The 72089-nt window shown below is 36.1% G+C and overlaps 2 protein-coding genes across 4 annotated transcripts; both read left to right on the top strand.

Moving 5' to 3' along the window:
• Positions 1-33614: 33614 nt before the first annotated feature.
• Positions 33615-56058, top strand: LOC129279892 (serine/threonine-protein kinase dyf-5-like). Of its 3 annotated transcripts, none has more exons than XM_064111751.1 (14): positions 33615-33818; positions 37978-38650; positions 39935-39989; positions 41349-41470; positions 41906-41985; positions 44449-44581; positions 45020-45191; positions 46059-46226; positions 46590-47092; positions 47519-47655; positions 48851-48946; positions 49511-49630; positions 50389-50494; positions 51363-56058. In XM_064111751.1, exons 2-14 carry the CDS (start codon positions 38550-38552, stop codon positions 51379-51381), a joined length of 1812 nt encoding a protein of 603 aa, XP_063967821.1. In that variant the 5' UTR covers positions 33615-33818; positions 37978-38549; the 3' UTR covers positions 51382-56058. The 3 variants fall into 3 exon arrangements, with proteins under 3 accessions (XP_063967821.1, XP_054771931.2, XP_063967820.1); XM_054915956.2 differs by having other exon boundaries at positions 33803-33961; XM_064111750.1 differs by lacking the exon at positions 33615-33818 and adding an exon at positions 33825-33950.
• A 6048-nt stretch (positions 56059-62106) lies between these two features.
• On the top strand, positions 62107-67139 carry LOC129280774 (uncharacterized). Its single transcript, XM_054916781.2, has one exon. The coding sequence runs from the start codon at positions 62745-62747 to the stop codon at positions 64602-64604; it is 1860 nt and encodes a 619-aa protein (XP_054772756.2). The 5' UTR covers positions 62107-62744; the 3' UTR covers positions 64605-67139.
• The last annotated feature ends 4950 nt before the right edge of the window (positions 67140-72089 follow it).

Below are 72089 nucleotides of genomic sequence, written 5' to 3'. Positions count from 1 at the left end.
TTGGTACTAAATAATGCCCTTTACAGGATTACTATTAAATTTGAAGCCTTCATAATTTCACAACAAATGATTTGTTTGCTCTCTCCCTCAGAGGCACTTGAGACTTGAGTTATCTCAAAATTTTGGGCTACTTTTAGTTTTCATATGAACCTAAATATACATGTATCTAAAAACTGAGTGAATGTGAAGCGAGCAAGCAGAAATCTTGACATTTCAATACAAAAATCTAATCTAATTTCAACATACTTTTCAGAAAATATTATGTTTAACCCCTTTTCCTTCCCTTTTTTTTTCTTAGTCCAGAAAGTTTTTTGGGATCCATGGCCAAAGCGCCCCCCCCCCATGGTCTTTGTATTAGCTAATTATTCTGTACATGTACCATGGAATCATCATAAACATTCTTGTGCTAAATTGGTAAATTCCCCCATGTGAAACCTGACACTACACCCTCTATATTTGGACGGGTGAATTTGCACTTGCAGTACATGTACATTGTAAATCAGGGGATGACTTGAGGGGCATTGTTCTTTCTAAATACCGGTAGGCTTTATCTCTAAACAAAGCATGCCATAAGGGCCGTCTGCACCAGCCCAAGTTTTCAAATGAGCGCACTATTTCTGATCCGGCAAATTATCCCCACCTGAACAATCTCGAGATTATCTGTAATGGAGACGTAATTATCGCGCTAGTTCGCTGGATTAATCTCGAGATTGCAATCCCGAGTCAACTTGGGATTATTTGTAAAATAGCACGCTAGTTTACGAATTATCCCGCTAATTCGAAGGTGCAGACGCACTCAGGATGATTTATTCACGGCCTCAGACCATAATCGATGCCTCGCTCAAGCAGGAATCGCTCTTCTCGCGATGGTGGAGACGGGGTTTCTTGCATCTCGAGATTAATTGAGAACACGGCAGATCGGGCTAAAATCTAGATATTGAGCAAACTCGGGCTGGTGCAGCACAGCCTACAGAGTCCATATCATATCAAAGGAAGAAAGAAGACCTGGAACAATGCATTCCTAAATTGTTCCGCAATTATGTCATGCTTGATGTCGTCAGAGGTATGAATGTAATCAAGACTTGGTTTGGTTTAAAAGGATATTGGACATCATTGTATTAACTACATGTACAGTAGTCTTAGCTCCAAAACCAATTAAAACATACATGAACAAGAAAACTACAAATGTCTGGTCCATTCGTTTTACTTTGATCCATGCTCAGAGAGAGAGAGAGAGAGAGAGTAGTATTGGGCCTTGCCCCATCCCCTTTTTGCTTGTCAAAAGTTCATTTTATTTCTTTGCTTGTAATCTATTTTTTTTTTTGGGGGGAAGGATAACTTTTGGGGGGTCCCCTGTATTGTATCCCTTTCCTTGTTTCAATGAGTGTGGCTGACATTTTAATACTACAGACCATGTTAATTGGGGCTGCACTGTGAGACTAGCCTAATAGCTATCAATACAAATCAATAAAGGATGGTGCACTGACACATAGCACTCTGAATCAATTAGACTCATTAAAAAGTCAACAAGATTGTCCTCATCAAAACCCAGTGAAGAGAACAAGTCAATTCACTATTAAACTTATAGCACATTCAGTCTAGTGTACATGAACAGTGTATATGTGTGCAAATTTGTCTGATTTTTAACAAATGCAATGCATGTCAGGAATGAATTTGCCATGAGAATCATGATGATAAAATTGTGGAAATAATACCTTTCTAAATTAACATGCAAATGATATACATACATTTACATTTTCTTGCCAATTTTATGACTTGTAAATAAAATATTATTTGCAGATATGCCCTGTTATCTGTACATAGTTGGTATCAGAATTGAAAGCAAGCATATCGCAGCTGACTTCCCCTTAATAACTTGCTCCTTACAGTAACTCCTAAAATGTCAAAAGTTAGCAAATATTCCTTTAATATCAGCTTTATACAGGAAAGCTTTATATAAAGTTAAAGGGATGCTCTAGGCTTAGATTATTTATATCTAAATAAATATAGTAAAATTCACAGAGCAAAAATGCTGAAAATTTCACCAATATTGGATGACAAATAACGATAAGTTATAAAAACTTTAGCAATATTTTGTGAAAAGTTATACATGTATGCACATTGTCATGAATATTCATTAGGTGGGCTGATGACGTCACTTCCCCCACATTCCTTTTTCTTATGTTATTACATGAAATCATATTATTTCATTTTTTCATACTTGTGTAAATGTGTAGACCTCTATTATGATGAAATAAGTTGCAATAATGCATTTAATCAGCTGTCAATCCAACTGTTTTAGTTCTTGGTAGAAAAAAAATGAATAAACCTAATTTCATATAATAAAGTACCAAAGAACAAGTGGGGATATGACATCATCAACCCACCTACATGTATTCATGAAGACATGCCTAGAACTGTTTCACTAGAATAATGCAAATCTCTAAAATTCAATAACTTTGTTATTTGTTTTCCAATTTTGATCAAATGTTCAGCCTTTTGCTCTGTGAATTTTACTCTATATGTATTTATAAAGTATACATATCTTCAGCCTGGAGCATCCCTTTAAAGGGATCATCTCTCATTGGAATTCAGGGACCATCTGAGGACTTTGAGCAGTTTGCACACATGCTACTTCATGTCTCAATACTGAGGATTATATGATGACATCTCCATTGTATGTTGAGCTTTACAAACCAACAACATGGAGGCCCACATATTCACATTGGTGTAGGGTTGGATGAGCAAGCAGGTTGCTTATTGCAACACATATGTCTAGGACTACGGGTAGAAAAGATTATTCGATTTTAATATTTATCCTCTTTTGCAAAATACCTTTAATGGCATTTTATACATGCCTAGCTGTCCTCAACATTTTCACCTACTACACACTGGTTCTACAGGAATGGCAATTTAAAAAAAATGCCTTGCACTTCTATAGGGCTTACTTAGATTGCAGGCCAACATGTATATGATATTGCTTTTAATATAATTTGACTTTGGAAAACATATCATCATAGATACAATTGTATTTCAATTTCTCTTCATGGCCATTGCTTAAGTGTATAAACATGAAACTAAAACCAAGTTCTGTGCATTTTAACTATTTAACCTCAAAATATCTGCACAAAAAATACATGAAAATGTATTTTGGGAATTGTACATTTGTTGGTTTTTAGAATCAGAAGAGGGGATGGGGTTGACAGAGAGAGGTTCTCTCCCTCAACCACCTCCCCTTTTCAGAATCTCTCTCCACCACCCTCGACCCTTCCCTCTTCGAAATCTCAAAAGCCATCTTCCGACAATGATCTGCCTGTATTAAATAGAATCATCGAGCAATGGAGATATCAGCATTTTCATGAGGCATTCTCTCTGTGGAAGGGTTCAGGACTTTTGGATCACAATACCTCTCCCATTCCCACCACCACCCTCACTCTCTCTCTATCCATCATCCCCATGCACCCTAACCTAATCCCCCCCCCCCCCCGCCCCGTCCCCCTGAATGGACCACACCCATTTTCCGACCATAATCTAATCATGATCTAATAGAATGAACTCATCATCAACCAATTGAGACATCAGTACACATACATGCCCATGGCCTTGCCATTGCCGGGCCTCCCTGTGCTGAAGGTTGGGTTTCCTTGGGAAGCAAGACTGATGAAACAAGAGCCCAACTGTGAGGCATCCACCAAACACAGCTGGATGTCACCATACACTTGACCAGTAGGCCTACATGCCTGCTGCATGAAATGCAGAATGAGTTGCCCATGCAACGGAAGGCGTGTTCAAACAATTTTTGAATGCAGGATCCACAGGCATGGGCTAAATACGAACTGGTCTACTCATAGAATCATAATTTGAATCAAGAAATCAAAACAGAAAACATACTGTAGGAGAGCAATCAATCAACCAGGCTGGTTCTCCCTCATTTTGAAGCGTGTCACTGCTTACCATACTTTGACCTAGGAAGTAGGCCTGTATACCAACTTGGTGTGGGCACAAGTCATAACCAAAAGTGATTCATTACTGTGATGTTTGGAATCAGGATTGAGATCTTTATTGTGTTCAAAGGTTTTTTTGTACATGGAACTGTAGTTCTGCAGAGCCATGTTATACCTAATCATGTAGGCCTACTTTTTCAACATGTCGTATTTTGCGATTTTATAAATTTTTTATTAAAACTGATGACAAATTGTATTATATATTATGTTCACTTGGAAATGAGATTGAATTTGTATTTGGATTTTATTGATTAAATTCAACCATGTCTTTAATAGAAAAAACATGGTTCGCCAATGAAAGATGGTCACTTGAACATGACTTTCTTCATTGAAGCAGAAGGATGAGAGTTCAATTGGCTGGCCTATGCCCACCAGTATGAGGGTAGTGGATGACAGACAGTACTAAATCATCTAGATGAAAGCTGAAACAGAAAGATAAATATGAAATGAATCAAGTTCTATTCATAGCCCAGTACTGTACAGTTTTATGCACACACACGCACGCAGTTTCTGTTTCTCCGACGAAATATCTGATGACCCTAACTTTATTAGTTTGAGCTCCATCACACAGAGGAATGGGTTGAAAAGCGAAATGCTCTACTATGACTGCATCACCACGGCTCATTGTTCTGATGAGCTCTTGAATGATAAAAGTTTCATCTGCATCCATTCAAGGATATCTTTGGCAAAGTCATGGAGGTGTACGTCCCCCTGAGGCTATTCATGACAAAAAGTTTGAAATGAGGACCCTCTTATTAAACTGAAAAAATATTGTGGTAACTTTTATACTTGATCTTACAATCTAGCTTAACAGGGCTCCAAATCCGATCAAATTTGTAAAAAAAAAGTTTTGCAAAGTCATCAAACTTTTTAAAATCAGAGGGGGCCAGGATCATGAATTGAGTTGAAATCAAACCTTTCCCTTTCCAATGTGAATAGGCCTCTGAGAAGTTAGCATCAACACAGTAGGATGATCTTTGCAAAGCAGATTATGTGTACTTCAGCTAATGATAAAAGATATTGAAGGGGACATCACAGGCACCAGTATGAACTTCGTATGTAACATAAACCTGCAATGTAGTAAAGTACTTGGTACAAGTAGTACAAGTTTTGTTGTCTAGATTATTGCACAGTGAACTTTGATGTATCATGTGTAAATTATCAGCATTTGGAGTTCACTGATCCCCATTTTTACTGATAAAAGTTGCTTTATATTCATGACATCCCCTCTCCCATTGGCCTTCATCTCGTGATTCTCTCCTGTACTATTATGATTTTGAAAGATCTACTTTTATATTTCTCACCCTATAAAACAGTTGTATCCACCATTTTCCTTTTTTTTTCCGGAGATGATTGTCTGTATTAAAGATAAATACCAGTTGTGGTAACGATCTCAAAATGAGTTCAAACAGAATCCAATGAAATTACAGCCAAAGCGTTTGTATGTATAAATAAAAAATATGTGCAAAATAGTTCTGGAAGAAAATGCGTAATTGCTGAGAAATTATCAAAATAAGCACAAATTTCCATCAAATGTCTGGAATTTTTCAAAGCAATATTAATACACTGTCCCACATATGCTATTCTGTGATCATCAGAACTATTGATTTTGAGCTAAGATTTCATGATTTTATAAAGATAAGTTTACATGAATGTACCTGATCTAGATGTTTGATCATATTTTGACAATTAGTTGATTTAAAAGAAATAATTGTTTGCTGCAACTTCTGTCTTTTACCTTTAAAGACCCCTGATTCTCTAACTGCCAACGGCCCCTCCCCCTCCACCAACCCAGCTAACAACATTCAATCCCCTGTATGACTATAATTGCTCTTTAGCACAGAAGCAAGGCATGAAAGATTCTGTTCAGGGGAGTGGAAAATTGACAAAATTGGATTCGGCAGATCGATATGGGGGTACCAACCTGCCGAGCGCAATTAATATATGAACCTAGAAAAGCAAAGAACATTCATAAACACCTTTATCCTTAGAGAATTTACTCAAGAACCCAATAGCGCAATCTTGCATGGTATTTTGGTCTGCAATAAAATGAAAATAAATACTTTGTAGACCGCTTTAGTCTTGTCCCAAGCTAGACAGGAATAACCGTCGTTTCTGGGGATTTATTTAACAATTTCTGACATTTTACTATAATCCCCATTCACCGACAGTAGTGTGTTTAATAGTGCGAGCCTCATTTTCTAAAACACTCCTCCATCTATAAACATGATACTTGTACACCAAATAAATGGTGCAATGTACATACAAGAGCACCGATCATTCTTTGCTCAAATTGTACTATCGGGCAGTTGGCATTCATTGAAAAAAAAATTTTCATACATAAAGCCAGCTGAAACCAATCTTCATGTTGGCTACCTTTCAAAAGAATAATACAAAACAAATCAGTTTTACTCCAGCTGTATGTAGGCCTACATGTACATGTGCCAGTACATGTACATATCTACATACATGTAGGTCATAATAGGCTGTTATATATTTCCTTTTATACATACACCTGAAGCACACATACATGTATTACACATCTATAGCTACATGTAAAATAGCTGCACAACCTGATGAGTTATTTGGGATGTTTGTTGATCTAAATCATTAATTCCCAGGTATTGAGTTCCCGAAGGAAAAAAAAACAGATATTAGTCAGAATGTTTACAAAGGTTACTTTGAACAATGTATGGACCGATCTCTATGCACAATGTCAGCATATTTGTAACTGGGTGTGCAGTAGGCCTTTGGTTGAGCAGCCAAATGCTGCTTCTAGAAGGATATACATGTACATATAGTATTCAACTCAGAGAAATATAAATAGATCTGCAAAACTGTGGCAGGGAAACTAAGGCTGGGTTTATGTGACCTCATACTGATTTGAATCATGATTAAAAACACAAACAGATCATGGTAACTGCAGAATTGTCCTGCGCAGATTGACCTACATGTAGGAATTATAGGTCAACTACAGTGCAATGTGGGCTTAATCGCAAAGATATTGATTTTCAAATATATTAAATTAAAAAAATATATTTCTCACTTTTAAACATTTTCAATATTTTCAATATTTTTCAAATGCATATACTGTACATGTGCACAGCCACTGTGTAAAGTGAAAGCGAAGAATACCACTGAAGGCCGACACAATGACATCATAGAATCATGATTCAAATCACTGTTACCTTTTTTTAACGTGATGATTGTGCAGAAACATCTTTCCAAATGACCCTTTTTCTGTGTTTCATGTTTGTGACTTGAAACACGAATACTTTTACTTTTCACTATACGCAACCGTGATTCTGCAGAATCGTCTTTCGAATCATGATTCAAAGGTAAAGTGGTGGTGCATTAATTAATACTTAACATGGAAAAGCGGCGCCTATAGTCTTGTTCTGATAATATACATGTAGGCGAGACGAAAATGGCTGCGCCCATGCAACGATATCATATCATAAAGGGCCAGCAAATTCAGGGCAAGAAAACTGAAAGATTGACCCACTTGTTAATATTTTCCAATTGCCATTGGTTGATAATATCATATGAAAGGTTTCAGAAATTCAGTTCACAGTAGTAGATCTATCAAAGTTTTTGATTTCATGAATTTTTAATGAAGGCCTCCATTGTATTTGTTTTAAAATTTCAGCGACCCACAAGTCTGGAAGAAATTACATCAGTGGACTGGTCTGTTCAACATGAAACCCTTATTCAAAAAGCAAATTAAATGCTTGTATATACATGTAGGCTTGTATTTTTATCATGAATATTGAGGAATGCATTTAATGAATAGAAGAACCTACTTTCTGCTTTGCCAACTTTGCAAAGAGTGGTGGTGATCATAAGAGATGATCAACTAAACATCTCCGTGAGAGACCTTAGGGAAAAGGAATCTAATGTGATATCTCGCTTGAGAAGGTTTCATGCTTTTTAGACCCCACCTGCTCTGGGTTACACCCCTGGGATAGACGATGATGGTAAGGACCAGGATGGAAGGAACGAGAAGAAGGGATTTGGAAGAATGATGGTGGTGGAAGAGGGAAAGGTTGAGGTGTATGAAATGGAAGAGCAGAAGGAGGGATGGAAGTGCAAGATGATAAAGAATATAGATGATGATGAAGATGATGATGGTGATGATGATGATGTTGATGATGAATTGGTATTAAATGATGATGATGAATTGGTGATAATAAATTGATAATGATGACAAATTGATGATGATCATGATAATGATGAATAGATGATAATGATGAAGATAATGAATTGATATTGCTTGGCGTTGGGTGAAGTTTGAGGGGGTGTATGTTTGGAAATTCCCTGGTTTACACTGGAACAGTACATGTAGATGGTACTCTCTAGTGTGCATCAACTTCTGTGGTGTCCATCATCACAAAACCTCTCACTTTCATACTCTTCATCATTACCAAATGACAGCAATTAGCGTGTATACCAATGCCCTTTATTGCATTATCCTCGTGAAGAGTAATTGTAATACAGTCTGTATCCGAGCTTAAGTCATCAGCAGTGATTAATGTGGTTGGAGCTCGTGTGGGTGCATGCGTAACATTCTCCGGGTGGTTGGTTGGTCATAGTGGTATTGATGCGAGACAGAATGGGCCTCTTTATTCATAATCTTTGCTGATGAGTTAATAGATGATCAGAGATTGCATTGGTCCACTGATGGGGTGATAAGCATGGCCATGGCAAAGAAAAATATATTCATGAGCTTCCATACAGTCTGGCATAACCTACATTACTTTTAATAGCAAAAGATGCATTTGACCAACTTGTGCCGGTGGTTCCTCAAGAGCTGCCAATTGTTCAAAGGAAAATGAAGGACATTTTGAAATCGCTGCATCTTTCAGTTTGTAGGACACCAGCACATCACATATTTTATGAATTTGTTTAGATATTTTTATCATTCACTTCATTTGTTTATTCATTCATTAAATTCACTCACTTAATCACTCATTGATTATAATTTATTTATTTATTCATTTATGTATTTACTTTATTATCTACATATATTTACTTTTTATTCATTCATCATATTATTTAGAGGAATTTTGAGGAATGACTTCCTGCCGGTACCCATTTACCTCACCTGGGTCGAGTGCAGCACACTGTGGACAAATTCCCTGCTGAAGGAAATTACGCCATGGCTGGGATTTGAACCCATGACCCTCTGTTTCAAAGTCTTGAGACTAATCCACTGGGCCATGACGCTCCACATATTACATATGTATGGTCATTTATTTATTTATGCAATTATTTCTTTAATACATATTATCCATTTATTGACGTTAGCAGTGGCCCGTGGCAACCAATATGAGAGTCAGGCCACCAGATTTCTGTAGAAGTCCTTGGTGGCCCGGATGGGCTACCAAAGATTTGATAAATTGCAATGTTTTCTATTGTTCTAGGGCCACCAAATATGCTTTGTAGGCCACCAAGAATATGAAATTAATGATTCTGGTGGACCGATTGGGCCACCAAGAATAAAGTTAGTGTGGAGCCTTGCATGAAGTACATGTACTTGTCACAGAAAAATGAATAGTACATGTAAGTTGGAAACTTCATGAGAATTGCAAAAATGAACAAAAACCCAACTTCAGTCCAGCTTCTTTAGAATCAGTGAGATGAAAAAAAATGTGTTTTATTGATTGAAATTGGTCATTATCCGTACAGGATATATATATCAATATCCAAGTCAATTCCAGAGCCATATGACATCAGCAGTCAGAGAATTTCAAGTTCAAACATGGGATAGGATTGTGGGATATGTTTAGGATGTCGTCTAAAGATTTACGTCACTTCCACTCTAAAGTACAGTAATGATTTCAATTTCTGAACTCTGAAGATTTTGATGGCGAGTCAAAAATGTCTTTTTTAGGGGGGTTGGAGGTGGTAACATGGTGTATAAAATGAAATTGCATGACATTTGGGTATTCAAGATTCATAAAATGTAAAATTCACAAGAATTTGCAATTTCAATAATTTTTCATTTCACATATTCTTTGATAGTTTAATGAAAATTTTTCTTGTGTTATGATGTGACAATTATCTGTAGTGCGTTCATGTTTACACAACACCTCACTGCATTCAACCTTGACAAGAGGACTAAAAACATCTTTTGGAACCAGTAGACCGCCACTGCAATGGGTGCAATAGTGCATAGGGTATGCATGACAGCCTATGTACATGTACATATACATGTACGCACACTGGGGGCCTATATACATTAGATAGAGTAGACTTACTATACAGTATACATGTAGGAGCTTCTAAAGTATTGTGAACTTATAATTTTTTATACATTTACATCATGTAGGCCTCTAGAGTAGGTTAAGTTAAAGGGGAATGAAACCTTTGGAACAAGTTGGCTTCTGTGGAAACAGAAAAATCAAAGAAAAAGATCAAAGCAAGTTTGAGAAAAATCAGACAAATAATGAGAAAGTTATGAGCATTTGAATATTGCAATCACTATTTGCTATAGAGATCCTCCCATTGGCAATGCAACAAATATTTGTGATGTCACATGTGAACAACGTTCCCTTTGATGGACTATAAAATACCCTGAAAATTTGTATTTTTGCTCTTTCTTAGGGTGATACAAACTATTTATCCATAATTTATTATTTGAAAATCTGTATTACATGCCCTCCTATAGAAAGAATATGTGATCTACTTTATGACAATAGGCATTTTAAGTGAAATATATCTAAGTTGTTCACATGTGACATCACACATCTTTGTCGCATTGCCAATGGGAGGATCTACATTACAACAGTGATCTAAACTTCAAATGTTCATAACGTTCCTATTATTCATTCATTTTTTCTCAAACTTTCGATTATCTGTTTCTTTGATTTGTCTGTTTTTGCACAAGCCATCTTGTTTTAAGGCCAAAAGGGTTTCATTTTCCTTTAAGTTTGTCTGAAGGCCTACATGTATACATGTATATGGAGTCTTATGCCCAATTAGTACTTTGAACATACATGTAGCCCACTTGACTCTTGTATTTCCTGTTTCTGACACACATCTTCATTCCATACACATGCAAACAAAGAATGCCATTTACTTATTACCATGGACCTGGGAAAAAAGGCCTATACATGCTAGTAGAATACCAAATTCCAATGGACTTCAAAAGTTTCAAAGCGTACAAGGGTAGGTAGAAGGGGCCTACATACAATGAATTTACAGGGAATCGTGAGTACAATTTTGGCCTACAATGTACAGGTACATCAATGCTGTAAGCACAACTGAAACTTCTACATTACGTACACGTATGTACATGTAGGCCCTATTGCAAAGCAATTCATTAGGCCAGATTATATGCAAAGTCTGTTCAAAATGTACAGTACATGCTTTTTTGGAAGTCGAATTTCTCCAAATTCGAACAGATTTCTGAGGTCCAAAAATGTTTGACTTCATACTAGATAAAGTTACTGTACTGTAGGCTACATACATGTACATGTACATGCAGGCCTATATGCTAACAAACTGCAAACTGACAAATTACAGAAAAAAAAATTAGGGAAAGGGTTAACATGTACATGTACATACTGTACAGTGTATACATGTACCATACCATGTGAAATATCATACAATACATATCTACATGTACATGCGCAAAGCATATTAAAATCAGCGGTACTGTACATGTAGGTCTAACCACTTTACAGATCATTTTGATGACACATATCTTACATGTATGTCAGGTTTGACCTACATTTGGGAATGTACATGTACAGTAAGAGTAGGCCTACATACATGTACATGTAATATTGCCGATTCTGTTATTTCCCCCTAGTTTACAGTACAAGTGGAACAAATTACATTGGAACACAACAGTATGTACATTCTTTACTTTGTAATGCATGTTTGTTTAATACCAGTCAATTGTAAAGCAGAGAGCCATAGAAAGAATACGTCCTTCTCTATTTAATGCATTTGGGGTATCAAAAGAATCCAATAGGTTATGACAATTATTCCTCAGCCAGTCTACGCATTTATAAACCTACTGCACACAAACAATGACAAGTCTGTAAGTCGTGTTATGGCTGCATATTTGTTGCATGACAAAGTGTCTACCCCCCCCCCACCCCTCTCTGAGTCCCTCTCTCTCTCTCTCTCTCTTTATAAAGGAACTTCCACACCCAACCGGTCACAAGACATTAGGAATTCTACTCTAGAGCTGGTTCTACCCCCATTAAAACAATACGTACATGTATGTATGTACCAAGAGTTTTGCCAATTTGAAGCAATACCCTAAAAAGAAAATACAGGTCTGCAAATTAATATCTGTAAACATGAACAACAGAGGATATTTGCAAAGTTTTCCCCAAAGGTGTGAATATGTACACGTACATGTATGCACATACATGTACAGTATGTATTCTTATGTACATGTTTATGGTGTAAAACAAATTTTGAAGGCAAATGGAATAATTTGCATCCTTAAAACAGGGGGCGTCGTGGTCTAGTGGTTAAGACTCTCGTCTTTCAATCTGAAGGACGTGGGTTCGATTCCAAGCCATGGCGTGTTTTCCATCAGCTAGAAATTTACCCACATTGTGCTGCACTCTACCCAGGTGAGGTAAATGGGTACCGGCAGAAATTATTAAAGTAATTCCTCAAAAAGCTGTTAGCACTGGAATCGGTAGACTAGCTTAGCCGGGGTAATATACATGTACATGTAGGAGCGCCTTGAGCACCTAGCAAGGTGGATATGTGCGCTACTATACAAATCCTATATTATTTATTATTATGTACATGTACATTATGCCTCATTCACTTCAGAAAGGTAATGAAGAAAACACAACCATATACATACATGTAGGCCTTTGCATACTACTAGCCTGAACAATTTCTCATAATTGACAGGTATTTTTGTGCTTTAAACGGTGTAAAAGCGCTGTCTCATAATTTCTGCAGGTAGTCAGGGATATTCCAAGTCCTTCTACCGGTTTGTGCAGAATGACACTGTATCTATTACATGAGCTACATTTCGTTCTCAAAGCATCTTGGAATGAATTATTCAGTGACATTACCCTGGCTGTTCATGCGCCAGTATGAAAAACATAGAGCTGTTGCGTAGAAAGACCAAATTGTACACATGAACACAGTGAAGGCGTACATGTATATGAAAGTACATGTGCAATACTGTAATCATGCCTTTTGGAGGAAACCTGTCGGCCTACAATATATAGGGCCTACAAATAGGCCTATACCATTGCATGTTTACAAACAGGATATCAACTACTGGTAGCATTTAGTTTTAATAATATACGTGTAGGAAGATGTACTAGGTTTTGTATGCTGCCTATGTAGAACTGAAATGAACTACACAAAAAGTATACAGTGTATGAAGACCAGTAAAAAAAAATTATTAAAAATTATTAAAAAATCCTGTAGACAGTAGCCACAGCGCAAATGTTCATATCGCAGACAAGCAAATTTGAATTATAATGAACTTCATGAAAATACTGTAGGCCTACACAATTTTGTTGGTCATATTATGATAAATGCACCTGCCTATATGTAAAGTGTGAGCATTATAACATTTCACATCTACAATACTGTAGTTTTACTGGTATTCTTCCCATCTAGATCTAATCTACGTATACATGTTTGCAATATACGGTAAGTCTTAGATTATGAAGTTCATGATTAGGCACAGTAGTTCACAGCTCTGCAAGACCTTCTACTGCATGACCTTTACCTCCGAGGTCAACAACGGGTGACTTGTCATCTTGTACTGAACCCCACTTGACTGGAAGCATATACGGTAGTCTTCATCTTAAGACCTTACATCTTTCATCATTGATGGGTGTAAAAAAAAAGTTCAGTGAGACTATTAATGATCACTGAATTAAACATAAGTCAAAATCCTTGTTTTTATTAACTGCATGTAGGCCCTACATGTACGTGTACATGTATACCAATATGGTAGAATGGGCATAGTGGGAGAATACTAAAATTTCTGCAAATTTTTGCAATTTCTGGATTGTTTTGCAACAGGAACAAATCCCTAATCAGCTTCAATTCACCACCTTGCCTTGTCGATTTGCTTCACTTATAAACTTCTGTGTCTTTTGACTTAAAGGCCTACATGCCATAAAAAGTTAAATATCTCAGTCTCACATGTATATCTATCTAAATGTAAATTAGGGTCTGCATTTGTAGACTATAGTCATATTTCCAACACACAAAAAAGAAGACATATTTGTATGATTTGATGTCAGACTCTGGCCTGTCACACACACACATCATACTTCACTCTGTGGGGCTAAGCCTCTCGCAGTGTCAGAAAAACACCTACATGTAGTGCTTGGCTTGTTGTACTATTAGGTCTGGTACATGTAAGTTCCGTGTTTATTAAATAGTGCTCAGAGATTGCTATGCATAGTATCGCATACGTACAGGTATCCGAGTCTGTGCAATTCCCCTCGTCTGCACAGAATTACTGACTCCAAACTTATCATCCAAAATACACAGACAAATATATTCATTTAAAAATATTTAGTCACACCATAGAGCTCTATGGTCACACTATTTGAAGTTGTGAAAAAAGTGTGAACATGAACATCTATTTAAAGATTTTGTGTGAAGGGGTCAGTTGTTGATTTTCCAACAACCCATCCATAACCCTCCTCCCAAACATGTATTGTAGACCCTAGACAACAGGAATGGGGGCACAAACATGTGACAATATAAACATTGCCATAGTTTTTTTTTTTGTTATGTCATATTTGTGCTGGTTTGATTTGATCTTTCGCACACATGATCTGAAGTCAAAATATGATGAAAAATATTAATTGATTTTTTTTTCTTTTGTGAAATACTGATAAATGTGTGTACACTATGCACATCACGTAGGCCTATTATACAAAAGGGAAATCTTTATACCTCAGAGGCTGGTAATCATTGCCACTTTCCATGCTTGCATTGGGCAAATGAACTTGTACAAACAAACAAAGCAAATTTGGTTAACATGTTGAAAATGATTGTTTGCTTTATTTGTTTGTTGTGTTGTGGATATAATACCAGTAGACACATCTTTCACTCTTGTTCCATGAATTTGATCCTAATACCTAAATTACTCTTTGAGAGAGCAGGAAATGTGTTCCACTTTCATTTCTAAAATACATGTGAAGGCCTACCAGGGTCTGTGTATAGGATCACATGTGCTGAACATAAGCCACTTTAAAAACCACAGTCTTTTAATCCTAATACTGCAATGTATTAAACACAGTCCACATTGTACAGAGAGAGAGCACTCAAGAGAGAGCCTCTGAATAGATCCCATTCATTTCTGGGTGCCTTTTATTCTTGAAAATAGATGCAGTATCACTGTTTATATCGAATTCAAAGAAATCTTTTCTTTGGCAGCCCCAGGGTATCATTTTCAGCCATATTACAGATTATCCATGGCAAAATACTTTATATTCATGTAGCCAACCTGTGTAAACTGCATGCATGAAGCTCATGTACATGTACATGTAGTAGGGTGGCCCTTTTGGCCTGGTGTTGATCATGTATATAAGGCAATGACTCCAAATTACCTTTTGGTGTGAAATAATTTCTTTAGTTTCAAAAGTCATGGCAGTGAACTTTCGACACTGTTCATATGTAAAAGTTCTCTTCAAACAATCATACAAAGTCAATGTTATATGAAATGACAGCTACATGTAGCATGTCAATTTTCATTGCAATTGTTTGTGAGCATTCCCTGGTTTACACAGTATCAGTTTCCTAAGCAGCAATATTCCTTTGTTTAGTTTGTGTGAACATTAATAATGAAAACATAAAGCAAAACAAAATGCATAAAAGAACACAAATCAAAACAAAAACAAAACAACAAAAACTAAACCCAAACATGGACAAAGAACAAAAGAAAAAAACAAAACAAAATAGTGAGCACCAAAAAGGGAATCAGTTTTACTGTCAACAACTGAATAGTAAAAGTGACAAAATATGGAATTCTGTCAACATTTGATGACAAGATAATTTTCAGGGACTGATTTCAGGCTTCAATGAAAACTGGCCTTCCCAGGAGGATGTTTCACAAACCAAAATGTGCACTTACGTGTAATTCCCAAGTGCGTGTGGTATTTTATAATGCTTCAATACATGTACATGTATATTGGTCAGATCATAATCTGTGGATGCGCACTACATGTACATGTATTCATCAATGAGATACATACATGTACATGCACCCATTCACACTTTAATTTTAGGGCTACTCCAACTCAAAGTCACACTCATCTCTCTCTCTGTCAGAGAATTTCATTTTATAACAACGGTTTTCATTAGAGACAGTGATTTTCCGTTTGAAAAAAAATTTGTTTCCGTTTCTGAAAATCTGTAATTCGGTTTCAACTTGACACACATACAAATATACACAGCAAAAACCTGCATTCCGTTTTGCAAAGGTTAATTCCATGATTTTCTGCATGAAAAGTATAAGAACCAAACAGATTTTCTGTTTCTTTTACCGGTAAAACGGAAAATCACTGACCCTATATAAGCTACTAAAACATTAAACTTACATGTAATGAGCTGACAGAGAGTTTGCCATTTAAAATCATCAATAATTTATTGATAAATCACTTCTTATATACTGTAGCTAATTTGAAATGCTTTTCATAAATAAAAGGGATCATACTTTGAACTAATTCTAAACCTGCATGCATATCTTGAATTAAATCTTCTATCAAAAGGAACAGATTGCTGTTTCAGAATCAAGCTGAATTTGTAAATACCATCATTAACTATAAATATTGGTTGAAAACTAAAACTTACCAGAAGTGCTTCATAGTTGATGAGTGACTTTGGATCTTTGATTCTGTTCTCCAGCGTATGATAGCGCTGGGTTAAAGACATCTTTGGAGCCGACATCTTCCTTTATTTCCTCAGGGTAATCACTTTTACAAATAGAATTTGTGTGAAATAGAATCCAACCATGTACTGCATGTGTGATGCTGTGAGGATAGTAGTCCTCTGATAGATGTGTCTCGAGTCAGGTGCTTCTGCAGCTGATCAGAGGACAACACCAGCTCAAAAAGATCTCCTGTCCTGCACCCCACAACCCTTTGATACTGTAGCTCCTGCAATATGAGGAAGAAAAAATAAATAACTTTGTGTGTTATTTATTAAAATATGACATTAAAAAAATCATTTATATTACATTGACAGTGTCTAATTCTGAAATTATTTGCACCCCCCCCCCCCCAGCCAGTTTATACTCATCTGCTGGACTATAAAGATAACTACCTACGGTGTAATCATTAAGCCTCACCCATACATGTATGTTGAATTCATTTTTCTTTAATTAACCCTATTTTGTCATTGAGCAGTTTGGTAATAGGTTGGGGGAGGGGGGCTTGGCTTCTGCAAAGCTTGCACTTTAAGAACATGTACAATCACATTTGGAATATATACTAAACATGATATGCCAGTTTATTGTTGAAATTTTCAGGAAAGTATCACGATGACTTGCTTGTAAACTACCATGTGCTGGCTAGCACATTTTGTCTGACTGAGCTGGTTCTCAATGCCAGATGGGGTAGGTGACAGTGTATGGGAGCCTCATGGAGTGTGATGAACTCTACACCACAATCTCTACTTTGTGTAAAAAAAATATACCATCTTCATGTACATGTACGGTATATAATTTTTCGTGTTATGTTTATCTTTTTTTAAATAGAAGGAAATTATGATGGTTTTTTTTTTTTTAAACATGATTTGTTTGGAAGTTTCAATAAAATGCAAAGAAAATGAAGAATGTTTTCTTCTTTATTGATTCTGAAAGATTGGTTTCTGGAAATTTTAGTTGTTGACTTCCTGTACATACATATCATTGGGTACATGTGGGACAAGATCCTTTAAGGACGTTCCACAGTTAAAGTGAAATCCATGTCATTTTCACCAAACTTTGCACATAGATACTTTAGAACCTTAATATTCGAAATATGCAAAAATTAACATAGGTCCATGTGCTTGATTTTTTGCTATAGAGCTTCAAAGTTCACTCAAATTGATGTTCTTAAGAATTGCGCATTCAAAAGAACTTGGCATTTTTAGACCGCCCAAAATTACTACAATGAGTTTAAACCTCTATTATTCAGTCAAAATACATGAAAAAGTCATAAAATTTCGCAAGAGAGTTAATAATTGTATAATTAGAATGGAGAATCTATTTATAGTCCTATTTGTTTGCAATATTTAGTTTTACAGCACTGTCAGTTCTTAAAAATGGCGTAAAAGATAACAAAATCCCAATCTAAAAAATTTGAAATTTCAGTAACAAACTACAAACGTACAATAAATGCTGCACTTTATTCGAAATCCATGTCATTTTCACAAAAATTTGCAGAGTTGTAGAGGAAGGTATAACTAAGAGGTACAAACTAAGCTTTTTCGGTATTGATATTTTCAATACCGGTATTACTAATTGCTTCAATACCGGTATACCGACTAATACCGGTGTAAATTCCCAATTCATTGTGCAAACAGTGTCCAATGTTTGTTTAGCCCTGATATGGCCTCGGATAAAGAGTGGATGCTTGCGGTCAGCTGAGGAATGCTCAGCATGGTCCGTTCTCATTGACAGAAACTTTCTCAAACATATTTTCATAGATTAAAAAAAATTAAAAATGACGAAGTTGAGACTTGTCTTGAGCCTTGCAAGTCACCACTAACCTTAGATTTTCAAATGGAAATAATCATGATTTGTTTATTAAAGAGAGATTAGAAAATGAGAAATTATCGTATTTCAAGTCCCAACTATTATAAAGACCTGAGCAAAAAGTTATACGATCATGCTCTCTCCCGGCCCCACCGAGACGGCGAGAGAGAGTTACCTGTGCACGTGCGCGAAATTATCTCAGCAAGCACGTGGTACAATTTATTAATCCTATCTCCATGCTGAAATGAATTAGATGTAGTCAAGTTACCAAATGCTATACCGCACCTACTCACTGCTATTTTGCTAAACGTGTGTACATGCCCCAAGTTCCAAGCACCAAATTCCCTGCTGAAACAGTCAAGGAGATTTGCGTGATTTTCCCTTCACCGATTTGGCCCCACTCATTCACATTTAGATACGCCCCTTTTTTTACCACTCACATCAACACGTGTTCGTCGAAGGTTCAAAGTTTGTCGACCTCAAATTTTGACATCTCGTAAATAACTTTTCTTATGTCCATTGTGTTGAACCCCCCCCCCCCCCCCTCTTAGCTAACTCCCTTCAGGCCATGTTTTCTCCCTCTTGTGAATCTCCACAGTAAAAACCTCCCCCTTGACTTCTTATCCCGCGGCCGCCTCTTTCTCACTCTTTTTTCTTGATTTTGTTTTTCTTTATCTCCCAGCCCCTTAATTCCTCACTCTCTCTTTCCCATCGGCCCATCCTCTCCCCGTCACCACCCCTCTCTTACCACAAACAATCAACATCCTCCTCTTCTCCGAGTCTCGATCTTCCCCCCTTTTTTCTAATTCTGTCTTTTGCCCCCCCCCCCCCAAGTCCTGGTCATCAATACTTTTTCATTTTAATAATGTCAATTCTATCTTTCACACATGCCAAAATTGAGTTGATCATCTTATCACGCCACCAGTCCATCATAAATTTAAATTAAAATCAATCCAATAGTTTATTTCATTTTATTCATGACCGCACATGCACAAAAAGGATGTGGGTCATTCCATGGGGTTGGGGCAAAAATTGTGACATCAGGGTCAAAAAATAGAAATGTAATAAATGAAAAGTTTTTTTTCTCATATGTTTCATGGGACAATTCTTCAACTAAATCCACTTACAGGCATTTCATACCACCCTGCATATTTGAGTAAATTGCGAAACAAGATTTGACAAAATACCACCGTTACACGGACATCATTTATCATCCTTACTTAGACTATACTCTCCCACTGTCAAAATAAAAGGGTTGATCTCAATTCCGCTTCATAAATATTTTGCTAACAACATTTTTAGTCACTTTATTCCACATTTTCCAACATGGCATATATATTTTGAAAGATTTAGCATCAATAAATGGAACTTGATGCTCTGTGTGTATACCAGTGCCATGTTCTGTGTCGTTCTTTTTTCTCACCAGTCAAGAAAATTCAATTTATGATGGCATGTAGAACTAAATAGTTGAGAGAAGTCATGCCTCAACAGAATGGAATATTCTTTTTGGAAAAACTCAACTACTCTTTCTGGCCTAACCTTCTATTTTTGGTGTTACCACCGTTACATGGACATCATGTCTCTGTAACAGAGGTATAATTTGAAGCATTGTAAGTTAAGGTCCATTAATGGTCATCACATACCAAATTACACCTTCTGCCTTGAATTATTTGCACAAGATCAATTGATTATATTAGAAAAAAAACATTTTGCATGTCAAATTCTTTGCAAATAAAAGAAATTTAAATTAGAGTTTAAACAAAGAAAAATGTACAAAATTATTGACAAATTATGTGTCGTTCTTTTTTCTCACCAGTCAAGAAAATTCAATTTATGATGGCATGTAGAGCTAAATAGTTGAGAGAAGTCATGCCTCAACAGAATGGAATATTCTCTTTGGAAAAACTCAACTACTCTCTCTGGCCTAACCTTCTATTTTTGTTTGGTGTTACCACCGTTACATGGACATCATGTCTCTGTAACAGAGGTATAATTTGAAGCATTGTAAGTTAAGATCCATTAATGGTCATTACATACCAAATTACCCTTTCTGCCTTAGAATATTTGCACAAGTTTAATTGATTATACTAGAAGAAAAGCATTTTGCATGTCAAATTCTTTGCGAGTAAAAGCACTTTAAATTAGAGTTTAAACAAGGAAAAATGTACAATATTATTGACATTATATTTAAAATCATACTAATCCTCAAGGTTTCACTTCCGTCTGTCTCTGGAAACATTTATGTTTCTGTCTAAAGGGGAAAAAACGAAACAGTGCTATCTTACGATCTCCAAATCTTTTATTACTTTGAAATATCTCCTTCAAGATATTACTTTCAAATGTAGATACCTCTGTTACACGGACATCATGTCCTTGTAATGGTCATATTGAATAGCATTACTTGAATATTTGACATATTTTTCTAGTATCAACACACTAATGCAAGTTAACTCATCTTACTCAAGTGTAGAAATACAACATCTACAAGCAAGCTTCTGTAATTCATATCAATGAACAGGTAAAATGTTTTTTTTTATTCATACACAATTATAAAAATTTTTGATACATTTGATACAATATTCAGGTGAAAAATATGTAGGGAAAAGGTACTAGTTTAGTTCTTCTAAGCTATGGTTTTTCAAGACAAAACGAGACAAAGTTGACATGGAAGACATGGACAACGCATTTATACCTTACACATATAAACTTGTTCAATTTGTTAACTCTAATTTGTTTTACCTCAGTTACATGGACATCATGTCCTCAAAATGGTAGTGTAGAAGTGACATTAATTAAAATATAATCATGCCATCACTGGAACTTACATACATTAGATAAAACATTAAGTTCCAACATGCGAAAAGGACAATTGTAACGTACTTAGTGGACAAATTTAATTTAAAAAACTCACCACCTTTATATCTTCTGTTTTTTTAACAGAGTTGTAAGCGAGAAAGTAAAATGTACTAAGCTATTCTAATGTTCAAAAATAAAACTGCAAGAACTCTTTGGTAAACTTCTTACTGGCAAATGCAAAAAAATGTATTACACTGTACACTAAACCTGACTATTAAAATTAACATGCAATATTTCTCTCTGCATTCAGGTTACAAGTTTATGAACTTCAAGAAGACTGGTGACCCAATAAGAAATTTCAGTTTGGAAGAGGATTCTGTCAATGTCACAAAGTGGATGGAGGTAGAATTGTGCCTCGCCATCAGGCCAGGAGTACAGGTCACCAGATTGACACTTCATGTACTGAAGATATACATTTTCACCTTGAACAGAGGCTACCTGTAGTTGAGAAAAATAGTATTTGGAAGTTTGACTATATCTTTTAAGCAATAAGCAAATATTTTTTATATTATATCAAATCATTTACTTATTTATGTCTTGACATTTTCTCATTAAAGGGGGTGGATTACTAGGGACAATGAATCTGATCTGTTTTTGCAAAATACACAGTAACCTTCACTTTGTATTTTTTCATAGCAAATAGAATTCATCATTTCATAGTTCATAAATTAAATATAAAGTTACGTTTTATAGAAGGTTTTTGTATTTGTGTTGTTGTGTTCTACTTTGTTTTCACAATACAATTACTTGCCCATTACCTTTTCATAAATTATCTGTACTTCAATTTCATTTCTCAATGGATTAATTTAATCTAATTTTATTCTGCATTCTAATCAAGGGTGGTTATCTAGACAATTCCATTTAGTTTTTTATGACCATCCTATTTAATTTTCATCGCTGAAGTTTAATTGTTCAAGCTATTACATAATATATGTATGTTTTATTGGAATTAAATGAATTAATGGAATTCAAATCTGCAATTTACCTTCTGATACAGCAAATAAACTCTTGTGAAACAAACTTGATTGTGTCACATTTTCTTTTGTTCACTTGTACATGTTTTAAAAATCTCATTATATTGCAATAAAAAAAATCACATTGAAAACAATCACACAGGCTTTTGCTTTCTGATAAAACGAACCCCCCCCCCCTCTCCTTACAATTGAATATATAAAAATCAAAATACAAAATATTGAAAAAATATTGAGAGAAAAAAAGAATGTGCTGAAAAGTATAACATTCAACAAGATGAAAAGTTTTGGGAAGGTTAGGCCTACAGCCAAGAATTACTAGTAATTGGATTATGGCCATGCTTCATCATACACAAAGCACATGTACTATGTGTAGGGGGTAGTAACATAAAAATTATTTCCCCCCCCCCCTTCTTTCGGATTGGGATCAGCTGACAAGCAAAAAAAAAAAAAAAAAAAAAAAAAAAAAAAAAAAAAAAATGGGGGGGGGGGCCTGCCTCCCCCGTGGCGCTGCCACTGGTTCTAAACTCTCATTTTTTGGGGAAATTCAAATTTGATCATCAGGTCTTTGATACCCATATTACGTAGAATCAGTAGGAGCCAATTTAAACAAGGCGAGATTTTGTACCAAATCTGAGATGTCAGCATGATCATCGGTGATAGAGCAGTTTTGAGTACCGGTATCCATTGGCATTGGCCTATTGAAATAACATATTTCGGTGTTTAAAAAAATCAACTAAATTGCGATTGAATCATGTCAGCTAACATTCAAAACATGTTTGCACGGAATCACAGTAATAAAAACATTATTTCTTTGGGGCCGTTTAGCAAATCTGGAACAAACACGGCGATGTCTCAATCACATATTTCACTTACACGAAAAGATACATGTGGGACTGTAGTAAAAGATTATGGAAAATTAGCGAGATTTTTCAAACTTAAAAACACTTTCTGCATGATAATATAGTTTCACGTTTTAAAGATAAGGTTTAACTGATTTAAAAATACGAGTATCGGGATAAATCTCTGTACTTACGTCGCTTTGAAAGGGAAAACATCGTGGAGATCCAATCCACCGTTACAAGGACATTGCGGGAAGATTCCCAATTGCAATGCTGCAAAACACCCGATATCATAGCCGTTCATGTGCACGTGGATTTCGGCTAACATCCCGTCCGTCTGATACAACGACGGTCTCTTCTCCGGTCTCTCCTTTTTACATACGCGATGAAATGTGATCCACCGTTACAAATTTGGCCCGGACATCGCCCAAAACATCGGCGACCCTCGATTAATTTACATGACATTAACATTGGTTTTCAAAGCTAAACTTTGGATGAAAAGTTGCTTACTGCCTGCCCTTTATTTCTGACACATAACTTTGGAAAGAATGATTTCGGACTTTTAGTTATTTACCACTTTACCGCCGTTACAGAAAAAAATAAACGCGGACATCGCATGTAACGGTGGTAAGCGATGTTGTAGGAATGATTTATGATATGAAGCCTCTTTTCATTTGCTATCCCATTACTGTTTTGTTATTAAACAAATGTTGCTTTATCAATCATGGCCATTTGAATTTGACTAAGTTTATCTTTTAATTAGATATCTTCAACTGAAAATGACCATTTTGGATGTCACACTTGGTACCCCAAAAAAGAGTCTGGACATCATCATTTAAAGTCTCACCATCAAAAATACTCGAGGTTCAACATTTTTATTTCTGCATCAAGTAATTGCTTACATAACTGCCTTCCAACAAAACCACATTGCAACATCCAAACGCCAAACACATTTTCAGGATAAAGCCAACAATTCATAGGGAACACAAAAAAGTGCTGTTGCCCCAACCCCGTGGAATGACCCATACATCACCCATCACAAATCACACGAATATTCCAGCCATTTTCTTCCATTCACGATCACTTCACAGATCATTTTCAAAATAAACCAAGAGGGATGGCGTAACATTTTGTTTCCATGTTTTTTATTTATTTGTTATTATTTTTTATATTTATGTATGTATTATTTATTATTTGGGGGGGGGGGGTGTCAAACGACTTTTGTAGCAGGCTGCATAAAAGTAAACTTGTCATAATTGAAACAAGTTAAGAGCAGTCCGAGAAAAAAAACTTTCACTAAGAAAAAAAAAGTGTTAATCCATGTGGTTTGTCTGTCGATGCCCAGCACCGGCCCCTCCCTCCCCCCCCCCCCCCTAAAAAAAAGTTAAGAGCAGTCCGAGAAAAAAAAACTTGCATAAAGAAAAAAACAAGTGTTAATCCCTGTGGTTTGTCAGTCAACGCCCCAAGGTTGATACTTTGTTGAAGACACCACGTGGTCAAAAGGCAGGCTGGGGAGTGTTTCAAAAAGAGTTTTGTCGGTGATTTTGTTTGTTTATAGAGGGATGTTACAAGCTATGACAAACCCTCGCATGTGATTGGAGGAAAGCAAATCTGTTGTTGAAACCACTGAAAAATCTTCATGAAATGCTCCCCATCTCGATCGGCTTCGTTTGTTTTCTGTAGCTGTGTGCACAAGTGCATGCAGCCGATATGCACCCCATGTAGGCCTAGCTACGTAGCGGTGGGGCCGAGGCCTTATGCAGCGGCTAGCGGAGCTCAGACATTAGTTCAGGGGCGATGTATTCATTTCGAGGTTAGATTATCGGATTCTGATTTCATTAAATACGTTGAGAGAGCCAAACAACTTATTGTTTTGGCTTAATTTTACTGTAAAAATACCCATAGAGGACAATACAGAAGAAAATACCGGTATGATATTTTCAACTTTTGGTATGACGGTATTTCGGTATTGAAATTTTAACGGCGGTATCCATACCGGTATGCCGTTCATACCGAACGGTATTACTAATACCGGTATACCGAAAAAGCTTAGTACAAACATTAAAAACTAGGGGTTCATGTGCTTGTTTTTAAACTATCAGCATTTTTATCAGAGCAAATGTGCTTTTTAAAACACCAAAAATGCGCCGAATGCTTTGTATCTAAGTGGAGAAAAAATCAAAACCACTCTACCATTTATTCAAACTCGGGGTAATATTCGTGATTCTTGGCAGCACTGCAGAGTAAAGTATTTTGAAATTGTAGAGAATTTTTTTTTAATGGTCCATGGAATAATTCCATTTTTAAGCTTCATGAAATAACGCATCGGATTTGCAGTTAAAGTGCAGAAGATGAGAAAAATCAGCTCATACCCGCAGCTAATTAGTCACATGTTCATCAATTGTGACGTCAGCGCGCAGAGTGTAAACTATGCGCAGATCATAATGCGCACAAACATAACTGTGGAACGTCCTTAAGTACTCTACCGAAGCCAAAAAAAAATTTCTTGTTTTATAGATCTACTGTAGGCATCTATAGAAATATATTTTGTTATTCCGTATTGATTATTGTGATAAACAGCCAAAGGATAATCCACCAAGATAGAACCATTGTTTTTAACTTTTTACTTTCATTTTTTTTTCTTATGCGACCAAAAGATTCGCCTGCAGCATGCTGGCAGTTTGTTCGCATGATTTGGTTGCTAACTTCAGTCCATATCAACTTTACGGCGCACGGCGAATCCAAGCAATCCGCGAAGTGATGTCTGAGAATTCAAACAACGACATCGAGATCAAAGCTGAAATACAGCCGTTCCCGATCGCAATATTTGGAAAAGAGGTGGGTATATTGACCTTGAATGTGACTGAGAGACTTGTCATGACATTTGGGAACAAGTATTTGTCAATTTGAGGCCAACTCACCTGGCTGTACACATGTACAGCACAAATCTAGTGCCATTGCCTACCCTATCTAAGGTAAATATATCTAAAGTTAACTAAAGTATACATCATGACTGTGCATCACATACCAATAGCCTCATTACTATATTATAGATTAAAGTCGAAGTTGAAAGTATTATCGTCGTTTAAACAAACTTAAAGTTCAAAATAATTTTCAATGATTTTGCAACACCTATTTGTCATTAACAAAATAACAATAACATGTCCTCACTCAAAATTTTAAATAAATGCATTAATTTCAAGTACAGACACAACATTCAAACGTGAAAATCACTAATTTGTCCAACTAATCCAAGATAACTAAAATATTGACTTATAGTTATACACTAATATTTCATATTTATACAGTCTCACTTGCACTCCCCGTACGTAACCGCTTCTCCACAGTTACGACAACTCCCACCGCAGAACTTCCGGGCGACTATCTACCACTTTACCCCCCTTCTCACCGGCAAGTCACACTCACACAGTCTATTCCGGTGACAGATCACCAGATTCTCTCCACGAGTTATAGATACTCTGAAATAGATAAAGGTGTCAAAATAGATAATGTGGTAGATAAACAAAGAAAATATACTCACAAACTGATGCTTATAAATGACGATTATTAAAAAGTACAATTTAATTGAATGAATTCCAGCGGTCTTCACCCCATCATTAACGTGCCAATACACGAAAATGGCTGATATACAAAAGTGCGTAGCGTGCGCGCGACGCGCACGCGGGTGCAATAAGCATTGTGTACTTTGTGACATGACGGCACGCGCGGACATACCAAGGGGTGCAGAAAAGAGGGTGGGGCATGTTTTGTTGGTGTCACATTCGTACGACAGGTGCATGATGAACTGTCCGGATGGTGTTGGTTACTTGTGAGGGTGGGGGAAGGGGGGGGGGCATTTCCGGCCCATGCCTCCCCTTTTGAGAGCCATAGTTCATATTATTATCATTATTATGTCGTACGTTCATACACATGCAAGTGAGGACATTTCTTTTATTTTCTTTTTTTTTTGCTCGTCCAATAGTACTTCGGACAAAATGACCATAAAAACCATTGAAACCATAAAAGGAAGACATTGAAATTGATAATCCAAGCCAATCAAATCACATTTAAGTAAAAAAAGGTATTGCCTTCTTTCTTTGAACTACTATCGAATTTCCGTATTGTGTTTTTTAAAGATGAAATTCAATGGAAGCAAATTAAAAATTATATTTGATTTCGAAATTATGTAAGATGATTTGGATCCAATGTCATGAAGAAAAAAATTACTTTGAAATTTTATGAAAATTGGACGCCTTACTATAATCACCATACAGGGAATATGCAAATGAGAGAACCGATGGTGTCGCTCACTTACATTTACTTTTGATTATGAAATGTTAAATATTCAACATGATACATATATAATTTGATAATGAAAATTGCATATGATTGAATATGGATTCCACTTGGAGGAGTCAAATAATTTGAAATATTTCGTATTACTGCAAAAGTCTTGCAAAGGTGTTTTGAAAGGTGACATTGCTATTTTGATGCATTTGGTCTATTAAAAAAAATCTATGTTCTTCTATGGAGAAATCAAAGCCTGTGTTAAGATTCAGTTAATCCCTTTCAAACGTGTTTATCACTATTCCTATACACTACCAGATTATACGAATATGTATGCCATAAAACAGATGATGTTGAGGAATTAATGGTGTGAACTATTGGATAATTTTGCAGTTAATTTACACAATATCTGAGGATATATATCTATTTTATTATTCTACCTATATAAACCACTTCTCAAACATGAAATGACAGGAAAATTTCAGGATGACATTTTTGTCTGTGACCATGCATGCGTGGTAACTTTCATATATCCAGTCACAATTAGCTTTTTATCGGAAAAAAAACTCTCAAGAGAAGGCGCTAGACGTTAGAAAATGTCAATATCTAACTATTTTCACAAAGAAGAAGGAAACCAACAAAAAAAAAGACTAAAAAGATTTTAGGTGTCAACCCCAAAAATGCAGTTGTGTACGATCGGATTTTTAGATGATATTCGTTTATATTGTTTTTGGGGATTAATAAACGGCTCTCGTTTGAAAAAAAAGGGGAAAAGGAGAGGTCATAATCTTCAAAAGTCGCTAGTCGTTGAACTGATCGGGGAAATTCCATGAGGGGAGAGGAGGGTTGGCGGGCAGCGGCGGATCCAGGATTTTCCAAGGGGGGGGGGGCACATTTTTCCGAGGACAAATTTTACAAGCAAAAAAAAAACAAGGTCTTCACTTTCAAAAGGGGGAGGGGCACATTTTGGTTTTAACTGCATTTTTACATTACAAATTTTAATTTTGCTTCTCAAAAGGGGGCACGGGCCGGCTGTGCCCCCACCCCCAGGCCTGGAATCCACCTAGCGCTTCGCGCTCGCACCATTATTGTTTAGTAAGATACCTGTTTATTTTTAAGGTACTTAAAATGTCCAGTTTTCAAATCGTAATAACAATGATTTTCGGCTCTTTTCTCATTTCGCCTATAAAGAGTGTGGAACTTCTGGTCCCGTCTAAGAGCAAGGGGCGGCCGGGACTTGGAAGTAATTTGAAAAAGGAGGGGCAAGACAACCTGTTTTTTCTGAATTGAAATGAAAGGGGTAACACATAGCTGTTTGACCTACACGTCATTTTTATGCTGTCGTTTCTCCTCTCTCCTTTAAGTCCTTTTTACTTCATCTCCTTTCTTCTCCCCTTTTTCTTATTTTTTTTTTCAGTTGAAAATTAATTAATAGGGGCGGTTAGTCCCTAACCCTGTAGTGCCACACCTGTAAAGCGTTATTAATATACATTTCAGCGAATATAAATTCGATCAATCTCAACTAAAAAAATAATCTAATGAGTTTGACTTAATGGCATAATTATTAGCAACCAAAAAAGGAGCTCAGTGATTAGTTAACACACCGTCATAAAATCAATGACTATATTTATAATTAATTCAAGTATAGGTGGCCAATATCATAAGCGAGAAACAATTCCTTAAATAAAAAAAAATAGTACTAGTAATAAAAAAACAGGCTATTTTCGTTAAAAGTGTTCTGAATCTTTGTTACTCTTTCGCAGTTCCTCTATAATTGGGAAACGGGAATTCTCCTGTACATGTATAGTTCGGACGATAGGGCTCCCTGGCCTATTCTAAAGTATAATTAAAATGTATCTGGAGGTGATCTTTACATCATTCAGGGATACAGACAACAATTTACAGTTGCTTAGTTAATCAGGCAAAGTTTCCTTGCATTGTAATAAACAATGGCACACATTTTACAAGCCCCCAGAAGCCTCCCCCCATTGCGAAGCGAAGCCTCATGTATATAAGCCTAATTGTTTTTTTTTTGTCTGTGCGGATTTTGAACAATGCCCCGTGAAAGCAACTATAATGATCCGTCTCCAAATTAATCGTTTTTTCTAAGTGATGATAATCTCTCTGTCCTAAATCAGCTGGCGGTGTATTGAATACAGTATTTGCGTCCTGTTGTCATTTTCAAATGCCTTTTAATCTCGGCATAGAGGCCCCAGTAATTTTCATTTTTTAATGACATGCATCGACTAAATGAGACGAGAAATTGACAATGATAAATTATAACTTAAGGATAAGGAATTACTTCATTTTTGTTCGTTTTATTTTTCTTATTGAGAAAATATTACTTTTGCTCTCAATTCTGCGTCAATTAGAACAAAAATAATATTTTCCTAATTTCTGGCGTTTATACATCCTGCGTCACGAACCTATATCCTCTCGACCAGCAACGCTATACATTGACTTTGTGTGCGTATAAAATGTAGTAAAGTGCCCCGCCCCCTGTGTGTTCTTTTGTGCTCCACGTGGATTCACGCCTGTTTCAAAATCTTTTATCCTCTCTTTCTTTCCCTCCAATTCTATACCTCCCAGAAAAACATATATTTTGAGAAACTGGCGAGGGGTACTATGGCCAGTGGCGTACCGTGGGTCGCGGCATGGGGGGGGGGCACCAGCAAAATTTTTGAGTCACTTATAGTTAGCGCGCGAAGCGCGCTCAGTTGCCAGGAATACTGACCTAATAGATACATTTTAAGGACAGTGCCATTAAATGGATATGTATCTCACTGATCAAATAATGCGAGCGCGAAGCGCGAGCTGAAAATTGTTGATATTCAGAGGTAAAAAGGGACATTATAATCATTTTTTGTAATCATGATACGTACCTGTCTCGCTAAACGATGCGAGCGCGAACCGCGAGCTGAAATTTTTGTATACATTGACCCCAAACAGGGACATTTTAAGGACTATATTTTAGCCAAGGAATCCATTAAGTGTATAGTCATCTAATGCGAGTGCCAAGCGCTTGGTGATTTTTGTTAGAATTACATCTAAACACATGAAGCACTTGTAGTCATTGTAATCATGATTAACATACGCATATCACTAACAACATGATGAGAGCGCGAAGCGCGAGCTGAAATTTTTTATATTCAGATCAGAAAAAGGGACATTTTAAGGACTGATTTGAGGAATTCATGGAGAGCAGACATATCTCACCAATCCACTAATGCGAACGTAATCACGGACAGGAATTTTTTTATATTAAGACCTTAAAATGGGGCAATCACTTTAAGTAGTCATGAAAAAGAAGCATATGTCACTACATAAAACAATAATTACTCGAAGTGCGAGGAAATATATTTGATGTATATTGACTTGAAAACGTGAGGTGTTTCAGTACAACAGGATTATATATCTTGTTAAACAGACAATGCGAGCACCAAGAATGAAGTCATATAAGCAAATTATGTTTCATAAAGTTATGAAAAAAAATGTTTCTTATGTAATACTTTAACATTATAATGAACAATAATTCTTCTTTCCCCACTACGTTTCTCTTCTTTTCTCCCTCTTTTTCTCCTTTTCCCCGTTTTTTTTTTTTTTGGGGGGGGGGAGGGGGGGGGGCACGTGCCCCCCCCATGCCCCCCGTAGTAACGCCACTGACTATGGCGTTTATACTATTAGGGCAAAATTTGATCACTGGCGAGCAATTTTCTTAATACCTATTTTCACCCGAAAATCAATTTTCGTGATAGATTTTTAATTTAATTCAGAAAATAATTTTGCTCTTCTCCCTTTTATATTTCATTTTCTTTCCTTTTTTGCCTATTTTTTGTTTGTTTCTTCTTGGATCGTAGGACTCTATTCCGGGGATGTGCCCAAAGCACTGAACTAGAAATACGTATCTCTAGTTCAGTGGCCCAAAGCCCCAACCTATAGAATTCACCGGTGGGTGACAATAGTTCACAGACTCTGGTTGCAACGGACCAATCTCTCTTACGCCCCCCCCCCCTTTCGCAACCAACCACGGAATTTCCGCGCAACCAACTGCCATTGAAATTTTATATCGGCCCATCAACAGATGGCAGTAGATAGGTATAAGATCAGAGTTGGGTAAGATCTCTGGCCATTCTCGGCTACCTTCTCGTATACTACTATACTAGTACTACTACTACTAATATAATAATAACGGTATATATACCCAGGGTAGCTACATCAGTTCCGAAAACTGTTCTCTCAGCGGGCCCTCTACCAAATTGTAAAAAAATATATATAATAACATAATCAAACGAAATTCCCAAAAGATATATCGATAAGTTGATCGAACCACTGATCCACTGATTAGTGGACCTAACACATCCGTGTCCACTAATCTCATAAGTCATAATCATGCCTCTACCTCCCAACTCCTTGGTCTATAATCAACATGACCAAATTTGCGACCCTGAAGTGACGGTAAAAATTGCCAATTCGTCTTTTGCCAACTCGTCCACTCATCAAATTATTGTCTACCTTCATTTAATGCCAGCATTCCGTCCATCAACATTTTGTGTAACAACCAAAAATAACTGTAGGTCCAATATATCATTTCGTCTAATACCCAGTTTGTCTATGACCATTTCGTCTCATAACCAGTTGGTCTAAACACTGTAAAAAGATATTGCGTAAATTTTTTACCACCACGAGGGTAATTATGTGTCCAACCAATTTGGGGCAGTATTTTACCCAATGCGGCCCAGCATTAAATGGCCAGTAAGATTAAAAATAAGCAGCAATTACTTTAGAATGAGCAAAATCTTCATCACACTGGATAAATAAAAATGCCCCAAAGAAATGCCCAATGATGGTTGGACACATAATTACCCTCTTTGAACACTTTTACCCAATATTTTTAGAGTGTAATACCCATTTTCTTTTCATTCATTTCGCCCAATTAACACTAAGTCGAATTACACCAAATAGTATATTGACTTGCACCAACTGGTCATTAGACGAAATGGTGAGTGGACGTACGCAATGGCAATTAGACCATGTGGATAGTGGACGAACTGATGGTAGACCAAATTATAGTCAGTAATTTGGACGAATTGGCATTAGACCATGAAATAAACCGAAATGACGGGACGCAGGAGACATGAGAAAAACCATCCTATATATATGGCACGAACAGAGAAATTAGTACCGGAAATGTACTAATTATGATACTCTTGCTGGTGTGCACAGGGGATCCCGTAGACCTACCTAATACCTATCAAATTATTGCCTTTCTCATTTAAAACACAATACAGCCCAAATTGATACAGGGGCCGCGGAACGGTTTTGAAAGGGGAGGGTGCGAAGTCTTTTATTTTTACCTTTTTGTACATGGATTAGTGAAAAAAGTGGAGGGGGGGGGGGGGTGCTCTTGGTAGCAGGGTGCTAGGGTGCTGAAGCACCGCCCCAAGATTTGTCCAGCGGGTGCTCCTTATCTTATACACCATAGGGAGCACCCCCTGGAAAGCTGTTTGGTATGCTGAAGGGTAGAAATTTAATCGAAACCACATTCATTTAGTTAAAGTGCGAACTTAAAATAAAATATTTTAGCCTATAATAACCAGGAAAATATTAGAATATTTTAAGCGTCATGTGTAGCTTAGGCATGATCTCATAATTCTCATTTAAGGAGGCCGCAAAAGGCGAGCACGGAGAGCAAGTATGACAGCGCTAGAATTTTATTTGTCCCCTTAATTTTTCCTACTCTTTTCTTTATACCGTTTTTTTTTCTCCTCCCAGTACTTCGCATCTTTTTTTTTCTTCCTCCCTCTCCTTGTTTTTTTTCTCTTGTGCAACGTCAATAAAATCCATGGCCCTTCCACGGAAATAAAATATTTCCGTGGCCCCCCCCCCCCCCCCGCGTCCCACTGAATCCGCTTCTGGCCGTCTACGTCACTGAACTAGAAATACGTATCTCTAGTTCAGTGGTCTACGTACGTCTCCTCGCCGCTCCTCGCCCTCCTTGATCCTCCCGGCCGAGAATCCCCAATCGTAAGAAAGTAGACAGACTTTGGGGAGATCGTAGACTATTGAATGTGTATTCACAATTTACCGTCTATTATATAAATTCACCTATTCAACGATGTGCATATTGCTATGGCATTTACGTGTAAATAAATTTGTGTGTGTAAGTACTGTGTTCGTGTGTGTGTGTGTAATGTTAAGCAGCCCCAGTATGTTTTCGCGAAACTGAGATTATACGATGTGTTTTCGTTAGTTTTTTTGGAAAAAGATTGAACATTTGAAGCCAATTGTGTGGGTAAGGCAATGGTAAGTTTTCATTCGAAACTGCTAAGGTTCTTATTTGAAGTGTGAAATATCGGTAAAGATGTTTTAAACCCTAAGTTCTAACGTCAGTCGTTTACTTTCTCTCGACTCGACTCCAGTCTCCACTTCTTCCTCCATCATCCCCGCCCCGAGGCTTTACCGAGACGAAACTCGAAAGTACGATAGTGGGCCAAGAATGCGCATCTAAATTGAGAAATTTCCTTAACTTTTTAAGAGTTAGGGTTGTTTCAATATTATTCCACATGATGTTGTATTTGATAATGTTCTTTATATTCTGAAGAGTATCTGTGACTGATGTCTCATCAATATCAGAGCAATGAATAGGCTATGAATGTTGCTGCTACATTAGACAGCTGGCAGCCGTCTGTTTCGAGGAGTTTTTTAACATTTTTTTTTTTTTTTTTTTCTCCTCGTACACAGACGGCTCGCTAGCGTGCAGCCACCATTAGGGGACTTGCAATGCAAAATCCCCCCGTCGGGGCTCTTCAATTTTTGTCTTTAATGAATAAAATTTTTGAAAATTAACGTGACCAAAATGCAAATTAATATTCCCTCTTGGCATTAATTGCCAAAAAACAGAGAAAAATCAAGTTAAAAGGAACAAAAACAGTGACTTACCTCAGCTGTCGTGCAAATTCACTTCCCCGTTTTATCCGATCTTAAGTACATAAACATATGGCCATTGAGTCCCCTGTACAGATCGCGCTAGAACTTCGGTCTCTGTATTTGGTGAGTGAAGCCAACGGAGTTCAGCTGAACAACCAACATAACAGAGACCGAAGCTTTTGGTCTACTGCTACATATGCTATTTACTATTTTAGCAACAACAACTTGAACAAGATTACGACTGTCTGTACCAAAAGATGTAATTTTAAATGATACTGTCATTCAAAGATTGCGATCTACTAAATTTTTGGGACTGATCATTGACGAAAAACTTTCTTGGAAAGCACATATTGATAATATTTGTAAAATCATTGCTCGCAACATTGCCTGGTGTCATTAGAAAATTAAGTTACTTCCTAGTATATTTTGTTATCATTGTATTCAACGTTTTTTTTACCTTACTTGAAGTTGAATTACGGAGTTGTTGCGTGGGGTAATGCAGCGAATTCTCAAATTAATAGACTTTTTATTTTACAAAAAAGAGTGATTCGTATTATTAGTCATGCAGAATTCACGGCACATACAAATATTCTGTTTTTGAGAAATAAAGTCTTGAAGGTTAAAGATTTATATTTTTTCAACTCGGACAGTTAATGTACAACAAGTTTATCAATAAACAATTACCGTTGCCTTTTATTATGTTTGTAAAAAACGATACAATTCATAAGCACTTCACTCGCCAGGCAAGTTCCTTTCATGTACCTCTGAAAAGAACATCGTTTGCACAGAAGACATTTGTTTTTACTGGTCCAAAATTATGGAATTTTTTTTCAAAGGATATTATACAATGTAATTCAATACAAAATTTCAAAGGAAACTTAAAAAATATCTTCTGAATTCATATTAGATTATCGTTTTTTCCCAAAGTAATGTAATTCAGAACTTAATGTAAATGTGTTTATTAATTTATCTTTGTATATTTATTTATATGTTTATTCGTTTTATGATTTCTGTATACAGTGTATACTGAATCATTTATTTTTATTATTATTTATTTATTTTTATTTGTTTATTTTTTTTATTCATTATATATATATATTTTGTTTATTTCTTTATTTTATCTTATTTTTTATTCATAAAATTTACTTATAAAAGGGGGCCTTCACCCTACAAGCTCTGCTTTTTAGTTGGTCTCCTTCCCTTTCGATTTCATGGTATTATTGTATTATAAAAAATGATTTAAATGTTATATTTTGTAAATATGTATATTGAACTATAATTGTAAATGTAAAAAGATTGAAAGAGAAAATAAATGAATTGAATTGAATTGAATGAATTAAGTTAGATGATAGAATCATAGATCTAATTTCTAAAACTAGTTTGTTCATTCAGAGAGAATTTTGAGTAAAAGAAAAGTGATTGTGAGACTGTCCCCATACGGTAGTATACGCACAAATGTTTCCCTGAGTCTAACTAGAGGCAGATAAATTTTTTAGATGAAACTCAAATTAAAATAAAGCGAGGGAGTGAAGGTAAGGGACCAAGCTTGTCTGCTCATTTGCATTTTATTAATAAAGACAAAGTGAAAATCTGAAATTAAAAGGATTTCGTGCTCATTTTTTAGTGATTTTTTTTGGTTAAAAAATAGGTCAAGTTCAAAATTTCTCAGGGGAGGGGCTTGGGGAAGCAAATGTAGTCTTTTGCTTGTCCCCTCCACTTCATACAGCCAGGATTGGCAATTTGAACTTAAAAATTGACCAGCAGGTGCAATACATCGGGTGAACAGTGCACCCTACCCTAAATCTTTAAAACTAATTGATAGGTTGTGACAAGGCCAAGGGGCATCGTTCCATGTTTCGGATCCATGGAAGGGGGGGGGGGGGCACAAAAGTGAAAAAACAACTCCAAAGTAGATCTATTTGGCACACTCATACCGAATTTGGTGCATAATTGAGAATTTTGTACAGTATGTTTAACAGTATTTTTATGCCAATTTTAATGCTCTCCAGGGTAGGAAATAGTTTTATTTTAAGGGGCTATTTTTCTTTTCCACATTGGGGTGATTGCAGAATTTCTGGGGCTATTTCTTTCATTTGAAGGGCTACTTCTTTAAGGGGTAAGAAGTAATTGTGCAGTAAAAGCAAATATTATTATTTTGCCATGTGCAGTTAAAATATTGATTTTCTAAAAAATCGTGAATATTGTTTGGAATAGATCTTGGGGCGAATCCAGAAAGAATGGTCGCCAAAAAAAAAAGCAATTTGGGTGAATTTTAGGGGCAATTTGGGCTGTCATGGGGTGCGAAATCTCTCGTCACCCTCTTGTATTTCCTACATTGATGCTTTCAATGGTTTGTAAACTTATAAATTGTTCAATTTGTCAAAATTGGGGTGGGGGGGGGGGTCAAATCGATGTTTGCCTCTCAGTATCTTTATTGTTTTTTCATCGCATCCCAATATTCATGATGGCTAGTTAACCTCTGGTTGTAACTCTCAACTTTGAAATAAGTCCTGTAGATCTAAAATCTACATATGGGACCAACATTTGTGTCCTTTTGTACCCATATTTACTGGAAAAATACAGTTGTTTCTGCAGTCAATTTTCCAGGCCTACATGTATCTTGTTGTCTTCTTAGCTTAGATCAATTCCTATACTGAGTCTGCTGTTTGTGCTTTTTAATAGTCTGTACATATATGTGCTGTACCAATGTAATGAAAAAGGCCCTATTCCCAATGCGTGAACATAATGCCACGCAGACCAGAACTCTCCTAGCTTTCGCTGATGTGGTTTACGGTACACCATGTGAAGTGTTATAGAAACAGTGGATAGAAGAAGAGAAGAAATGGATAGGCGAGAAAGTGGAGATTTGAGAGTAGAGTATTCTTTCTTGAAAGTAGTCCTGAAAAGGACTGTAAACCAGGAAAGATTGATGAGTTGAGAACAGCTTGAGTAGTAGAGCTAATGAGGAGATGCTGGCTTGAGTCGGCGATTAGAGATGATGAGTAGTAGAGAGACTCGACGTTTCGGGCAGGTTGACTGTCCGTCTTCACTCCTGAAGACGGACAGTCAACCTGCCCTAAACGTTTTTTTTGGATTTTTGGATACATCATACCAGCAAAAATTGCTTGAAATTTACTAACAACTGTTATGTGTAGACCCATCAAATTTATTTTCTATGTTGTAGGAATAAACAGTTTTTAATATGCTTTCTTGATTTTTTTTATTCATTAACATCAACTTATACGTACATGTATGATGTAATTGGAATGGATTTGGTCAAAAGTTCAGAACAGGCTAGACTTTGTATCTGAATGAATCTTTCAACTGTTCATATTTATAACAACTTTGTGTTCAATTCAGTATTTTCCTTTCATTTTGTTCTGATTACCCAGATAATTTGGACATCTAGGCACCAACTATGAAGATAAATACAGCTTAATAGAACAGGGAACAGAGTGGAACAAAGGCCAATCACAGCTGTTGCAAATAACCATCATCGATGCATACATCCCTCCATCGTGCAGCACCTTAGTCAGCATTGAGTATGGTGCCAGCTGTATGCATGTACATCACACTACCATCAGAGTATAAATAGGACCCAGCCAAGTTAGCATTCCATGTGCCACGTTCACAACGTTTGACAACCATCCATTAGGCATGAGAGTATCGTGATTAATTAATGAACACATTATTTGCGAATCAACACTGGATCATAGGCATTGTTCAGTTCATCACAAAAAACTGAACTGAATTTTGTTCGAGGAGTGGTGATATTACAAGCAAACTCCTCTGGACTTATCTTCTTCCCACTATGGACATCTTTCATGCATCCTATGTCAAAGATCGAATGAGGACTTACTCATCGCTCTCTTAGGTATGCATGTCATGGCGATAAGAAGGACATCTTAACAGCATACATTAAAACTCTTGTTTGAAAGTGCACTTTTCAAGTTAGAATTTCACGATGAACCAGTATCAGCTTCAAAAGCAACTGGGAGATGGAACGTATGGGAGTGTTCTTCTCGGCTGTAGGTTCGATAATGGAGAGAAAGTCGCCATCAAAAAGTAAGTTTAAGCAGTTATTATTGATATACACATCAGCAATTGCATTGGTAAGAAGATACATACCTTTTGAGCAGTTATTCCTGCGGAATACAGAGAGTTTTTGGATTGTTTGATGGTATATGTACAGGGTGGGGATTATTGTAGTGCCCTGGCAAAATGATGTGAATTATTTTCTTAACGCGTTGGAGACGGAGCACGCATATAGCCTATGCGGGCTGGAGTCTACGGAAAGCATGTGTTATATGTAGCAAAATTATTCAGCCTCCATTACAGATTTTTCTTCATCTCAAAACCGTTACGGGTCATACATACATGGATATGTCATGACTACTTTCAGTAGACAAAAAAAGGGGAAAAATGTAAAAGCTACCAGTAATCTTATTCTTTCCCTACATGTACATGTATATTAGATCAAAGAATACTTTAGATCTATCATACCCACTGTACATGTAACTTTTTTTTTTAAAGTTTATAGTCTCCTTTATGAGCAATCTACAAAATTTTAGTTTTCTTTAAATGGATAGGCCTATGTAAAGAAGAAATGATAAAAGACAATAATAAACATGTAGGCCTACCCAATAAAAAAAAAAATGTTCATCAGTTATTGTACAAATGAAACAGCAGGTATGCATTATACACAATGACAATGTAAATATGCATGTGTTGTGATATGCTTTGAAACAAGTTTGTGTACATTTTATAGCTTTTGATAAATTTTCATGCCCAGTATTAAATCCAGCAAACCCAATATCATTCAAATACATGAAAGTGCTTTTAACTGTCTCAACCACAAAAACCCCTTCATGCACTTCACCCTCATCATCTATGCCTGATTTGAGCAAGTCAATGAAAATTACTGGTGTAGTGCTTGAAATCTGATTGCCATGGGAACAGGACGCCGTCTGCACAATAGTCAGATGATATCCGTTCTGTTGTCGGTTCATAATTGCTTTTCTGTGTGAATGGATTGAACACTGGAAAGTTCAAAAGGGTGCTTATTGCTATGGACACCTGAAGATTATGTGTATGAATAAAGGCTATATATTTTCATGGTACAGATTTTGTACCCTTATTTGAGTTTGTATGATAGTTTGCATTCAATTTTTATTTTCAAGATTGTAATATCATAATCCAACCTTTTTTGATACTCCCACTATATTGTTCTGTTGTGTTCTAGATATTTTTGCAATGTTTATGAAATTTTCCGATTGAAATTTTTTTTTCCTGACTGATATCCTGTGTAGCCTTTGCAATAATATATATTTCATTGTTTATTTTTTGTAGAATGAAAAAGAAGTTTTATTCATGGAATGAATGCATGGATCTGAGAGAGGTCAAGGTAAGCTAATCAAGCTATAAAAATCAGTACTTGTTATTATTACTGCAAGAATAAAACACATAAAGAATTTCTTGCACTTCTACATGTAATGTACATGGGGTCAATCTCCCCTCACTTGACAGATGGACATGTACATGTGTTTTCATGTGAGATAAGTATAAAGTTTGGATTGCATAGGTGTGGGAATTTATGGTTAAAAATATAGGCTCATTTGACTGCATGTTCGTGAGCATCTGCAACTCTATTTGCACATAGTAAACAAAAGGTTTGTGTGATATTTGAATTGGGGGAGGTCTCTATCGATCATATGTCACTTTCACCTTTGATGACCATTGAATTCTTTGTTTCAGCTACTGTATGACTATTATTTCTTGTTGCTATATCCATACTCATACACTGTAGAGTGTACAAATAAATGTAGATTGTAATATTGCACTGCCTGTCTGTTTGATTGGTGTATTGTTTGCATTTTCCACAGGAACAAAAAATCAATGAAATATGAAATACATGTGTATTATAGAAAAAAGGAAAATAGAAATTTACTAGAAGATCATATTGCATAACAGTTGAGAACCACCTTGTAATCATTGCTGAACATGAATAGAATAATGTACCGGTACACACATGTGCATGTACTTGTAGGGTATTAGACTGTTAAATGCCCAGCATTCTTGTAAGGGCTCATCCATTGTTGCCTGGCAACAGTAATCAATGAGTGTCGTGTAGCGATGTGCATCCCTGACTGCCCCCAGTGCACAGCTCGCTGTAAACCAAACTGTATGTCTAATTTAACACTGCAGTCCAGGGAGATGCATGAGTTGAAGAGGCAGTTGTGCATGTGATTAAAATCATGATTAAACTCCAGATTGTTTTTTTGATACATGCCTCACAGAATATGAAGAAATAAACATCTACATGTACATGCACATGTATATATACCCATCCGTTATATAGTAAACCTGTATTATGTACATGTAGGCCAAAAAGTGAATTGCATTTGCAATATATATCCACATATACAGTACATGTACATGTGCTACAGAATATCAGTGCACAACTCCTTTTTCACCCATTCTTACAATGCTAGGATATACATGTACACTGTATGAAACAATCATGTATCCCATGAGTACGAACCAAAATTACTATTGAGCCAGCTTTATAAAGTAATATGTACAGAAGGCTTTAATTATTTTGTTTTCTGCCTTCATTTGCCATTAAACTTGTTAAAAAATAATTGATGCAAATTGTTTGGATTTAATACTAAAATATGTTTTATGTAGGCCCTACCGGTACTTGAAAATCAGATGATTGTGTATTTAGAAAATAAAATATTTCTTTCTTCTTTTTTTTTTGCAGTCTCTGAAAAAGTTGAACCATGCAAACATTGTCAAGTTGAAGGAAGTGGTTCGAGAAGACAACATCCTTTATTTTGTGTTTGAGTACATGCAAGAGAATCTTTATGAACTAATGAAAGGAAGGTAGGTCACTACAAATCTCCTTTTTATCTTTTAGTTTTCATGTCAGAATTTTAAGGGTAATGAACTTGTGATTGATACAAACTAAACCCAGTCTCGTGTCAGATTGATTTTTAATAATTTCTAATCCTGCAAAGACACGGTTGTGATGATTAGAAAACTTAAGATAGATTCAACAGAGACACAGCTACTTACTTCTCTTTATTAACCATAACAGTGTACAGTGTACGTTATAAAATTTTTAATCAGTAACTTTGAGAAAATTGTTTGAATTCCTCTTTCCCTTAAAAACAGTTTGATTCTATGATCTTTCACTTTTCATATGTATACATGTACATGGATACATGTAGATTATTACCTGAACATTACACATGAACTGTATACCAAATTATGGGTACATGTATATTGATGTTTTATTATTGTTGTTTACCTTTACAGGGTTAAATTAATAGCGGAACCAGTTATCAGGAATATTGTATACCAAATTCTCCAAGGACTAGCGTACATCCACAAAAATGGTAAGCATTACTAAAAACAACCTCAGCCAACTATCAAGCCATGTAATACTTTCTTTCTTTACCATACATGAATGTTGTGTTTAAAGACATTCATGTAAACCCATATAGACGCAAATTCCTTTTAGCGTCTAAGAACTACCCATACATGTATGTATTTCATATATTTTGCATGATGCAGATATGTTTTGTTTATTGTTTGTAATGTTTTTGAAGGGCTGTGAATCACTTTTTTCTATTACCATATTTAATTTGTTAAAACAGATTTCTGCATTACTCCCCCCCAAAAAAATGAATACATCAAAAATATTATTTAATGATATGAGAGTTTCCCCCTCAAATAGTCTGCAGTGAATTAAAAAAAAAAAGAAAAAAGAAAAGCTGTATTTCTCAATTAGACAAAATCGATGCATGAATTGTTCATGTACACACAATGAATTCATAATGTACCTTAATAGAAACCATAAAAAACCTACAAAAGAAGTTTTTATATTCCAAAATCAAATTGTGAGAAAAGCATTAAACATTAAACATACTCTTTCAAAGCTAAAACTTTCCCATGACTGTTTTACTCTGGACTGTATTGATAATTCATATTTTATGAATATGATGTACATGTAGAGAGAAAAAAAATTGGGGTGATCAATAGATATAGATGGCAGAGATATAGATTTTCGAAATATATCCACCCCCCCAAAAAGGCAAAACAATAGTGAAAGATGATTAACAAAGCAAGATAACAATCCAGCTTGAAGTTACTAGGCAACCACATCCAGATACAAACATGCGGGATGAATGGATTAATGGCCTAATGTTCAGTACAGATCATTGTATCCCTCATTACATGTAGTTTGAAGGTACAAACTCAATTAACTTTTGCAGGTTGTTCACTCAGTGTATATTACTATCATGTGGTCTATTAATGTAAAGCCTCATTGTACATGTACTTTTCACTTTCGCCATTGTATGAAGTAAAAAAAAAACTCAAACAATATTAAATGAATTAAAAACTGACATATTTCTAAATTAGAATGATCACTGTACACTGGGAAACAGAACTTCATAGCAAATATCATGAAGAACAATCATCAGCAGCCATAGTTGTTATAAAGTTGTTTGGACAACATTTTTTTTTCTCTCTTACAGCTCTTTTTTAAAAACTCTGGTTTAATTATGACAAATTAAAGTCAATTACAATATTTACAATGATTATCAAGTGATTGCAAATCACATAAACACAAGTTGGTTACACAAAAAAGTAACAAAAACAATAATAGAATTACCTTGATTCATATCCCCCACCCCCCCTGTATTTTGGACAACATGGTTGAGAGGATTAGAGCTCGTTGGTCACGCTTTACTCCTCCTGAGCAAGTCTACATGGAGCATCAAGATGTAAAGGAAAAGTGAAGCCGTCATTTCGGGTGTCAGAAACTGTCTGCAAATCCAGACTATGAGTGTGTATGGATTGCCAATTAAAATCAATAATGAATGGGGAGGAAATATTGAATTGATATTGAATGTAATGTGCATTTGAAATGGCAATAATGTGGCAATTATGCTGCAATACTGTACAACTACATGATGATTATCAGCTTTTATTGTATATCCTGATATTTATGCATTGTTCATCTATTCCATTATCATTTAGATACAATTTTTTATCTTTTTTAATAAAATATCTCATGGAGTTATTTGGAATAGCTACATGTATAGCTGGAAAACTTTCAGGAGTAGTGTATAGCATTTCTACCTAAAAAAAAGGTTTTATACATGTAGCTCTCTATTTGAGCTGAACTCCCAGTTAGACAGTTGTATCAAACTCCCTTCAAATTACCAGATACATCAGACTTGATTCCTTGCCATTTGCCACCCTGATTCCAAGTAGCATGGGGTGATACTGTACAGTTGCATTTTTATTTAGTGATTCTGCCGTGTAATCAGAGGGTTGAGTGTGAAAAGCACTTGCATCCGCAATTACTCTCTGGTTGGATGCAGATCAACGTTGTTGGTTTACAATTAAGAGGGAATTTGCTGCCCACTGTGGTAACACACCCTTGGGAGTGGAGATTGTGCGTGTACATGTAGGCAATGCAGGATCTGTGCCGGTCGCACAGAAACGTTGTTATCCTTGAACAGAGCGCTAACAGTAAGCCCAGTCACATCTTTCGGATTGTGAAGTCAAAACATTTATTTTCAATGTCTAAGTAATGCATTGTTGTAGCATTAGGCATCGTTGCCAAATTACTGATTGTATCAGGGCCTCTGTTAGTGCATTGTTAGTGTTATGAACGTTTCTGTGCGGTCAGAATAGGGAAATGGTATTGAGGCTTTTAAAGGTGTCATTTCAATATGATAAATTATATAAAAGTGGATAACAGGTAATAACGATGGTAATGAATCATTATTTTATGGTGCATATCACAAAAATAAAATTTTAAATCTCTGTGTGTTGTTCCTTCTAAGGTTTCTTCCACCGAGACATGAAGCCTGAGAATCTGTTATGCTGTGGACCTGAACTCATTAAGATTGCTGACTTTGGTCTAGCGAGAGAGACCAGGTCCCGCCCTCCGTACACAGACTACGTGTCAACAAGATGGTAAGATTTCATTCATATTTAATATACCTTTTGAATTTTTTAGATTTTTGAAATTCACCAGAATTCATCTTGTTCCTATGGCCAAGGCGACATTGTTTGAAAAAAAAAGGAACAATTTCATTTAATCTCACCTGTCAGTTTAAAGTGCCAATTTGTGTTTGGTGAATTTACTTACAATTGTATTAAGATGAATAAGTTGTCATGCTTTGCATGATGTGCTTTAGATATGCACATGTACACCCTATCTGTTTTAAATTTCTTGTTTACATTTTTAAATTCAAAAGTGGAATCAAGTTTTGTTGCAGACTGTAGATATGTCATCTTCTGAGTCATACAAAACTATATATGAAGTAAATGGAATGTTGTAAATAAGGTACATGTATATATTCTGTAACTCTACTGGGGTATTTGACAATATCAAATCTTCTTTTGTTGTAGGTATCGAGCACCAGAGGTCCTACTACGCTCCACCAAATACAGCTCACCCATTGACATGTGGGCGGTAGGATGTATCATGGCTGAGCTTTATACGTTAAGACCTCTATTCCCTGGTAGTAGTGAGGTAGATGAGATATTCAAGATCACTACGATATTGGGCACCCCTAAGAAGGTAAGATATACTCCCCCCTAGTCTGTAGGTACAGACCCTGATTGAAACTTTGATCAACAAGTGTATATCCACGCAAAGACTAGCATATATACAAAACGCAGTACACAAGGCATGAGTAGGCTGCAATTCAGACCCTACTCGGGTGAAGGGTTTGCACAGCAGACTTCCCCCCCCCCCCCGGGGCAAAAAAAAAATATTGGGGGGGGGGGGCTAGTTTTCACAGCATACTGCCTAAATCGCTTTAACATTGCAGTGGATAGGGCTTTTTTTTAAGGGTTTTAATTAAACAAATTTCCAGGGCTCTTTTTAACGCTTGGGGGCAAAATCGCCCCTAGTCCTTTTCTATTTTATCCCTCCCCCTCTGCCTTCTACCCTCTCCCAAGATAATACTCGGGAAAGAACCAAAAAATAGTTTGAAGAGGAAGAGTTAGATTTAGATTTCAAATCAATTGATTAAATCCACACACATTGGATTATTCCTAATTATGTGGGGTATTAGGACAGATAAAAGATTGTAAACTAGATGTACATGTATACATACATGTACATGTAAGAGCAGAATTATGTGTTAGGTGTTATCTATCGATCACATTAGAAAAAGTTTTACTACAAAGAAATATTTAATGCAGTGAATATTCCTACATATACCAACTGTACGGCATAGGATATACATGAGGGTGATGGGCAATTTTGCCCTCACGAAGTTGAAGATCTTTAAAAATTAGATGTTCCTCTATTGCAGTTAATTTCAGTTCTATTTTTCAATTCTGAAATCAGCAAATTATATTCCACTTTCCATGAAAGGTAATACACATTTACTCACTCTCCATTTATGTTCTTCTTGCCTTTTATTTGGACTCTCCACAGGAGGAATGGGTGGAGGGATACAGGTTAGCATCCCAGATGAACTTCAAGTTTCCTCAATGCGTAGCCATGCCACTCAAGACAATCATACCCAACGCAAGTCCCGAAGCTCTTCAACTCATACGTGACATGCTTGCCTGGGATCCCCAGAAGAGACCCACGGCAGCACAAGTGAGTATGGGGTCTTTCTATCGGGTTGGGTCCATATTTGTGACATACCAGAGCTAAACACCCCTGTCTCATTTAAACGAGGCAAATGTCTTCTAATTATCACTTCAGCAAAACATTTGTGTCCCACTATGGTTTACTAATTACACATCATGATGTATTGCATTGTCAGACCTGACAGTTTATTGCCAATGATGTATAAATGTGATTTCCATGTAACAGTAAAAAAATTTGATTAAACTGCAACAAATCCAAGATTTTAAGATCAAACATGACTGTCAATGGTTGGAGATCTTCCTCACATAGACACATCTAACCTTAGCCACATCTGCAAATACATTCTCTTTCCCCTGCTTTCATCCTCAGTGTCTGAAATACAAGTACTTTCAAGTTGGTGTAGGTGAGCTAGGTGCCAAAGTTCAGCCGTCCACTCGACAACAGCAGCATCCGAATCAATTACTACAAAGGGAAGCACCCAATCAAAGTTCTGCGAAGAGGAGAGTCGTAGCGGAACAGAAACCAGCACAAAGCCCTCCCCCCAAAGTGCAACCTAAGAAGGAAAATGCCCCTCCCAAGGACAGTATGGACAATTTCTTCGCCAATTTAGGAAAGTCCAAAGAGGTGGAACCCTCAAAGCCTGTGAATGCAGGAAACAAGAGCGGGAGGAGAAAGTGGGAAACAGTGAAGAAAGTGGAAGACAGTTGGGGTGATGATTTTGATTTGGATGAAAGTCGAGGGTTCGGTGGTAGCAGTGCCAAGACAAAGAAGATAGGAGGATTGAAAACCAAGGCTTTACCTACAATCGGAGCAGGAAATGCAGTCGGGAAAAAGGCCTCGTTAGATTGGGATGATGATGATGACTTTTTAGGGTGAGTCAAATGGATTATGCATCTGTCATCTTGGTATTTTATCACTGTATGTACATTGTAAATATATATATATCAACATGTGTTTAGGATTATTTCTAATTTAAACTTAACCCAATATGGAAGACCTCTCTAAATGTTGATAAAAAAAAAAAATCCTTCGGATTCATGATAAGGAACTATCCTGCCTATTGTTTTTGACAGTTTCATATGACATTTTCAAATATATGTTTTATATTCTGACTACTGTGGCGTTACATGTATGATAATTTACAACTTATACATATACACATATACATATCTTTACTTGAATAAGTGGAAATAAACAATAATAGATCTGCATAAATAAAACAGGTGTAAGTTTTAACCCAAAGAATTGTTTTCCGACTGATGAAGCACTCTTGTTTGTGTCCTTTTCTTTTGTTTCAGGAGTCCACCTAAGCATAGAGTAGGTCCTTTATCAACAAGAAACCAACCTGGAGTGGCTAGGGTGGGACTAGAGTCTGGAAAATCCTCTGCTTCATCAGCTAAACAGTTCTATATGGGCAAGGCCAGATATGTACCAGGTAAAAATATGAACGCATGCCGCTCTCCTCCCTGGTTGCATTTATCCGAATCAAATTGCTTTGAAAAACATGTTCTTAAAAGAGAATTGGGTTTGTTTTGAAGCCTTGGTTTGATAGGTTTATTTATTTAGTTTAATTTAGTTAAAAAATGATGCATGTAGAGAGAAGCAATAGATATAAATTTTACATTTTAAAAAGATATTTTTGACTAAAGAATGCAATACATGAAACCATACTTTGATATGCTTACAATCTCACTTTAGACATTAAAGGTTGCATGCAGATGCATCTTGCTGCACATTATCGCATAAGTCAGGTCATGTTTCTTTGATGCGCTCAACTGCATATTCTTCATCAATGACTTTAGTCAGTTTACACTTTGGATATCGTGCATTTGTGCGGTAGGATGATTTAGGTCATACTTTAATTCTTCTGAAACCGCCCAATTATTTTTTGAGGGTTTGAAAATAATGAGTCTGCTCCCAAGGTAAACTTGCATTATCTTTAATAGTCAGAAACCATAAAGTAGCTGACCATAGCTCAGTGAATAGATAAGATTAGGCTTTTAATCTTAACAGGATGAAAGGATTATAAGGTGTTCAAAGGTATAGCCAAGTTTGAGTTTAATCCAATAATCCCTCTCAGACGCTTAATGAGGATGTTCCATTCAAAGCTTTCTTTGTCAGGGGTATTAAATCCAGGGGAGCATTTCATGAAACATATAGTCGGTGATTATCACTGGCAACTGTTATAAGCTACTGAAATCCTTGTATCTGATTGGCTCAGAACACATCAGTAGATGAGAATCACTAACTAGATGATTCATTAAACTCTCCCAGTATACATGCTCCGTTGACCCCATTTTGTCCATTCCTCTAGAAAGTAACTTGTCTTGCTTTTTCATATTCACAGTGTTATTTCAAAGGGATTCCTTTAAGACTGTATGTAAAGCAAGTTGCATTAACATTTGAAAGCAAAGATTCTGCTACATTCAACACTGTTAAAAACAAGTAGTGGACAGTCAGATAGTAGCAGGGAAAGTCCTGTACAAATTTACTCTTGTACGAGCAAGCTTGTTCTTGTAGAGATTGTCACTATAAATACCCCCTTTCCCCCAAAAAATAAATAAAAGAAAATAAAAAGAAACAACAACCCACCCCAGGTAACAATATATATAAACTTTATTTCTTTTCAGGTATGAATGTGAAGAGTCCGAGGAAGGAATCGGGCCATGGTTTACCTGCTCTCAAAGGAGTAGCCTCAGGTAGCGCTCATAGAACTAAATTAATAGGTGAGTCAGTCAATAGGTCTATGGAAGGCCAGTCTTGCTAAAATTCACCATTGATTAATCCTGATTTTATTGTTGTTTTATTGCTATTTATAATTTTTGTCTTGTTCACATACATGCATACACTTTACAACACATAAAAATATACATAAAGTGTATGTTCAATAAATCAACATAAATATTGAATTAAGTGTAAGGAATAATATAATTTAAGTGTTGTGAATGGTGAATCGATGCTATTATTATAGCCATCGTCATTGCTAAAATTTCTGTATGCTTGAAACCAAAGTTGATACTGACACTGTGCAAAGGTAATTGTCAAGAATTATGCCACATATTGTGAATGGTCTTTATTATAACAAAAAATTATAAACTTGTATTACTAGTATATGAATATCATTTAATATAAGTTTTTGGTTTGTTTTGAAGAAGCCTTTGTGATAATTCAATAAAAATCATATACGCGAATTGTGATCTCAAAGAATAAATTGTGACAAGAATGCTATTGCTTGAAGAGTCTGTCTTATATGTCATTATCTATTTATTATGATCTTCTGTCTGTTCCAGGATCTAATTACGCAAGGAGACCAGATAACAACTTTGGTGGCGGTGGAGGAGGGGGAGGGAGCTATATTCCATCATTTTCATCCAAACCAGACAGCTCTACTAGAATAGGAGGCTATAATGGTAAGAAATAATCCCCCAGCTTACATATTCAGTTGTTCATGTGTATATGCTTCTGCAATGTAACGTCTGTGCGGAAATAAAAATTTTATCGGAGGCGCGATAGCTCAGTCGGTAGAGCGGGGGATTCGTATTCTGGTGACCCGGGTTCGATTCCCACTTTGTGCGCTAGAGCCCTTTGGTAAGGCATTAATCCTCAGTACCAGGTCCTTCGGAGAGGACCCTCGGTCCTCTGGTTGCTTGCTTACAAGCATTCATGCTTTCTTAGCAATCAGGTAAAAAATCACAATCAATCATTTGTTTTGTTCTCTAGATATTGAAATAATGGGTATCTCAGTCCTATCGCTCTTTTTTGCCACTACACAATTTCTCAGGAGAAACAGTAAATATTTCTGTTTGTGTTATGGGCAATACCGTAAACTATGTTCACAAGGGACCTTCCTGGAATGATTGCCTGTATTTTCTCATTCATATAAAATGATTTGAAGGAAAGGTGCAGGGAAATGATTGTTGGACATACATTAATTGTTATTTTCCTGGAACTGCCCTTAAGGCAACCATATATTTGCACTAATGCATTTCATTGTAGATACATTAACCATACCAAGATGCAAGTTTTTCTCACCATTTTCTATAAAATGAATTATCAGTGCGCTGTTGTATATTGTATTGTACTATGCCATCAGAAACAAAATTTATCTTAATTTTTTTCTGCATGGGATATTGCGAAAGTAATTCGAATATTTGTAAATTCCTTTCAGAACCATGGAAGACATCAAAAGCAGGAGTAACAAATACATTTGGAGCTGGAAGGAACAATGGCTTAAGAGCACAACCTGTACATGGAAGAACAGATTGGGCATCCAAGTAAGTCATTCCCATTACAATAGTTCAGATAGAATCATGCAGTGTATATCTCATTAAACATTGTCCAGCCTGGTTCCATGACATTTGCTCCGGCGACAATTGCTCCTCTATGAATTCCACACACTAATGGAATGACCAACTCAACTCTGGGTTTAACACTATGTCCTATCCTAATCCTGACCCTAAACCTAATATAATACCCTCTTGCAACCCTAACCCTATATCTTAGACAAAATAAAGCCTGGAGCAAATGTCGTGTCATTGTTCAGCCTTTATCGTAGAAAGTGTGTTATACAGATTTCATTACATTATTAGTTTAACATGCCAAAAGTGAAGCAAATCTTTAGAAGGGGTACTGGGATTATGTATCCGGTGATTTAGGGTGCAAATTTCATGGTCATTAACAGGTAGTGTAGTCTGGAAAAAAAAGAAGCCAAGCAGTGGAATGGAGAAATAGTTCAAATAAAAATATTACGAGACTTCTGTTTTCTTAACAGTGGGGCAGAGTGGGCATGATAATGATATCCCATGAGATAATGAGCTCTTAGTTTTTTGCCCTGATATTGTATTAATGTACAGTGAAAATTTTAATCAACATCTCCATACTTGAACTTATGCTAACGCATTGCGGAAGTCTTGAGAGACGTGTCTAGCCTGTTATCTTCCAGAATCACCCCCCCCCCTAAATCCAGTGTTTTAAAAATTTTATGACAATATTATCGACACAGAGCATGCATGGCTCTGTTACTTGGGGCTTACTCCTTATACATTTCGAATATTTAATTAATATCAACATTACCCACAGATCCACAAGACTTTGGGGAGCAACAAGACAATATTAACCATTTCTTTTCTTTTTTTGTTGCAGGTATGGAGGTGTGCGGTAATATTCAGCTGAAGTTCGATCTAAAGAGTGCAATCAATCAATTGAGGATTATAGAACAAGTTCATCGTATTAAATATTAATGTTGGAGACATGGCAGGAACATCCATGCGGTTTGTGGAAATGAAATCACTCAGAAGTGCATTTGACAAGGGTTAGATATGTTAGGCTGCCAAGTTGTAGCAGTGCCACTGAAAGTGTGTACCGGTACTCTCAATCTTAGGTCCACTCATAAATGTTCATGTATTGATGAATATTCATGGTGGTGTTTAATTAATGCGTAAATTTGTAGCTTTTACATTACACACCTTTCTCCGTACACTGACTCCTCACGTCTCGTTTAAGAAATGTTCAAATCAATCTTGCAGTACTGGAGTTTGTATCTTCTCAGTATCACCTTGACTAGAGTTTAATATGTTGTAATTATATAAAAAGTCTGCAGATGCGATCTCTTTTCAATGTAAAATTTTTCAATAAAGCAAAGCATAGCTTAAATTTGTACAGTATTTTGTCTGATAATCATAGTTAAATGTAGATATGCCTTGGGGTATATTGTTGAGTACGCTACAGTCAGGCTACAAGTTGCAGTACTTCACAGACTGTTTATTCATGAGATACATGTAGTATAAACTTTTTTGTAAATATGTGCCTGTTGTCTATTTCAAATAATTTCAATAATCAAGACTTTAAATACAAATTCAAAGAAAAATAAAAACTGTAGAAATAAAATTGTAACTTTGCAGAATCGCAACAAATCAGCTTCAATTAATATGGGCAGAATTACCATATTCCTGTTCTAAAACTGTAAATGGATGAAATACAAGTATAAGTATTATCACCGATAAGATATTTATAGTATTGTCACATTTTTGTGATTTTGATGAGAATATGAGAAGAGATGCTTTTTAATCTTGTTTGTACTACATGTAAGCTATATGAATTTGGTTGATTGCTCTGGTATTCTTATCTCATGTATATGTACAGCTTGTCTGATTTCCTATTGCCTTATTGAACTCTAAAAGTAGGTGCTTTATATTCTACATACAATGAGACCAGGAGAAGGGGGAGGGGGGGGGGGTGTGTTTAAGAAAGTTGTAAAGAAAAATAGGAGCTATGTTTTACATATACACTGTACATACAATGTGCAGGTATATATCGTACACATAGTTTCCTGCATAAAAGTTACCATTCTGGAAAAATTTGCCATCCATTATTATTTCCTATGGAATCCTTGATTTTGGTTGGCCGTTAGTAGTTACCGTTGGATGGCAAAGTTTATTTTTGGTAAATTTTGTGCAACCGGGTCCAGGAGTCTGTTGCAAAATGAGATGTGTTTATTCACAAGTAAGACTTAAAACAGAAATTGAGTGCAAGTCCCAAATGTGCACTTCTGGGTCCAATCTTACAAAGAGATGTGATTGATCAAATCAACCACAACTATGAAAAGCAAGCAACATAAAAAATGCATGTTTCTTTAAAATATTTTCTAGATTTGCTGTATATTCATACATGCAATGTTTTATTGAAAATTCAGTGTGCTTCTCTTTGTTTACAAAGGACACTGCAAATTTCCTGTAAAAAAATTATGACACTGATGGATTTCCATACATTTGAGAATGATCGGATCAGTCGTAACTCTTTGTAAGATGGGGCCCAGATAGGTTGCATATCAAGTTGTGTATGATATCTACATTTGCATTTTTGATCCTGACCATTTCTACAACAAGACTTACTTTTTATTCTGAGTGATGTTCAAGGAAATTTCTGGAATGGTGTCATCTGTGTCATTGCAGTACTCTGCCCATGCCTTGAATTAAGTAAGAAGATAAATCTTTGGTAAAATGCCACAATTTCACAAAGGAATAAAAATATGTCACTCTCCTGGTAGTTTGGGCCCTCAAGTTACACAAAGGCTTGCAATCGATTGCAAACTGGCAATGGCCATTTGAGATCATTGTTTCATTCTATTTTTTTTCTGGGAATGCAAACATTATTGTCATGTGGCATCACTGATATGATTGAACACAATGTCCTCTCTTACATAGTCTCAGTATTTTGCATGAAAAAGGTCATCACCTTGTTCGAACATTTGCCAAAGCTGTAAATCAAGATATATGTTATAATGATGTGTGTGCTCAAAATTACTAATATGTACACTGTACATGTAAATGTGATTTAAAAAAAAACTTTGATGAAAGACGTAGAACAAATGCAAACAGCCGCTTCATAGCTTCAACGTAAGATATTTTTGTGCAGTCTTATGAAATTTGAACATACTCTTATTGCATGAGACTTTTATATCACAAGCTGATATGAATATTTTTTCATTCATACCACTTTGTATATTTTCAATTGAAAAGTTACTGGTAATTAAAAATTCAGAATCTCTATGTATTTTTATGCTTGGTATGATATACATAATATGTGTTATTAATGCATTCTTTCCTTCAATTGACAAAAAAAGGCAAGAATGAAAGCATTCTGAACTTGCAGTCTTATAGAATTCATTTGAATGCATTTCTATCCAATCCTAGACTTTGAAAAGTACATAGATACATGTATATTAATTCTGATTGGATAAGAAATGGGAATTTGATTGCATTTACTAATCAATCACACAGCAGTGAGAAGTGATATACAAGTATCATGCATTGAATATTTCTATTTTACTGATTTCTGTTTTATCAGATATTCTGTATATTGTGGCAAATGCTAAAATGAAAATGAAAGCAAAAAACATTGTATATTCACAGCCTTGTTGATTACCTCTGTAATGTACATACATGTACATATACAGCATTTTCTAGATGGTTTATTTACACTTTCTTGCTTTTATACATGTATATTTCAGTCATTGCCTTTACTTCCATCAATTTAAAACTTCTGTGAATGTATCTAGCTTTTCTCTTCCATGCTTAATGCTTACCAGTGTCTTATCAGTATGTTTTGATAGGATTAAGATAGTTAAATGTAAACAAATGGGTGTCATTCTATCATGATTAATAAAAGGATTTGGTGTTTGCTCCTGCAACGACACCTTACATGAAAAATTCAAAAAACAAAAACAAAAAAAAACCCACCTAAATAAAAGCAGATACATATATTTGAATTAACGCTCTCAAGCCAAAACGAGAATACAGTTTTACATTGTACATTCATAAGAAGACAAGACCACAGAAGCTAAACAAAATAATGACTACATAAATTCTGTGAACATTTTATTTTCTGTTGTTAGCAGTACCAGAGTTTTTCTTTCATCCGGCATTTGTTTGAAGACACCAGGTTTCATTAGTTTACATTCTAGCTCTGCAAGCTGCTGTGTTGTGATGTAAGTCTTTATATTTCAACTGTATTCATTCTGGAAGTGAGAAACATTTCACTTAGAGAGAAAAAAAAGCAATACTTGATGAAATATTTTGTAGCATTTTGATTTGTTGTCTTCTCAGCTCATTCCCACCATATACTTGTACATTACTGTACATGAATGTGAAATTAGGATGCTTTATTGCAGAAGAAAAAAAAATGTCAAGAGTCCAATTAACTTTTGTTTTTAATACATGTATATTTGTAATTAATTTGGAGCAGTTCAGAATTGTTTTCCTGCATAATCCTCTGAAAGTCATTCGCTTTGGAGTAGAAATTGTGAAATCGTACTACAGCTTGCTCTACACCAGCCAATCAAGTAATAGGGATCTGTAGCCTGTATTGATAAAAGGTTGAAATAACATTATATGATTATACAATTAAAATCAATGATTTGAATATGGGGGGCAAAATGTTACACAAACTGAATGCTCGATTTATTTGCATTTTATTTGCATAGATTTGTGAACCTAAAAATGGTGAAAAATATGTACAGAACACGAAATCGATCTTCTTGCATTCAGCTCCCCACAGTCAAGTTATAAATCTAATATGAATGCTTTCACTTTTGAAAATATATTTCAAACTTTGTTATGATTTGATAGATAGAGGTGACTTGTGGTTCCAAGTTTAAGCATCGTCTAATCTCAATGTGGAAGATGTCTCACTCTTTCTGTGTTAATATTTGAAGCGATTACCCTGTTAAGCTGTTTTAAATAAAATTTTATACTTTCAAATGTTAAAAATCAGCCTCTCAATCTGGCCCCCATTTCATGAAACTTGTCATCAATCATAAATGAAATGCTTATGTTAAAAGCCACTGAAATTGTGCCAATCGATTGGCCAAAAGCACATTTGTCTTTTAATTTCAGCTGGTGCATTTGATGACATATTTACTGAAACAGGACCCTAGGTTTTTACTAATTAAATTTCTTAGAAGTATGAGTTTTACAATTTGTATTCAGAAACTGAAATTTGTAATTTTTTTTTAAATTAACAAATATTTGTGTGTGGAATTATACTCAAGAATCTGTAGACAAGCACTTTAAGTAATTCTGTATTTTATTCATGTTGGAAAATACACCTTTGTACTGTGTCAATGTTGAAATTGATCTGAAGGTTTTGATATCGAACAATGATAAGAGTACATTACCAGATAACCGTCTAATGCGATAGGGAGGGATATATTTATAGCTATTGACATGAATGATTATTTGTTTGTCAGTAAAGATTCTATTGTAAGATATGATTTTTATATCATGTACATTTAAAATTGTATAAATAATGAATTTAATAAATTCTTAGACTTCAGATGAAAGATAGATATTGTGACATTGTTTAAAGAGATAAAGAGAAAGAGAAAGATTAGGGGAAAAATAAAAATAAAAAGTAAAGGAAAAAAGAAGGGAGAGAGAGGGAGAGAAGAGAAAAGAGAGGGGGTGGGGGGGGGGGGCGGGGTGGTAGGAGACAAACACAAAAAAATTTAAATTGAAAACAAAGGTTGGTTTCAAAGGTAGACCTATCTTAAGTTTTGGTATATCCCCCAAAGTGAATGTCACTATTCCATTTGCTTAACTAGATAATATTAATGCGTGTGCCCAAAACAGTTGTGATGTGAAGGATATAAACTGATAATGTGTTTTATTGGATAAATTTACAGATTTTACAGCAGAATTTAATTCGATCGGGTGCTCGAACAAAAGAGAATATCTGCATATTTTGTCTTGGTTATGTAAAACAGCTTTCTCAAACATGGAATGGGTTGGAATGTCAGTATATAATATTTCTCGGTAACTTTCTAAATCTAATTACTAAGTGAAGCAAGTTCTCAAACGGCTATTCTATATAAAAATAAAAACATTTACCGAGAGAAGGTGTTAGATTTTTATTTTAAATCCTAACGGTCTGAAAAATGCCATATTTAAATTCTAATGGGTAAAAGATGCATTCAGTTGTCTGCTTGTGGGCGCATCAGTCAGGTCATCAGTGGGTTATGGTCCTATATACTTGATCATGACATCATCCGTCTCTAAAGGGCAATACCCTGTCTGAAGCGAAGACCGCTTGAGGCGATGATCTGTTGACCGTATGGTGTCTTTTTAAGAAACACTCTTCATAAAGATTGGAAAGTAGAACGTTAATATTCCGCCGTTGCTGGAATTTCGTTTGACTTTGAATTCTGAGACAAAGACTATGATATACACAGTAAGAAATTTGACTGATTAAAAAAATACGATAATTGCAGCTTGCGCTTACAATTCATGAATTCAAATCAAATGACTTTTTGATTGATCAACGTGTTCAACTGAACTCGGTCCGCTGTGCCCATAGGGTCAGCAATCATAGAGATGTAGGCCTATTATACCAATATACTGCGGTTGTCATATAATCGGGGCAAGTTATGACGATCATTTTGCGTTCTTATAGCATTTGGATTATTTTTTTCATGGGGAAAAAACACATTGCATGATAATTTTGAAGAGAACCATCGAAATTCTTTATCATGCATTTTGCTTTCTTTAGCCCGCCAAGCAATTATCATGTTACCATGACAGTAAATACATACTGCAGAATCATCAGACAACCCCATTTTCTCTTGCGAGGATGGAAGGGTTCCGAACGATTTCGCAATGCCGGAGATGTAAAAATGGCGGGAAACGGATCATGCGATTTAGACGATGTTTATTTTGGCGCGGGTCCAAAATGGTATGAGATGTCCGATATGATTAATGCCACGATAAAAAAAATATGCGTATATCTAATGGTTAGAAATGCTTGATAAACAAGGTCCGACCAACATATGGTCCATTACTGGTATATATCACATTTATGAATTATACATGTTATATAAATTTTCTTCTTTTCTTCCGCATTTGATTATCTATCTATCAATATATCTATCTATCTATCTAGCTATCTATCTTTCTATCTGAATGATGATCCTAAGCACTGTTTGAAGACATTGAAATTTGTTAAATATTTCCTATTTTTGAGCAAGCGCCATGAGCGCCCAGCTGAGGCGGATACCGGCGCTATACAAGAACCCATCATCATCATCATCATCATCATCATCTATCTATCTATTTATATATCTATCTATTTATCTGTCTTTTATCTATATATCTATCTATCTATCTATCTATCTATCTAGCTAGCTATCTATCTATCTATCTATCTATCTATCTATCTATCTATCTATCTATCTATCTATCTATCTATCTATCTATCTATCTATCTATCTATCTATCTATCTATCTATCTATATATCTATCTATCTATCTATCTATCTATCTATCTATCTATCTATCTATCTATCTATCTATCTATCTATCTATCTATCTATCTATCTATCTATCTATCTATCTATCTATCTATCTATCTATCTCTACCCGTCAATCATCTCTCTATTTCAGCCATTTAGAAAAATAACTTGAATGAACAAGCGACACGACAAAAAGTCAGTGATTCCCCTTTTCAAAACGATTAAAATCAAAGAAAGTTAGCAGTGACATGGTAACAACCTTCTCGTATAAGGACTCGTTTTGCAGAAATATAAAAAAGTCAATAAAATCATTTGATTCTATAAATTGAAGAAAATTATGAACTCGATGACTTGGGCTCACAAAACCTCAGTGGAGATTATAGGCCCCGGTTTTCCGTTTTCTAAAATGTCGATTCCGTGTTCTTCTTAGGTGACAAGTATATAGGCGGCCTATAAAACATTATGATAAAGTAGTTATTGTAAATGGAGAAAATCTTTTAAAAAAAACCTTATGCAGATGAAGCTTCGCAAACACATGCTAAACATTTCGAAAAGGATTTATGGGTAGATTTGTTTGTTTGTTTTTACATAGGCCTATGCACAATTTTGCTATACTGCATGGAGTTTGCTTTCATATTCTTGAATTTCCAGTGTTTCACGTCCATGGGTAGATGTATGGGGTCAAATGATAAATGACTCATATTTGTCATGTTTCATTATACACAAAAATTCATAAAAAATTTGTTGAAATTCCCTTAAAATCCCTCAAACGACGACCGTTTTTATTTTTCCTTTGGAGATCACTCATGGATAACATGGCGGATCAACTAAAGCCAGTCAACCAATGAGATTAGGAGCCCTCCGACCAAGCATGTGATATATTGAGGGTTTCGAATTTTTTTGTTGTTTTTATATAAAAAAAGAATTTAGATGAATGTACAAATTGTGGCAAAACAAATGAGCCTTTTAAGATGAGAAGGAAAATGAATAACGTGTTGTAAATGGGGAAGGGGGGATAGAAAACTTATTTTGTATATTCTATTCCTCTCTTCAACCATGAGACTAAGAAGAAGACGAAGAAGAAGCAGACGACGAAGAAGAAGAAGAAGAAGAAGAAGAAGAAGAAGAAGAAGAAGAAGAAGAAGAAGAAGAAGAAGAAGAAGAAGAAGAAGAAGAAGAAGAAGAAGAAGAAGAAAAAGAAGGAGAAGGAGAAGGAGAAGAAGAAGAATAAGAAGAAGGAGTAGAAAAAGAAGAAGAAGGATGAGGAGGGGGAGGAGAAGAAGAAGAAGAAGAATAAGAAGAGGAGGAGGAAAAGAAGAAGAAGAAGAGGAGGAGGAGAGGTAGAAGAAGAAGAAAAATAAAAGGAGAAGAAGAAGGAAAAGAGAAAGAAAAGAAGATATGTTTCGCCCAGCATCCAAATCCGTAATTGCAAAGAAATTTGAATATTAGTTCCGCCACCGGCTAAAAAGTTTTAATCCGATCAGGTAGTGCTCGGTACAGCTGCTGGACAAAAAACATTTCCGTCCTTAACAATATCTACGGCTTTCTGTATTGATCGCAATTGTATTTTTCATGGACAATGAGAGAGAGAGAGAGAGAGAGAGAGAGAGAAACAGACTGAGAGAGGGAGGGAGAGAGAGAGAGAGAGAGAGGGAGGGGGGGGGGGGGGAGAGGGGGTGGACGTTGTATGAAAGTTGTATAAAGGCCTAACCATAAATTTGCCATAAACCGCTCTAAATCTGAGATGAAAGTTTCTAGCCCAGTGTCGTCACTCTTAGTAAAAAAAAGTGTCACCATTATCGTCCAACAATCCAGAATGTGACTCATTGATTGTTTCAGGTACACTTTCAGTTATTTTCGGCCCATATGTATAGTTTTCCCATTCAAAGAACAATTTTGCTTAATCACACCTATTGCCGCAGCCTCAAGAGTAAATTTTGTCGAAGTCATGACAGAAATAAAAATGCAAATTGGGACCAGTAACTGACGGTCTTTTCAATTCGAGTAAAAAAATTTCACTCCTTTTTGATCTCGAGTACTCTTCTTACTCATGAAAGCATCCTTTCGCGAACATGCTAAAATTTTCCATTAATTTTGCGTACACGAAGTCAATAAATGGTGAGCACCCCGACATTCCAGTATCTTACTCTTATTTGGCTGTTATTTTGAAAAGTAAAAAAAAAAGTAAGTATGATTTATGCTAATGAAGACCAATTGACCAACCTAGAAGTACCGGCCATCATTCTTTGGTGCAATTAAAACAGCAACAACAACTGATAACCATTTATTTTTTTTTTTTGGGGGGGGGGGGGCAAAGAGTTTAGCCTTACTGCATAGTGTAAATCCGTTTAGAATGACCAATTTTATATGAACTGTGTTTAAAAACACAATTCATCTAAAGCATTGCGTCTAAATATACTTTTTATACTTTTTTGATTTTTTGAAAAAACGAAACTACAGCGAAAAATCATTGGGAACTTTCATTGTTAACAGGGCCGAAAGGGGCCTGTGAATGAAGATAAGACGTGTGCTTCTCTTAAGAGATGAAATCTATATAATTTCATATAATCTACTATCGTATTTTGTCTTTGTAAAAGTCGTCACCATATCTTTAATTCTGGATTTCTGTTGAAGAATCACTATAAAAGATACGCATTTGAAACCCGGGCCAAAAGTGGAACAAATAAAAGCATATAGGGTCTCTAAGTCAACGGTTGGAGATCACAGGTGCGGTTAGCGTACAAAAATAATTTTCAGGTTGTGGATGGCTTCAGAACAACAATCGTTGTCGGATTTCTGGTCGACTAATTCTGATATGATGAATAAAGTAAATCAAAAATTAGATTACATCAACCAAATATTACCATGGCATTAATAACAATAGAACCTGCCATGGATTGTTTAGCCTACAGAGCATGTCCTGTGTCATATCACAAGGCTATGAGTTGAACGCTACATCATTATTATTGTTTTCATTATCATTATTATTATTCCTCATATTATTGTTATTTGTTTGGTGTTGCCTTGGAAAAACGAACTGAATCACTCACAGGTCTCTCCTCTCAATATAACTAAGTATGAATAATTAAGTATAATGTTAAACACGCATTTGAAATATTGTAACTGCGTTTTTTTTACTGCGTTATTAAAAAAAATTTAATAACAAAAAAAAAAACAGGATCAACTAATTTATATCATTAATCTTTAAAGCTTACTTATAGATATAATGTACTCTGAACTTTTCATCGATGTCTTATTATTCAACATTCTGCTGTTATTTACTCTGAAAACAAACCAGTGCAAATGCATTGATGACAGGTTCAGATGGGTGCAACTACGAATTTAGTCCTTTCTATTTCCTAGGAATATTTAAGCAGAACATATTCGGTCCAGTCGTGAGTAGACCAATTTAGGTAGATACAGGAATATACACATGGTGGTTAATTGCGAAATCTTGTTATTTCAATTGGGCCTAGTGTGTTTTAAAAGAGTTATTGCTCGTCGAAATGACTTTTTCATTTCAATACACCGTGACGAAGGTGCAAAACAGAACAAAAAGTTTTTATCAACAAGTTTATAAAAGTTTGATCTCCCGATTTACTGTTATTTATATAAAGCTAGCATGCATCTTCCCACCCCTCCCACCTTCCTGTTGGGAGTTTAGAGGTGTAAGCCTACAAGGAATAAATGCCTAAACTTTTCGTTAATGATGACGAGTCGTCGCTTTAACATTGGCGTCGTTACATTATTTGGTCTGAATGGGTTGATGAGGGGATCGAAGATTAAGTGTCAGATAAGCGTCTTATACTAATGAATCTATTCTCTCATCAATAAAGCAACAAGCACTTTAATATGCAATGCAAGGGTCTATAGACGGCACTATACAACCATTGAACAGGCGCCCATTCGTGTCACACAGGGGTGTGAGAGCGGGTTAACTTCATGGACTTTGCTCCTACCAAGGGGGGCATTGAATAAGATCGCTGGTGCAAAACATGTTTGCTAAGCGCTCGAAATAATGCGGCGCTGTTTCCGGACTAGGCTTCGCAAATAAAAGAACTTGTTTGCAATACGTAACCTTTGACTCCGTTACTTCCGATCTGGCATAAAAGGAAAACTTGAGAAGAGGAGAAAATAACAGTTGAGGCGTGATTTTGGGCAGGCTGGGATCGCGCTCGGCCGTCATTCGATTGCAACATCTAAAACAGTTCATACAAAATACAAGAGAACACGGATTATTACCTAGTGGTATGTGTTGATGAGTATACATTTCCGAATCTGGAGTCGCCTATGATTTCATCCAACAAGCCAAGTTCGTCGGAAGTAAGGGGATGAACATTTTTTTAAACATTTTTTTTATGCAGGACTTCATATTGTTTTATGAGCACAAATTAAGGATATGGACTAGTGTATCAATGATGGACACGGACCAGCTAGTAATTTTGGCATTCAATGTCTCTTAGTTCGAGTAAACTTGAACTTTATTCAGTCATAAATGTGCTGCATCGATAAAGTTTTCCTGGCTGGGAACTGAACATTTCTATGTTCTTACGGTAACCGTTTAAAGTAAGTGGGACTCTATATCTACGAAGGAAACCCATCATTGATAGTATAAGGCGCCAGACGTGATAACTGGATATAAGAGTTGAATGTCTTTGACGCTGCCGTGAATTAACTTTAGCGAGACTTTGTTACTGAAATGTGATATTATCTCAAAGTTATTGTCATAAGACGAAAACAAAATGGCAGATCGGTTTCGGGAGGACCACAACTCATGCGACGAGTGCGGTGAGAAATGGCTTAGTACGGCCGATGATAGGGAGCCCAATGCGAGATACTTCACGAGAAGAAATCTCTGTTCCAGATGTGCGCGGGGAAAGTGTGCTAAAACGATATTGGATTCCCCGACGTCTTCTTCGCTTTCAAACATGAGATGCTGTGAGCATCGACATCGGGATATTTTTCTGTATTGCGTGAAATGCCGCCAGCCAATATGTGATGTTTGTGTGCTCCTTACCCACTCAGGACACGAATATCAGGATATTAATAAAGTGGTGGAAGAAAGGCGGGAAAGTGCCAGAGAGTTACTCGGGAAAATTCTTGATAAGGACAAGGAGCTCGTGTTCGATCGTCGTAATATTGATGAATGCACTGAGGCTGTCAACGAGCGCTTCAAGAGACTAACATTCGCAGTGCTTGTCCGCGTTGAGGATAGGTCAAGTAACATTGAGGAGGATTACCGCGTTTCTGTAAGAAAGGTCGAAAGTCGCGCAAAAGACGAGAAATTAAAGATAGACAGATGGAAAGACAATCGCTTGAGAGAGATGAAAGGGGAAAAAGAAGCAAAGAGCCGAGAAATCAAGCAAAGACAAATTACACTCATGCATGAGCTCGATGAAGTGAAGCAGAAGCTGCTGGCTCAGATCAAAGAGGTTCGGGAAGGTTTGGATTCAGCCGACGAGATTATAATGGAAGCGAAAGGACTCGCAGAACGGACAATAGATTATGGGAGCCAGGAATTACTACAAATGGACGGTCCAATGACATCTAACGCTCGTCTTGTTGGATGTATGGAGCTGGAGCTGGACCAGGACATGATTAATACAGTCAAAGATATCGCAGAGAGTGTGAAGTTTGAACCAGAAAAGAGCGATGTTGACGATGCGAACTTACTTGGTCGGTTCGTCACCACTGCCCCTGCCTGGTGCAAGGAGCATACTATTCAAGTGGGTCTTCCAAAGTTTCGGTTGTTGAATGCGACCACTGACACAAATCGCGTGGCTTTTACGGGCGAGAACGACGATGATCAGTACGGACTATATACGATGAATATTGAAAATGGAAGCACGACCCTTGTAACATCTGAAAGTCATTGTATCACAGACTCATCTTCCATCGAGGCCGATTTAATGGCAGTGTGCCGAAAAGGGCGAACGGCGATCGAAGTTTGGAATACGCAACGCGGAAAGGTGAAGCGGCATATTAAAGTTCCACGATCGTGGTCTCATACATGCCTCACCGTCGACCACGACGGCATGATCATCGCTCGCGATCACTCCAACATTCAGGGGAAACTTAACGTCTACCGGTCCGACAACGGTGAAAAAGTCCGCTCTATTCCGTACAATGGAACAATTTACAGTCTCCATGCGTTGTCGAACGGTCGGCTCGTCATCCAATCGGCAGCGACTGAGTTGGTTATCATAAACAGTATCGGAGCTACATGTGCCAACATCAATCACGAGGTCTGGCAGTGGGTACGATGTGCTGTAGCAAGGGATGACTCCATCATTGTCGCATACGGAAGGAAAGATGACCCCTCAGCGATTTACATTGACTCTTATTCATCCAATGGCGAATTTGTTGACCATGTGACGAAACAGCGATGTTGTCCGTCCCTCGATCACATTGCCGTGGTCGTGACGAGATCGGGGAAGATCGTGCTCCAGAACGGTGACGATGTGATGATCTATGATCGCCTGATTCCCCTGATTCCCGTGACCTCGTCCACCAGGACGAGTGACACTGTCTCAAGGTTTTCGACTTCGTCACCGCCGAGATCGCCTACTCGCCGAACTATTTTCATGTGTATTCCGACATGATAGAACGTAATGTTTTCATATGTTGTTTTGAAATATGTTTTTGTTTACTTTAAATTTTGATACACAACATAAGACACAAGACGATATTTTCAGTATTCGAATGGCTCAAAGTTACTTTGAGAACTAGCTAGTTTTAACTGGCTTTACGATCAATTTCAAAGATTCAAAGGTTTTAAATTTTCGCAGGTTTATTGAAAAAAGTCCTCGGTGATATCTATTTTCTAAAAAGATAGAAGTTTGGGACAAAATAATGTCGAACCAAGTTATCACGATTTAGATCAATAAGATTTATATCTAATTCTATTAGAATAATTTTTTCTGATCTATGTTTTCTTTCCTTCGTTCCCGATTGCAATCATCACAATATGTTGATACCGATGTTTTGATTTTAGAGAACAATCATGGCTGGAATATTGACCCGAATTCTTGAAGGTGAAAACTGCGTGTCATTTTTCTTGCATAAAACATCTCCTCTATATTGGGAACGCAATGCTAAATACAATAATACAATAAAAGTACAAGTGTTCAATCAGGGAAAATGTTTAATAACTATGGCCCATATTCTGAAGTCGGGTTTAAGTTAAACTCAGGTTTAAAGTTGTGGTTTAAGTATGGGAAGCCAAAAGTATCAAATTTGTTATTAAGTTGTATGTTTCTTATGTTTACTGTGCTCTTTCCTGATTCATCGATGGTGAAGCCAATAATCTTTTTATACTTCCTAGACAATTATGAATGATTTGAGAGCCAAATGAGCTGAAGTATGATATCTCTACTGTTAGTGATTTATGTAACAATTGGCTCGCCATACTTAAACCACAACTTTAACCCTGAGTTTAAGTTAAACCCGACTTTAGAATACGGACCCATGAGTTTTGTAATCCATATTCTTCTGCTGCTATTTTGAGATTAAGATAAAGGTTAACCCTCTTTAATTGGAGAGGGGATTTTTTTTACTCTATTGCTGCAAGTGTTTTCCACCAAGATTTTTTTTACGTCGAACATTTCACGTTTGAGCTCTGAAGGTGGTTGGGGGGGGGGTCAAATTATTCTCAATAAAACTACTACGCGAAAAACCAGTTGAAATAGGGTTGATTAAACCAATAATAGTGAGGTTAAATTGTAAAAAACAAAACAAACAGACAAACGTGGAACTAGGTACTAAAACCGACACTTGCTGGAAGCGATGTATACATGCTTGTTTTCTCGAATAAATTTATGAAGATTCGACAAACTTTGCTATTTTTTAAAGATAAATTGTTTATGACAATAGTATTCAAAGGCCGCGTGGCTAAATATGAAATATGTGTTGACAGTTCCAAAATTTATATAAACCTAATCATATTTAGTATTTTCATTATTATGTTACTTATTATTATTATGTGCAATAATTATGTATGAAACTAATTCACGAGTTGGTGCACGGAATACAGACCTTTTAGCTTGATATTCTTATTATAGTTAATTTCTTGGACGATTCTTGCTGTATTCAGTAGATAGTATTCCTTCATAATATTTATGAACTTTATTCAAATCATGTTTTTTATAACTATAGTTTTAATCTGATTGATAAAGTATTTATATCATTTTTATTCTACATTTTTACTTCTTATATGAATTGGATGATTTCATTGTCCTAATTAGTCGAAAAGAGCCTAATCATTGAGAATACATGCCCATACAGCCTATCTGAGCCTCAAAATATATAAAAATATATGCCAATATCATATATTGGCGTATGAAATCAAAGTACATAAAATAAAAAAGTTTATGTATCTTTTAACGAAAAACACAACTTTTTCATTTATTCAAATTTTGATTTCGTAAAAAGAAACTTATCTTGCAAAACCATTCTTCCGATATGACATTTTTAAAGCCCAGCGTGCGAAGTTTCCATTGTAAAAGATATAATTTTTATAAAACGTTCGGATCTTTAAAACAATAATCAACTTTGTACATGTATGTATAATAGCTTCTCGAAACACTAACGAAAATTAAACATTTTCTTATCTTCCAAAACGTATTGGGTGAAATATTTCGGTTGAAGAGGAATTTTGTATGTCGATAACTGTCTTGTTCATGAATGTCATAATCATAGCGTAGCAATCGAACCATGTCACTGCCTTTTCATTATGTAAACAAACATCTTTCTTACCTGTATTCATGTATGGTATCGTTTTTGACGCAAGTACCAAACTAAAAGCAATAATTACGATGTTGATGATGAATCATATTTTGATAATATTGTAAAACCGTTATTATAGAAGGAAATATTGACAATACAAGTTTTCTTGTATTGAATAGCAAACTTTGACATTTATTGCTGTTTATTATGAGTGATCTATACCAGAACTGTTATTTTATCGCCTATATCAGTTGCTAACCCTATACAGCCCTGTTTAGGACGCCTTACATTTCTCGTTTTATTTGATATGATTTGTAAGTTTGTTGAGATTTCAACATCAGCTAAAAAAGTTAATGCGACTTCCTCTGTTTTGGAAAGTTAATTAAAACTCTTAAAATGATTAGTCACATTAATTATTTTGTAGATTGTTTCGTTTTCTTTTAGGGAATTGTATGTTTGGTTAAAATGAATTTTAGTGGATGAGTAGTTTCGGTATGCTACAAGAGTGCAGATTGTGTGTTTGTTTATTGGTTGTGTTGATGTCTTGGTGAATTATGCAATAAGTATATCATTGAAGTTTATTACATTATCATATCTCTTTTCAATTGTGGCATAAAACATAATTCGCTTCTTGTTATTCATTGCTAAAATTTGGATTGAATTGTGGGTATTTGAAATAAGCTCATCACTCAAAATGAGTTGAGTAGCCAGCTGGTTTTCGATTTCAAGTTGTTCGTAATGTTTATTTTTCTGGAATTGGGGAGCCTTCTACTGAAATTTGCAGCATTTAGATCCTTGACTATTTAAGTGCCTAAGTGAAATTCAAAGCAATTTAGAAAAGAGACAAATATGGATTAATGACAGAAAGAGAACTTGAAAAGGAGAAGGGGAGAAAGGAAGGAAAGACAGGGGGAGAGTAAGACAGAAAGTGGGATTAAGAGACAGGGAGACAGCTAGGGGAAAGGGGGTAGGGGAAATGACGATTGGGACTGAAAGAGGAGAGAGATAAAGAGAGAGAGAGAGAGGAAGGAAGAGGGGTTAGGAAAAGAAGAAAGAAGAGAGCGTAAAATAGTGGAAGGGCATAATTAAAATGATATTCAAATTCAAATTCAAATTTATTTATTTCACTTACATCAAACAAAAACAAATTGTATACCATATATAAACATAAATATCCGTTGCAAAAAAAATAAATAGATAACACAACAAATAACAAAATAACAAAGTACAAATACAGGTATATGTAATCAAATGAGAAAAAAAACCCAAATAAATATAGTTTGATATAGGACAAAACAACCCGTCCTAAAATATATCCACCCTTCCCCATCCCATCCCCCCCCCAGAAAAAGAGAAGAAACAAAAAGAAAAAAGGGGAGATTGCCCTGAGAAGATGGATGGGTGCTGCTGAACGTAGGTAAAACATATGCCATCATGGACTCAAGCAAACTGGATTCAATGATGTGTATAAAAGGAGAAAATATATATAAAATAATCTGGAAATATAATTCAATTCAATTCAATTCAATTCGGTTTATTATGAAAGACATTGTAAAACAGTCCGAAGACTGACACATTCAAAGTTAACAGAAAAAAGGAAAAATACATTAAATTATATACGAATTAACAAAATATAATAAGAACGTAATAGTAAGATTAAATATTGCACTTGAGGTTCTACACATTACAGAAATATGATTAAGGGGATAATGCTATATAAAGAGAAAATATAATGACCGATAAAAACACACAAAAATATTGGGATATGTATTATGTTGATTGATTTCAATGTAAACTGAGGGGGGAAACTTTTGTAAGTTATGAAAAAGGAGGTGAAGGGTGAAGGGAAGAAAACAATGTCATACTTTTACACACAAATTATATACAAACATGAACAAGGGTTGGCATTGACTTCAATGGCATATACAGAGGCACATATCACAGAGCAGCATTCAATAATGCTGTGACATGAGGGATAGTTGAGTTCTTATATCTCTGAGTTCTGCATCGCGGTAAGTCCAGAAGATGCATTACGCAGGGCCGAACTGTGTCGCGAAACAGATTGACGTGTGGGGGGTAACATGTCTCGATGGCGGTGAGATTTGAGAAGACCAAGTCCAAAACTCAAGATGAGATCCTTTCTGCGTTCACATAATGAAGGGAGGCCAAAAAGAGTGAGTTGTTGAGAGTATGAAAGAGATGACGGATACAAAATCATACGAAGAGCTCGTTTTTGGAGTCTTTCAATTTCGTCACTTTGTGTTTTAGTGATTGCAGATCCCCAAACCGGAACACCAAACTCCAACAGTGGACGAATGTACACTTTGTAGATATTTACGAGATCATGCTTATCAACACCAAATTTCTTTAGAATGCAGAGGATATACAGTCTTCTTGAAGAGCGTGAAATCATGTGTTGGACTTGATCATCCCACTTGAGATCCGAACGAATCATCACACCAAGAAGGGTTAACGAGTTGACACGTTCCAAGTGACAATCCTTGATTGTGATGTCTAGCTGGGGTGGAGGGACCTTCAGGAAGGACACTTGCATGACTTTGCACTTTTCGGGTTTAGGCGTAACGTCATTTGAGATGCACCATTGACTCAGCAAATTAACATGGTCCTGCATGGAGCTTTGCTGGTTCTTTGGTAAAACCTCCACAATGCTTAAGTCGTCTACATACTTCCATCGATACCTTGTACTTATAGCAGCATCATTGACGAGTACAAGGAAGAGGATAGGCCCAAGTTTCGTACCCTGGGGCACTCCGCAAGAGAGACGCAGATGACTAGATGAGTATCCCTGATGTCGAACCATTTGATAACGCTCATAATGCACGAAAAATGTGTTTGATGCCGTGAACAAATAACCGCTGATATAAGTATCAGCGGTCGACAAAGATGTATTGGCTCCTGCGCTTTTGTGAGCTTGCAATACGAGATGACAGGGGTGGATCCAGCTTTCGCACAAATTTTTTCACCGGCATATTTTCCCCGATTAGCCGCTCAGAATTAATTTCTTTTTAGAAGTTTTTGATTTAACAAGTTTCCCTCTCATCTTAATTAATTCACTCATCTTTTCCCTATTATTTTCCTTTTCTTTTTCTCTTATCTTTTACCTTCATTCTTTTTCTTTTTCTTTTTTAAAACCATTTAATAAAGCTTTCAATCATCTTTCTCCAATCATGAGCTTTCAAAGCGACCAATCAATACTAATTATCAATCAATCAATCAAACAGTCAACCAACCAACCAACCAACCAACCAACCAACCAACCAACCAACCAACCAACCAACCAACCAACCAACCAACCAACCAACCAACCAACCAACCAACCAACCAACCAACCAACCAACCAACCAACCAACCAACCAACCAGGCAACCAACCAGCATTAAGGTTGGATAAGGGTAATAATTAACATGTTATATTATTCAGGGCCCGCTGGTAGAGCAGTTTGATATTTGAAGAAGCTAACGTGGAGAAATGAAACATTATTTATCATTATTATATTTTCCAACTAATCTAATATTACTATGTCCGCGGAATTACGTGTAATCTGGATAGAAAAGCAGTCGTCATGATGAAAGATTACGTTAACACAGGATAAAAGAGAGGAAATAAATAGGGATGTGGGTGCGCTCTTCAAAAAGTGGAAAAAGAATTATACATCTCCTTTATTTCAATTTTTTGTCAATGCATTTACGTTACAAAAGGGGTGAACACGAACTGGAGGTATGGTATTATAATTTTCATATATATTCAGGGAATAGTGCGTATGAAATGGTGTGTATGGGAGAGGGATGGGGGGGGGGGGGTGAGTGACGCGAGTTAAGTGTGAGTGCGATTTTGCGGAGAGACATGGAGGAACATGAATATCCTCATATACCACATAATGTTAAATTATTATTTGTATTATAAATAGTCAAGTGATTGTAATATCATACTTTGATAATGTTCTTTGTCTAAAAAAAAATGATGTTATAGTGATATTTTCCTCTCTAACTCCTTCTGTCTCCTAGTCTCATAGAAGAGATCCTGTTTTGTCATTAAGTGTATTTCGCCATAATATTTTAATATTGTTGAAAGTTCATATTGACACCTCTTCTATCCATTGAGTTTATTTCCTTGTAATATATATAAAGGCCTATATATATATTACTCTGAAGTGTTCACATCTTGAAGTACTGTTGTAATTAATTCTATTCGATTTCAATTTCATTATACTACCTATCATTATGGCAGGTATAGAAACTGAAAGAATAACAGTTATTTCCCCTTAATACTAATATTGACATAATTAATTCTGGGACTAAACTGTGATTTGTCATCAAAAAGTCATTTGATCATCTTCATTTATTTTGCTCATATGACTCTTTTACGGCGATCTGAAAGTAACTACAAGCATGGCTATATCGTTTTGAATATCAAAATACTGAAGCTAATTTGAAATCAGACTTTTGATTTTCGCATAAACTAGTTTTAACCAATTTTCATGACTTTGTAAATTACAATACAAAGGAGAGTTTCTGTTCGTGCACAGATTTAACCCGTGTAATATTGGAATTTGCCGAGTGAAGAAAGTCAACTTAAAGGACAAAGAAAAGCAAAATAATGGATAAAGCACCTTACGGACACACCCTTCTGCGTTGTCTTCTTTTAAGCGTCGGCCTGTGCTGCGCTGTATTTCCATTCATGCCACCCGATCCAAAATTTGGATCTTTGGCTAAAGTAGATCTGTCTTTCATCATTACACGTTGCTTACTCATCGCTTTTACGTACTATGTTCAACTTCGTGCCATTCTGCTTCTGATGAAGAGGAGAAAGCTTCACCGAGAACAACAGGCATTTTGGTCGCTACGATGCGGACATTGTGCCAATGTGCTAGCCAAGTTGTCCGATGATTACTTCCCTCGGGGCGAGCCTGTGCATGACTACAGACGGAAAACTACATCACCAGTCCAGGGTCGAACAGGAGGATCTCAGAACGAAGATACAGAATCCATGCCTTCCTTTCGGAAACCAGAAAATGAATTGCCTGTATGGGCAAGATATGAAAATGAGATTGCGCCATCCTGTTCACACCAAAGCCTTCTAAATCTTTCTTCGTCTCTACCAGATCTCAGCGCTTTAAAGGATGAAATGGGAGCGATTGTAGGCCTATCGAAAAGAGAAACAGGATCCGTTTCGCCGCACATGTCAAAGAATCGTCATGATCATCCCAAATTGTTCACAGAGCCAGATAGATCACTGCTAGTCGTCTTTAACATTTTGGGTGTAACAGCGCTCATGAACATCCCCCTGCGACTGGTCCGTGTTGTCAAATGCTTCGAGGTTGTAGAAATGTCCGCAACGTCCTCT

This window comes from Lytechinus pictus, chromosome 17 (assembly GCF_037042905.1).
Source record: "Lytechinus pictus isolate F3 Inbred chromosome 17, Lp3.0, whole genome shotgun sequence".
In the NCBI taxonomy this organism is placed as follows: domain Eukaryota; kingdom Metazoa; phylum Echinodermata; class Echinoidea; order Temnopleuroida; family Toxopneustidae; genus Lytechinus; species Lytechinus pictus.
Note: the sequence above shows the minus strand (reverse complement) of the source record. Positions and strands in the feature narration are given on the sequence as shown.

Coding starts and splice junctions, on each gene's coding strand:
- LOC129279892 (XM_064111751.1), top strand. CDS start 38,550: ATGAACCAGTATCAGCTTCAAAAGCAACTGGGAGATGGAACGTATGGG. Junction 38,651..39,934: donor GAGAAAGTCGCCATCAAAAA/GTAAGTTTAAGC, acceptor TATTTTTTGTAG/AATGAAAAAGAAGTTTTATT. Junction 47,093..47,518: donor GATGATGATGACTTTTTAGG/GTGAGTCAAATG, acceptor CTTTTGTTTCAG/GAGTCCACCTAAGCATAGAG.
- LOC129280774 (XM_054916781.2), top strand. CDS start 62,745: ATGGCAGATCGGTTTCGGGAGGACCACAACTCATGCGACGAGTGCGGT.